Raw genomic sequence first — 72,089 nt, forward strand, 5'->3', positions numbered from 1 at the left:
TTTCAGAAGCAAATGGTTCCAGGTAGAACCTCAGCCCTTGTAGAAGGACCCTTTTGGAACCCTTATTTCTAAGAGTGTACTAGGGTAATGGTACGGTGCAGGTGGAGCTAGACCCACGACAGTGGGCTGATTGGGGTGACAGAAAAATGTCACTTCCTTTGCGACCAGTGCTTCTTCAACACCCGCAGTCTATTCTCATACAAAGTTTGACGTCTTGTTGAGACAAACGGCCACAAACAGAGCTGCTGGATTCCCTCCTTTGTTGCCTTTTGTGTCGTGTATAATGTTTGTTGCCGTCACACTGGTACCTAGTGGGGTCTACTAAGGTATGGTTCTCAGTCAAAACGCAAACCTGATCTAGAACTTTACCGTTCCAAATCGTAGGGTACTGTACCATGAAAATTTAAGAGGTTAAGAAACACACAACAAAGTGTAATCTGTTGTTTTCTTGAAGTATTTCATCAGCATCACCTTTACCTTCCGAAAGACCAACTTTTTCAGTTTCAATTTAGACTGAATATAATAAAACACTTTGGTAGTTAAATACCTAGATTATATTATAGGCAGGGCTTTTTTGTTGCTCTTGAATAGATTCACTTTGCATATTCTCCTCAGACACTCTAAGACGTCAGTTCAGTCCTCTCATGTGATTACAGAAATCAAGTGAATCAATGTTCTTGGAAGTTGACGACAGTTTCCAAGTATAATTATTTCTATCCACAATTGGACAATAATTGCTATCAATCTTGGATTCTTCCAGCAAATTATGGTATGATTTATGACGAAGCTAAACTAAGTGAGACAATCATGCTAAATTACAACTACACTGAAGAACTCTCTTTGACAGACTTCGCACACAGAGTCCAAACATGAACAGCGCTTCTGCCGTCGAACCCTGCTGCTTGAACTCGAGACATCGTGACACATGATTTTTTATGAGTGGGTGTGTGACCGAGTGTAAGCGATCCATCCGCGTGAAGTGCGAATCGCTGAGATGGGACGGAATTCTGTACTGGCTCCAACCTGCAAGACGGTGTCACATGTCCAGGGGTCATCTTTGAGTCAGCCAACAGTGTACAGTGCATATGATGTAGTCCTAAGTTTATAGGTTATTGTAGTTGGAGAACAGAGTCATAGTCAGGTTGAGGGCATTTTACACAGAGAATTTGAAAATAAAGATTGATATTTGTATTTGAAGCCAAGATCACTTGACAAATGACACTCAGAGTTGATTGATTGCTGTGCTTTTCAATATCTGGACGTGTGATCCGGAGTCTTTCCTGTCTCTGAGACTTCACACTGCACCGTGTTGCACTAAAACGCCTCCCTGAAAATGATGTTTATACTGAATACAGACATTTGATTTGTGGTCTACTTAAGAAAATACACAGGAAGGACCTCTTCTAACTTCAAGAACGAGGTGATTTCCTCTGGTATTTCAGTATCAGTCAGTGCCACTGAGACCCTTTTTTTTTCCAACTTAAATCCTGGTAAATGGGGACATTTATAACCTTGTCACCTCAACTTAGACAAATAAACCAGACTCTATTCAGCTCTGCTCAGCCAGAACACAACAGCCACCACCCTTTATCTCTCTCTTTCTGTCAAACTCAAAGGCCAACCTCTTAACCCCGCGGCGACCCCTGTTGCCCTCAACCACCAGTGGAACAGTGAGTGGACTACAGGATAAACAGCACTCTGCAGCCTGCTGAAAGCTCCTAACCTTTGACCCCCATCCCCCCACACACACACACCTCCTACCCTGTTTTTTGGGTTGTTTTTCTCCACGTACACTAAGAGAAGATGCATTTCCACTGCAGTGTGTGAAGAGTTTCTCTGCAAACTGGCTCTAAAGTGTGCAAGATTGCAGCGGAGTGACCTGACAGCGCATGTGATTTTGGATCTTAAGATTTCACTCCTGACTGTTAGGATGAAGTAAGCAGCGGTGAGGAGGACCACAAAATTTTACCTCTGGCCATTTTTAATGATGCAGATCTTAACCCCAGCTGCCCCAGTATCAGGCTTTATCAAAAACTAAGGGAAAATTATGTTGTTTACTATAAAAGTCTCTTTCTCAAAGGTATTCATGTATAAGTGAGAGTCATTAAATCTGAACAGTCTCTAAACCCTAAGATATTTAATTTTCACCAACATGACTAACAGGCCTATCAAGCAGTTGTTACCCCTTTAACACCTAACCCCTCAAAATGGCCACCAAGACTTATTTTAACCATAAAAGTTACCAGAGAATGAACTGGAACTTCAACTGTTGGCAGCTACAGAGCAGTGGAGGAAACGCATTGTTCTCCATCTCGGTAAAGCTGCATCTAAAAGACCTTCAGGGACATCTAATGGCTCGCGTGCACATTATTGTTGGCGCCTTCAAAACGTCAAAAACAATTAACTAAACCACAACAAGAACTAAAGCTATTCATCTCCATGTGTATACTCTATCGAGCTTCCAGCTGGCTGTGCACAGTGGAATTGTGGGTTTGGTAGAAAACCAACCATCTTTTTTTTTTGCTCTTCTCTGCTCATAATTACTGTTGGTCAAGTGGAGCCAGCTACTGAATGCTTCCTCCTTCCTTATTGTTTAAATATGCACGACTGTCTGTTTTAGTGGACAGGCATGGACGGTATCACTTACATATTATCTGAGGGAGCTGTGGAGAACGTCCAGAGTAACTTCTACAGACATTTATATTCTCACCCAGCGCCTCTGGACAATCACCAGGGAATATTCAGACACCTGAGAGGAACCTATTCCGAGGTCAGACCACACAGTTTAATCATGATTAAAGCCAACAGACGTATAGGGTGTGAGGACTCTTTGGCCCCAGAAGTGTTCTCATCACGTCATTAATGTTGACCAACCAGAAGCAACATGAGTTGTCTTTGAAGGACCTGTGTGTAGCCTGCTGTGTCTGTCACATCAAATTTCCTTTTCTAAGGATTAGCGCTGGGCAAGCTAACGTGCTAATGGCAGTTAACGGCGTCAACGTTAGCGCATGACGCCATGTTTACGTGACTCCCGATTGTTAAAACGAGTCTCTAAAGTAACGCTAAACTTTAAAAACAGAGCCACACATACGCAGTACACAGGTACGCTAGTTATTTGTAGCGCTACTCTTTTCGTTTAATAAACAGACCGCTCCAGTTCAACTGTAGGCGCGCTAACAGCGCTAAAGGAGCTAACGCAGCTCACGGAGCTAACTGGAAAATGGTGCCTGGACTCCCGTGCCACGGCGCCTAAATAAACTTATATAATGTTTATATATAAATATAATGTTTAGGTAACTCCCGATTGTTAAATTGAGTTTCTAAAGTAACGCTAAACTTTCAGAACAGAGGCACACATACGCAGAACACAGGTACGCTGGTTATTTGTAGTTTGACTGTAGGCGCGCTAACGACGCTAAAGGAGCTAACGCAGCTAACTGGACTCCGGCGCCATGGCACGTAAGCATGACATCACACGCGCCTTTTTCCGGTCAGTCATCATGGAAACGCACCATGCGTTAACATTGACACCGTTAATGCGCCCGGCATTACTAAGGATAAATAAAGTTCAACTTGAATTTAAACTTTTTAGCTTACAGGAACTACAGGAATTTTTCAGATAGCTCAGACAGTAATAATTGCGATAATTGCGGCACTTGTGACGTTTTAAAGATTTAACATCATGTGTAAATGCATGTGGTGCAGCGCTATCTGATCACAGAAAATGCATTCTAATGCCAGGTGTAAAGGAGGCCACAGTGACCATCATACAAACCATAACGGACCAAACTATTGTGCAGTGAGTGTGACCCCTTCAGTAATGTGGGCGCCGTTTCAGGTCGTCTCTTCAGTTTCTCTCTAATTGCGATTTCACTTTCTCTCAGTTGCAAAAACAAAAAAAGCGCAAAGAAAACAAAAAACCCTGCCAGGGAGCAGGGAAGGAAGCATGGAGGGGGCAGAGAAAGAGAGAGAGAGAAGGAATGGAAAAAAAAACAGGGATTACTACCCCACATTGTCCTGCTGCTAATCCCTCCTCTGCTTCACACAAAAAAAACATTTGACACATATCAGTCCCAGCCAACACTTCCAGTGACTCCCACACACTCGGGGTAACGCAGACTCGCACAAACGTGGAGGGACACATTCAAAGCGTCGCCTTGCTCTGTTCCCTCTGCTCCTCAGACAGCATGAAATCAGCCTTTCATTGGAGGCTTGTGTGGGGTAGGGGAGTGGGGGTGTTGGGGGGGGGGTGAGACTCTCTCGCCTGTTACAGCTACGCTTTTCCTTCCTCTTCGCTTTCATCCATTCTCCGTGGAGCCCGCCTCCCCTCGGGGGGCCCCCATGAGGCCTTTGTGCGGATCGATAGCCCGTGGCTAGCTCGGAAGCAAGGTTACACAGAGTCCACCGTGTTCTCCGATGGAGGATTTTCAGGGACATTAATATGGAGGGGGAATATTCACATTTTACACCCACGAGTTTCCCCACAGTCATTCAGAACAGAAGCACATCGTTTTTCCACTTACACGGAATTAGGACACAATAATTCCCATTTTTCCCCCCCCCCCCAACATCATGTAAAGGTCACAGGTCACCAGCCTTTCGCACACACACACACACACACACACACACACACACACACACACACACACACACACACTTTTTTTGTGTGTATTTTGTATTTTTTTAAGTACAATTTAAAATCAGGGTTTTGTATTTTACTTGAGTACGTATTGACTCAAGTATTGTACTTAGTTACTTTATAAATCCTATCCGTTACTGAGTAAAATTTACTAAACTATAGGGGGAAAATATACACCAGAACCAGACAAATGATGATGTGATTAGCACCAGCACTGGTGCGTGAACATAGAGGGCCGCGCACTAAAAGTGAAGTAATATCCTGTGTCGCGCTGGGCGCGTGAGCTCCAAAATAGTTTTGGATTTCTGACCCCTTGTCATATTTCTACCACCCTCACACCCCACGCAAAGTAACTAAGTAACTTTTACTTAAAGTACATTTCAAATGAACTACTTTTTCCTTCTACTTGAGTACATTTTCAGATGACTACTTTTACTTCTACTTGAGTAATATTGGTACTTTTACTTGAGAACAATATTTAAGTACTTTTTCTACCTGTGTTTATCAATTATGCAAACAAGGTTTATTATGAACAGACGTCTCAACCGTTTGGTAGAGGCCTGTATCTGAAATATTGTAGGGTCTAACAAAAAAAATAAAAAAAATAATAACAAATATTGATTTTCGTTATTGTTATCATGAATAAATGAAATAAAATAATAAAAAATGCTAAGAAACAAATTTTCCTCTGCTTTTTTCTTGGTGTGTACCTTAAAGGGTTAAAAGGTGAATCAGCTCCACTTAATTATCTATGTTAAAACTAAACAAAAGGTTTTGTGACGTAAAATCAAACGGTATGGGCCGGCATCCTTTCATAATCCTTTTTTCTTTAAAAAAAAGATAAAGTGGTTTTGTTCTGTGCTCTGACAAAGGGCCCAGCCCACTCCTCGCACCCTGTAATTAATGTGTAATCCTGCTTTTCACACATCCTCCTCCTCCTGACTTCACAGGTGAGGTGTGACCTCGCCGACCTCTTGGCTGAAACACTCCCCCACCTTCTCATTTGGAAAGAATTTATTTTCAGGGGGGGGGGTTCCTTATTTTCTTCCCCTCGATGCCCCCCCAACTCCTGGGGCAGTTAAAATGCAGCTGTCGCACTCAGCTCTCTATTATCCGGCCTGAGGGCTGAGCAGGGCAGGGGGCAGGAGAGGAGAGGAGTGGGAAGAAAAAAAGAAAATAGAGAGAGGGAGGAAAGTATGGGATGATATTTTAGCATTTCTGGGAAGCCGTGGGTGTAGTCCTGGATTACTTGAACACATGTTACCCGTGTTCCTTCACTGCCCTGCTCCCATATACACTTTCAATATGGAAGTCGGCAGGAAGTCATTTTATTCATTTAGCGTAGACACAAAAGAACCACACAGCAACAGACAGTTAGAATAAATGATGATTCCAATTCCTCAGCAACTTAACCTCAGCATGTCCGTCTGGACAGAAAATTATCCTGTGAGTAAGTGGTGTTGCCAGTTTTTCAGGAATAACTTTAAATATCTAGCAGTTATTTACAATTAACTGCACGTTAAAATAGTTTATTAACAATTTAAAATGAAGAAAAACTAAAAGTTTTATCTGAAATAACATTATAGTTGTACACAAACTCCAGATTTTGTGTGATACATTTGAAATGTGAACAATATAAAACACATTTAAAATAACATTTGTTTGTATTTCTGTCTCAATATCGAAACACAAAAAATGGAAACTATGTACAGGCGTTTTAGACGTGCAACTTCTCTTCGCTTTCAGAAACAGAAAAGTGTGCTTGTGCAAAAACGACGGTTAGTGGCGTCTAAAGGCGTTGACGTTAACGCGTTTCCCTGGCGACTGACCAGAAAAAGGCACGCCGCGGCACCGGAGTCCAGGCACCCTTTACCAGTTAGCTCCGTTAGCTCCTTTAGCGCCGTTAGCATGCTACAGTCGAACTGTAGGGTCTGTTTATTGAAGGAAAAGAGCAGCGCTACAAATAACCGGTGTACCTGTGTACTGCGTATGTGTGCCTCTGTTTTTAACGTTTAGCGCTACTTTAGAGACTAATTTTAACAATCGGTCACGTATACATGACGTCATGAGCGTCTTTTTCCGGTTAGTTGTTATGGAAACGTGCCATGCGTTAACGCGTGTTAACGCTGACGCCGTTAGAATTGGTTAAATGAAAGTACTTTCTCTCTCTATAAGAGTAGTACTTAATGCACTCCAATAAGTCTTTGGTTTGTGGCTAGTGAATACAAATGCAGTTAAACTTTGTGTGATTTAATCAGATAAGGTTTTTGAAACGGGGAGCATGTTGTACCATGGTGTCAGACAGTCGTGTGCTTTTAGCTCCAGTTTTTCTCATTTACTCCTACGTGCATGAATGCAGCCATAGCAAACCAACACTTTGGGTAAAAATCTCTCCCTCTTTAAATGTGCACTGACTGAACTCTAGTCTTTTGTAACAATCCAATATAAAGTATCTTGTGCACCCAAAAAAAACATACGCTTTTCAGACTAAAAACAAAGCATTTTCAGGCCTCTTAAAACCCAGGGTACAGTGTGTGGACGTGACCGTCTTTGCACAAGAACACTTTGGAGTCTGGACAAGAGGAACAGGAAGACATAATATTACACAGACTTCTGCCTCGTTGATTTCCTTTACGTATGATTTTGTGTTTAAAGACAAAACAACACTACCGTTCAAAAGTGAAAGTGAAAGATTATCCTGGTGCATTATGGGAAAAAACTGTACACTACCAGTCAGAAGTTTTGGCTCACTTAGAAACGTCCTTATTTTTGAAGGAAAATCAAATTTTTTCAATGAATATAACATTAAATGAATCAGAAATACACTCTTTACATTGTTAATGTGGTAAAATACTATTCTAGCTGCAGACGTCTGGTTTTTAATGGAATATGTACATAGGTGTATAGAGGCCCATTTCCAGTGTTCTAATGGTACATTGTGTTTGCTCATCGTGTTAGAAGACTATTGGATGATTAGAAGAATCCATGTGTAATTATGTTAGTCATCATTTCTAATCTTTTCAATGTCTTGACTATATTTTCTATTCATTTTGCATCTCGTTTGATAAATAAAAGTGTGACTTTTAATGGAAAACATGGAACAATTGTATAGATGAAGCCAAACTTTTGAACTGTCGTGTATGTCGGTCTTTTCTTTCCGCTCTGTTGTCAAAAAACAAAGGCGGTGACAGCAGGTTAACGCGGCGGCTGCCGTTAACTCCACCCACCGGCTTTACTTTACCTGGACCAGACGGAAACCTCCATGTAAGCTGAACTCTGCTCCGCCTGTCAGTCTGGCCATCCTATCCATCTCACCTCTCAGGATCACTCTGGCTGAGTTGAACGAGGGGTCAAGGCGATTTAAGTGCTCCTGTATCGTAAAAGCAGGAGAGGGGGGGGGGTGTCAGGGTCAGGTGGTGGGCCATCTGCATTCCTGTGTATGTGTGTGTGTGTGTGAGAGTGAGATAAGGTAACAAATGGACTGTTTACTCTGCACTGAATCACCGAAATTGTGCCGAAAACTGAACCCTCCTGTCGTCTCTGCTTGATGTAATTGTTTCTCATTGTTACTCAACAGTCTTTTCATCATAATGACATCGTTTTATAAGATTTCTCGTAACTACGATGACAACAACGGAGGTGATGCGTGAGTCAAACCATGTGAGGGTTTGAGAGGGCGGCTCGGTCAATATTATTAAGAACTATAGTCTATAGTGATATGAGAGTTTTCCCCCCAGTGTTTCACTCACACCTGAGCACAGAGAGGCTGAGGTATCCTCACTGATGATGAATGATGTATAAGTATTTGCATCATAAAAAAAAAGATAATTACAGCCACAGCAATGAATAGCAGTGACTCTGCTGAGTAGAAAATGTCTTCAATTCATTTCTTTGACTCATCAATTTGTTGTTTGGTTCATAACACTGCTGTCAATCAATCGGTGTTTTCCATCACCATTGGAAAAAGAAGCGTTTTCAAAGCTTTTTTTCACGATTAAAAACAAGATTTCTGATTGTTTTAGCTTCTTAAATGTGAAAATTTTCTCTGTTTCTTTGCTCCACATGACAAAGAAATCACTAAAAGAGACTCGTCAGATTCATCGATTATGGAAATAATCGTTAGCTGCAGCTTTACACGCTTAGAAATTAAAATGCTAAGTAGAACCATATATGGTTCTTCGGCTTGTCCTCATAGGAGAACCCTTTTTGGCTCCAGGTAGAACCTTTTTTTATAAAGCTTCCACCTGGAACCCTTTTGGAGGGTTCCACCAATAACCCTTTTAAAACCCTTTATTCAGGAAAGGGGTTTTAAAGGGTTCTCTGGATCAAAATGTTTCTTACTGGAACCATTAGTGTTACCAAGAACCCTTGAAAAACAAATAGTTCCAGGTAGAACCTCAGCCCTTGTAGAAGAACCCTTTTGGAACCCTCATTTCTAAGAGTGTAGATATGATAAGGTTTTGTCCGTAAATATTAAGTTTTTCTGTCTCGGTGAAGCAATAACAGCAGATTTTATGAAGCTGGAATCACAGACATGGTTTAAAAACCAACACTTAAATTGATAATTTGACAAAATAGTTGAGGTTTAAATGCAGTAGTTGATCGTCAATGCATTAAGTGGATATTTTAAATTGTGTCGATGGGATACACACGTCTTGTCTTGTTATTATAGAATAGAAATTTGGGTTGAAGTTGGTCTGTTTTGTGTATCAGTGTGTGTTTCTGTGTGAGTTTGTGCCCATGGTTTGAGTATATGTGTGTGTGTGTGTGTGTGTGTGTGTGTGTGTAATTTACTCTTTAAATGTTAGTCATTATAGTGTTGGTCTCCAGGAAGACGGAAGGAAGTAATCCAGCAGCGAGCCTTCTATGGTTTCATGGGTAATCACTAGTGCAATTATGTGTAAGTATGAACACACGCGCGCACACAGATTTCTTCACTGTCTGTCATGACAGTGCCTTTCCTTCTGTCTTTGCCATTTTCCTCCCACAGTGTCACTGGAGGACGTTGTTTCATTGAGAGAAAAAAAAACTAAAAACGACGCGCAGAGCCCCGTCGTGGGTGGACGTGGGGACGACGTGTTCACTTTCACCAATGTGCAGACTCGATCAGCGGCCGTGAACGCTGCACACTGACATGTCTGAGCTCCGTGTAACAGATGGCTCGGCCCACTTACTTCCCCTTGTCACTGGATGTTCATTATATGCGTTTGTGTGGCCAACCGCCGCCGCCGTGATGTGTTTCTCAGCGTTTTCCTCCGTGAGTGATTAAGCAGATGTTTAATAGGTTTGATGAATGAGTGATTAGGTTTCAGATTTCAATTGCAAAAAATCCTAATCGTTTCTGTTCTTAAAGGGTGAAACGTGATTTAACCACTTCTTCCCTGAGCCTCTTTTTGGAGTCCCTGCTCGAAAATGACATGCCCAAACTAAATAGAGTAAATCTCTGCAGTTACAAGCTCTATGTGGATTATCTTGGAGTCATAATAAAGATAACACTTGTGAGATTCCACCAGAGGTGTACATTTCACTGTGTCAGAGTAAATGCACCTAGAACACAGCATAACTGAAGGATTTTTTTTTCTCTCGCCTTAAAAAAAAATTGCATTTTAAAGCAAACATCACATTTAAAATTTGCAGTAGGAGCTTGAAAACACATGGAGGTCATGTAACAACATGTGGACATGAGCTGTGCAACGTCTGATGCTGTTGAAATGAAGCAGAGTGAAATTACAGAGGTTTTAGTAAAGAGATGTCTAGGCGTTCTCTCTGTTGGCACAGTTTGGCACCATCTGTGCCATTTGAGATTTCTTAGGTAACAAATTATTCAAAACCTGCTGCCCCCGATACTGGGGCAACCGTGAAGAAGAGGTTAACTACACCTCCTTTCTTCCCCTGTTTGTTGGATGCAACAGTAAAACAAGCTGCTCTAGTGCTCAACTGTCAGAGTGAATGAATCCATCTTTGGGTGCAAGGAAGGAGAAATCTGGTGGATTAACAACTCTTAATTAAACTGAAGAGTGTCGAGACTCTTCGTGAGACTTGCAGGAACACGCTCAGTGAAGAGATGGCAAGCAAGGACATGAAGGAAAACTGATTTTAGTCACTTCACAAAAGATTCATCCAATAAAATCACCTGGAATTTGTGTACTGCTATATTTCACCATATATTGTACTTTGTCACTACCACATACAGCCACACTTTCAAAACTATTAACTATCCCTTTAAGGCCTGCCCCACACAAGAGGATTTTAACACTTCGTCAATATACGGTAATTACTTCACTTGCGCCGTTGCAGGAAGTTGGTGGATCAGTGTCTGTCACCAGAGAATAGCGTCTGAAAAATGTTTTTTTGGACACTGAGACGCAAAGGTGTTATTTTAAGTATGTGCAATACTGTTCAAAATAAATATTTCTCAATAAACCTTTTCGTTTCTCTTAATTCTAAACTGTTAATATTCTTTTAACGTGCAGTAAATTGTAAATAACTGCCAGATATTGAAAGTTATTCTGGAAAAATGGGTAAAAACACTTACTTACAGGACATTTTCCGGCCCCTTTATGGTTAAAATAAGCAACAAAGGGAGATTTTGAGGCTTAGGTGTTAAAAGGTTAAAAACATTGAAGACCACAGATACAATGAGCTTTGTAACCGATTTTCAATGTTTTAATCCTGGGAAATGCACAGACTATTATGATCCAGTCGAAACACAGGAACACACACTTAAACGAACGATTTCAGGGAGGAGTTTCCAGGGATTTTGGGATCTCACAGAAACTCGGGGCGGGGCCAGTTAATAGCTCTTTAAAACTGTGGATGACATCATGGCTGAGAAGAGGAATCAACAAAAGTACGCAACATCCGTTTACAGCTCGACTTCTGCTCAACCCCCCTCCCCCGCCCAAACGCTGTTCAGCCGCAAATATCAAACATGTTTAATACTTAATACTGCATCTCTTAATCCCTCACACTCCAGGGTAATTTGGCCACAATCTGTTTCAATTAGCCTAAAATTAGAAGGCACCCACGATTGTCGGAAAACCCAGATCGGGACCAAAATCTGGCCAATCATCCTCTAGTGTGAGGCAGACTAAAGCCATGCTTCCTTACACTGGTATTCACCATTAATGTTCATGTGATTTGTCTGAAAGTAAAAGCAAAATTCGCTGGGAGGATGAACATCTGCTCAAGGCCCCAGGGTCTGGTTGCACCCTGACCTCTGACCTTTCTCTGATCAGGAATCAGACATTATTAAATGAGGTGAGGAGTAAAGTTGGTGTTGAGCGCCTGTGAGGGGAGGGGTTTGTGCACAGCCAGGGAAAAACATTACATTAGCCACACTAAAATATTTACAAACCACTGTTGGCTCCTGAGCCTGCAGCCTTCATCGAGTGCCAGAGCTCTGCCATCCGGTGTGGCCCCTGCTGTTTGATAATGGACTTCCTCCTCTCCGCTAACAGGAGGATGGCTGCTGTGTTAATGTGCCCCGAGGCCTCTGTCACGAGCGAGTACAGGAGGATATGGAGAAGAAGAAGAACACGTTTAAAAAAAAAGGTGTTTTACTGAAGACTGGTTTCAGGAGAATGAGCAACCAATTGGGCCGTTTGATTCATTCAGTGCCAATTTTGTCCGCTAACCATCTGCTGCTAAGTTGTTTACAATCGCTGCAAGAGGAATCTGAAATCTGTATTTACAGTATATCTGAAGATAAAAACATACAACGATATCTCTTGACTCAGTGAAAGTAAGTATGTAAAATTAAGTTAAAGCTTGTCACCTCAGGACAACAAGGACAACATACTCCCAACTGTTCTCTTTCAATGGTTTCCTGCGCACAGGAAGTGATTTGTTTAATGTCAGGACAGATGGAGACTACCGCAAAATGATGCTACTACAGCAAGTTGGCTGCAAACACAAGGTATGACTTGGCACCGCTTGCCACTGTGTTCTCCACAACAACAGTCACGCTCCCTCAGTCAGGTCTGATAGTATTACTTGACAGACACAGGACACAGCCTACCTCGTCATCACCCCTGTCCTCCAGAACCTGCACTGGCTTCACCGTCCCACAATGCATCCAGTTCAAAGTCCATCTAATCAGAGGCGATTCTAAGCGTCATTTCACGTACCGCGAGTCTGTAGGGGCCCTAAGCAAAAATTCCCAGGGGGCCCTTCCAACCAGTGTTCATCACCATTATGTTACAAATAATCTGACACCAACGAAAAATGTATGAGTTTTTTTTGAAATGAATGAAATAACATGGAAAAACCTTGTGATTAAAAAGTATGTGAATATATAAATGTAAAGAACAATAAAATACTGTAAATAGCTTTTAAAAAACGATATACACTTAGTAAAAAATACATTACACTGTAAATAACTCACATTATAAAACAATATAAATATATAGAACAATAAAATAATGTAAATAACTGAAAAAAATATATATAAACTGAGTAAAAAGATATGTATTACACTGTAAATAATCCTCTTCATTTTATAACTTCCCACAGGTTAACGTGAGGTGGGGCCCCTTTAGGGAGGTTTTCTGCTGAGATGTCATTGCAAATCGCCCATTGTTGTTTAAAGGGGACGGGGAGGCGGCTGGTCACTGCACATTTCTGTAAAAACAGCCCTCGGGGTCCAACTGTCGGGGGCCCCCTATCAGCTCGGGGCCCCAAGCAGTTGCCTGCCTTGCCTGTTCACAAGCTGCGCCTCTGCATCTAATCACCTACAAAAGCCAAGCTCCATAACCAGGCTCCCTTTTACCTCACAGAACTTCTCCACCCTTACACTCCAACCCTACCACCTCCGCTCCTCAGACCACCACCACAGAAGTCACCTCTTCAAGACTGCGTTTACTGTTTCATTGTTTGTCTTTTTCATCATTTCTGCTCACAGTTCTGCTCTGTTTTAGGACGAGGTCGTACAATCCCGGAGTGATTTGCACTCCTGAGGTGTGAGGTGGGTTAGAGCAGGCATCCAAGGAGTTTCCGGGAAGGAGCCTCGGTACTGTTTATGGGACAGACGGGTCTTCAAGGGCCTCCTCCTCTGGTGTTTCGATGACAGGCCCACGGCAACACCTGGAATCCCCAGTGCCACGGACGCTATTTTGGGGCTTTTGGGGCGCGCCTGTTCAGCTGTGTTTGAGAGGGTTCACCCAAACCCAACCCTAACCCAAGGCAAAATAATATTGCGAAAAATATAGAGTCAAAAGTTACGCAGTGTAGCTTTAAGCCGCATTTCCAATGGCACAATTTTTACGGGCGACAAGGGACATTTCCAGAAACTAAATGGAAGTTTCTGGTAAATGTCCCCCCCCCCGAAAAGACCATTTTACAACATTCAGGAAACTTCTCCTCACATTCAAAGTCCAGCAGCAGGTGTATTTGCTTTCTTACTAATGTTTTTTTTTGTTACTCTTTTTGCAGCAGCGTGATTTGAATCGCTAATTTGACTGCAATCTATCATTAACGCTCCAATCTGTCATTTCTTGCTACACCAGTAGCTGCCTCACATGGCTGCACGGCTAGTTCAGTCTTTTTTATGTCAAACTTTTACAGAATTATTGCAGCATTTGTGACAGAAAACACTCAAAAAATGAATAAGTATGAACAAGAATAGATGTTGACACCACAATAATCAAGATATTGTAATGCATAGCGTAGACAGTACAGTAGTACGGAACAATAAGTGCAAAGTGTTTGTGATAGAGCTCACGACGACGTGGCTCAAAAACCTGACAACTTGTATTCATTTCCCTCCTCCTATTCACAGGCAGCAGGAAAGGGTTCATTCAAAGCTAGGACACACTGTCTGTACCATGCAGTCTTCTCCTATTTTAAATCCCCTCTGCCTAATGACTGAACAGAATGTGAGTTTATTTATCTCACCCGCCGTTGACATGACAACACAAACACAAAATGATCCAAATGATCCCACCTCTTTTATTTGGCCTTCGCTTCAGGATAAGAATCATCAACCTGGACACTTGCATCTGGATTTTACACTTTTTTAAATTATTTTATTATGTTATTATTTATTGATTTACCATTACTTTTTAATTGATTGCATGTTTTATACCTTTTATGTTGCTGTGTCTTTAACTCTGTAAAACACTTTGGTTAACCTTGGTTGTTTTTAAATGTGCTCTAAAAATAAAGTCGACTTGACAAAGAGGATCTTCCATTTTGTACCTATTTTTTACTCAGAGCATCAACACACTAGTTTAGAGGGAGCATCAGCGATTTGTTTAAGACAGCAGATGATGGATGGATGTTTACAGTGCCGTCGTAAAAACAAGTACAAGAAACTGTAGGGGGAGCTGTTTTTATAGGTCACATCTTTTGTCTTCTAATGTGCTGTTCAGTCAAAGTTATGATTAATTTTATATGACATGTATATTTTATATACAGACATCCCCTAAACAAGGATGCGTTGAAAATATTTGCAGATCTCTTAAGGAATAATTTTAATGATTTTTTGAAATTCAGGAAATGATCCATTTGGCCTGATGCATTTTAACAGTGAGATGACTTTTTTTCTCAAAACAAAAAGTATCTCGGAATGACTTGAAATTTACCATCCTAATAGTCGGCATCGTCCTGAACAAGGATCCGTTAAAAATATTTGGAAACCTCTTAAGGAATAATTTTAAGAAATTTTTTAAATTCAGGAAATTATCCATTTGCCCTGATGCACTTTGACAGTTTCTATTAATTTACAATGTTTATTATGATAATCTTCTTACAGGCTATAATATATATATATATATGTGTGTGTGTGTATATAAATAATATATGTGATTTTAATATTATATAATTGATTCATTAATTATGTCAGTGTATATATGACCTGTAAACCGTGTATGACCCACAGCCCAGAGAATGCTACCTATCAAGATTCAGGGTTACAATAATAAGAGCCTCTGTATATACATATATGTGTGTATATATATACACACATATACGCATTAACATATTCATAAAATCCAATAATAAATCATAAATAATGATCAATAATAGAGCATATATTTTCATTGTCAGTGACGTTATTTTGACAAAAACGTCATACTATACTATGTCGTTCCAAAATTCGACCAAAACGTCAGTTTGTGTGGACGTGTGGACGGACACTCAGGCTAACCTATGTATCTGTAAGATGACGCCGCGGTACGTGATATGACGCTCTCGGGATGAGAATGAGAGACTTTGCATGACTCATTATGACCGATGGAAACAAAAAAACAGAATTAGTAAAGCAGCATTTCGGGATACGAGCACATTTCATGGGCGGCATCGATACAGATCGTCTATTTTGGTCGATGTCAGCAGTCTTGTGAAGCATTCTGTTCATCAGCCAATAGTTTGTGAAGTGTGCTTAAGTGATGAAGTGCTATTTCCTCCCACTCTCTCTTTTATTAGCACTCCCCCCCCCCCACACCCCTATTCTGTCGCTGAAGTGGCACAGTTGTGTCAGTACTATTACTCATACCTGGACTGGAGACACTGGGCATAATAAAAGCCTGGATCTGCCTTAATCGCCCGCTCTCCCATTTCCTGCAGCGTGCCAACAACATGTTGTGGGCGGACACACGATGACAGGAAACAACACAGACGAACTGGTGAGAAATGGGAGGGAGCGCTCGAGCAGGATATTATTATAGTTTCACTAATAAAGGGGTAGGGAACTGAGGCACAGAGAAGGCTGTTGTAAGAAAACACACACACACGAGGTAGGAGTTTGACTGATTTACGTAAGCAAGGGACACTCATGGTTTCACAGGGAAGAAAAAAGCTGTTTTGCTTTTCCGCAAAGTATAAGGAAACGTTATACGTCATGTCTTATGCATAATATGATGAGGTTTTTGAGGCGAGAAGGGGTCAGTGGGGTCATTTACCCTGTAATTTCGAAGCCTCAAAATGTCTGTCTGTACTTCTAGACTTTTAACTGTGTTTTTGTCCATTTTTTCCAGAATAACTTTCAATATGTGCCAGTTATTTACAATTAACTAAAATGATTTATTTAGAAAATAAAAACAATTGTACACGAACACCAGATTTTAGTATTGTAAGTATGAAACATATTCAAAATAACATTTATTTGAGTTTTGTATACAGGCGTTTTTCTTGGTTAATTATTTTTTTTAATGGTTTTTAAACACTCTTGTAATGTATTTCCTTCAAGTTCTTCAATGTATTTACAATTTCAAGCAACAAATTCAATCTGATTATAAAACGTTTTGGTAACTTTAGATTAGGACACATATTCACCATTAACTAGATGCTCAATAACATATATAAGTAGCATGGAGGTCAAGTCTGGTGAAAATGCGATATTGGCGTAGGTCCCTCCCAAACCCGTGCTCTATAGCGCCCCCCCTAAGGTGAAAACACAGGCAAAATTGGTTTCACCGAATTACCCAAAACTCAGTGGGAAGATGTTATAGACCAAGACAAACAAAAAAGACGAGCGTAAACATGGCCTCAACTCAACAAGAAGTCAGCCATTTTGAATATTGGCGTCCCTTTTGGCCATTCGCACCCTATGTAAAATGAGCAAACTCGTCTAAGTGCGTTTGTCGTACCGACATAAAAAAAAACTTGCCAATTTGTACTCGAGACATCAAAGATGAAATGTTGTTGAAAGGTTTGGCAGATTCAAAATGTTGTGGCCACGGCAACCCTCGACGTTTCGGCGAATTTCCCACATCCGAAGGCACAAAGTTGTCCAAAGGTCAAAAGTTCTTCAATGTATTTACAATTTCAAGCTTTGATAAAAACTTAATCATACAAATTCAATCTGATCATAAAACGTTTTGATAACACTTTAGATTAGGATATTTATTCACCATTAACTAGGTGCTCACTAACAAATACAAGTAGCATGGAGGTCAGGTCTGGTGAAAATGTGATATTGGCGTAGGTCCCAAACCCGTGCTCTATAGCGCCCCCTAAGGTGAAAACATAGGCAAAATTGGTTTCAACGAATTACCCGAAACTTTGTGGGAAGATGTTATAGACCAAGACGAACATAACCATGGCCTCAACAGGAAGTCAGCCATTTTGAACATTGGCGTCCATTTTGTCCGTTTGCACCCTACGTAAAATGAGCAAACTCGTCCAAGTGCGGTTGTCGTACCGACATGAAAAAAACGTGCCAATTTGTACTCGGAACATCTAAGATGAAATGTTGTTGAAAGGTTTGGCGGATTCAAAACGTTGTGGCCATGGCAACCCTCGCCGTTTCTGCGAATTTTGCACATCCAAAGGCACAAAGTTGTCCCAAAGGTTTGGTGTATTCACAAGTCCGGTCAGGGAACTACGACACTTGCATCTATAGAGGTGAAGGCCCTATCATGACTGCGTACAGTCCTAGTTATTATTATTATTTTCAATCACCACCTCCTTCATCTCCATCTCTCTCTCTGTGCTTATCTGTGTGTCCGTCTCTCTCGCTGCATCTCTTCTCTGCTGCAGAGCAATAATAGAAAGATCATGGTAATCACTTCAGGTAGAGGCTGCGTGGGCAGAAGGACACGTTGACTCAAGGTTTATGATGGAGCCAAAGATAGTTTTTAAAGGAAAGGTTTCATAAGTCTCCAGTCTGACTCATGATGAATTCAAAGAAAGAAAAAAAAAATTGGGTTAAGTTGCAAGCGTTGGCGTTTACAGGCGGGGAGAAGGTCCACGGCTCGGCCACTAGACTGCTGCGTTTCTTATGTTTCACCGACAACGTTGAAGGTTACACACAAAGGGAAAAGTTATTTGTGGAGCTCAATTCAACAGCAAGGCAATTCAAGGTTGTTGTTTTACCTCTGAAAATAGCCGGCAAATAACCTGCATCGTGTCAGACTGCAAAAGCAACAAAGGACGATACATAACAGAATGAAACTAAGAAATAAATAATGAAAGTATGCATGATTCACTCTCTTGGCGTTACATAAACATCATCTGACGATGAAGGTTTTTTTTTTTTGTTTTTTTTCAATCGTGCATAGAAAACAACAAAGCTTGATAAGATCACACTCCTTTTCAGTTTATTCTACATCTCTAAATGTAGAGACGTCCCCATACCACTTTCTCTGTGTCCGATAGCGATATCAATAACTCCAGTATCTACCGATACCGATATTAGTCCGATATATTCTCCAACTGTGTAACAACTATTGTTCTATCCCAAAAAGAAGAAATAAACAGCCCAAACATGACTCAGCTAAAATGGTTTTAGGTATATATATATATATATACTGTATATACAGGATTTTTGGATTTGACCGACCCAGTGATTTTGACCAGTATTGGACCGATATACCGATACTGACCGATACCGATTCCCATCCCGACTTAAAAGTGATTATTCCTACTTTGTTTTTGATGATTTTCAGTTTTATATTTGTTTGAATAAATTAATTTATTCACTCAAAGGCTAGGGCAAAAATAATGTTTGGTCACTGTTTTTATATTAAACTATTTTAAATAAATAAATAAATAAACAATGAAAAAAATCATCAATTCAGTTCACTTTAAAACTTTAAAGTTTGTTTGAGGGATATTTTTTTTTCACCATCAGACCCGTTTATCGTGCTAAAAAAATATTCAGCAGCTGTGAATGTTCTTATGGTTTGATATGGCCTAACTGTATCTGTATCTACACTATCTATAATTATTATGAATTCGCAGTTTGAACGAACCGTTTTTACAGTTGTGAGCATTATTGAAGGAAAACCTTTTATTTCATTCATAGTTAGTGGTTGGGTGAAGCTGCTTATTATCAAAGAATTGTGTTTGCTCTGTTTTAATCATAATGACAACAGAAACTATACCAAATGACCCCGATCAAAAGTTGACATTATCCTAGTGAATTCTTCATTTGCATATATTGGCTCCTTTAACATCAATGACAGTGTGGCGTCTTTTGTGGTGTCAGCATGTATTATGGTTTATTTTCTCAGATGCTAAGCCTGCAATGTTATGAAGCATGAAAATTGGCCTGTTTTCCCCTCATTGCTTCGCCTACATCTGGGACATCCCACATCCTGCGATAGCAACACCTTGAAAATCCATCTGATTTGCACATCTCACAGTGGTAGACGAGCGACGAGGAGGAGGAGGAGGGGGCAGGGCAGGACAGGACAGGAAGGTGGGTGTTGTGAAGACACAAGGGTTTATCTGTTTGTCGCTGGGAGATCAGCCGCTGACTCTGAGACGTGAGAACAATGAGGGAAACCTGGAAGAGTGAAGGTTAAACTTCTGATTCAACCTATTGTTGAGTTTGGCAGCAGCTGCTCTTGAACTTGGGCTGAATGGGAATCAAGCGCTGAAAAAGTTTTACTGCAAATAGTCACTTTTCCTTGTTGCTTTTAGCGTTAATCTTCCTTTCTTTAAGTCTATTTTGGTAAAGCAGGCGGCATTTTGGAGGTCATTCTTTAATAAAAGCACAGATAGTGCTGATAAAATACATTTTTATTGCAATAAATCACAGGCAGCAATAGTTCACGTCCATGTGAACAATGCAACTCAGCTCTTATCTTGAACGGGAATCAAATGAATGCAAAAGGAGTTTCTTTATGAGCTCAACTTTTAGATTAATTTGATGATTTCAAATCTAAAGAAGTATAATAAGTATCACGCACTTTGCTGGCGTTCTTTTGGAGTTGTTTTGGGGTATAGGGTAAATGAATACATCATTAACATCATCAGTTTTGAATGGAAAACCAGTCACAAAATGTGGTATTTCAACAATTTGGAATTAAAGAACAACAATACTTGCTTATATAATGCACTGGTTTAGAGACGACCAGGAGGAGGAGCTCGTAGGCCGCGACTGTGTGTGTCTGAACAAGATTTACAGCGGAAGAACAAGGACGGCGCTTGTGTTTCGGAGCAGAATAAAAATCAACAACATCATGGGTCAAGAACTAAATTGTATTAGTCCGATTCTGAGAAACATGTTATGAGATTAATTATCCTCCAGAAAAAAAGTAAAAGTAAATGTCAGACTGTTTTGATTTATATGGAAAATGAAGAAGAAGTAAAAAAAAGCTTCTCAGTGGAAACTGCGTGGGCCGAACGTCGACGATGAAGAGGGAACACTGTAATATACTGTACACGTTCAAAAACACACTCAACAAGGCTCTTCATTCTGACTTTCCAGTTTCCGCCCCCACTCCACCACATTCTTTCCCAGCATTCCAGAGGGCACACATGGGGTCAAAGGTGACACAGTGACCAAGTAAGTCATGTTCTCATGTACGTTTAGATCCTCAGTGACACGGAGAACAATCTCATCCTGAACCTGAATCCAACCCAAAGTCTTCAACTCTCTCATGAGCTAAAGGTAAACTGACAAAATTATTAAATAAACGTGTTTAGGTTACCCTGTTTGTCATTTTCTACATCAAACACACATCAATGCAATGTAAATTCCTATGCAGGAAAAAGACCTTAGAAAGCGCAAGTAGATTGGTTATTTTTTGTTTTTATTGCTCTCATAATTTTAATTTACTATAATTATTATTATATTTTGCTTGTTACGGATGTATTTCTGGCTGTTTAAAAAAAATAAAATATATATATACATATATATATACATATCTATATATATTTAAAGTTGAGTTTTGGTGGTTCAATAAATACTGAAGTTTTGAAATCAATGAATAATCGTGTCTATTAATCATGATTTCAATATCAATGAAAATAAAAATTATTTTGCCATAATCGTCCAGCCCTAGTTTAAACATGTTACAGTGTAATTGGAAAACATGTTCTTTTCCTAAAGATCTTTGTAATTTCAGTTTTACATATATGATCTACATACATAATATGCTTTGTATTCTTTCTTATCCTTTTTAACCAGACAAAATGTCAATTATTTTGTTTGTAATTTTTTTTTTTTTTTTTATGTTTTAATGAATTGCTTTCCAAATGGCGCTGTGGAAAAGGCCCACACAAGCCCACATCTGACAGGGAAAATAGCCAATACTGCAGGGTGGCACCTGGGGTGGTGAAACAGTATTGCGCAACAAATGGGCGATGGGCCCCCCCCGATTATTAATGGGTATTTCGCACACTGGTGGTGAGGTCACCTGTATGAGCAAGGAACTGAAGGAAGCTGCAGAGGTGAGACATAAAAGCCTCTGGATGTTAAGATTACAGACAAAGGGACTCAAGAATACTTTGTTTGAGATGGTTCAATTCAAAACTAGTAGAACACAAAACAGTCACAAACTATGGGAAAGAAAAACAAGCAACATGAACATGGCAAGAACTAGGAGAAGAGGCAAAACGTGTGCGTACAAGGATCAGGAATAGAGGTTTACCGTGAGGAAGAACACAGTCGGAGAAACAGTTGCTCTTTTATAGACTGAAGGAGGTGGAGTTGATGAGCCAGATTGGTTGCAGGTGAGCCTCAGGTGAGCAATCAGCCTCAGGGAGAAGGAAAGGAAATGGGAGGAGGGACAAGAAGTCAGGGCAGGACAATGGAACCAGTGTTCACCTCATCTAGTTCCCATATTTGTCTCGTTTAGACCATATTTATCTGAACATATTTCAATCCATATTACAGGGGGAGAAACCTACAGCTGGTTCTGCATCAACAATCCTTGATCCTTGAATCCTTTTCCAGAGGAAGATCCACATGCATGTAAACATGACATCCACATCAACATGGAAATTTCCTCTTCTGCTTTATTTTGGCAATTTTAACAGAAAAAAACAGAATGGCAAACTCTCTTATAGCAATAGGGAGTGATTTAGGGAAAAGTGTCCTCACCTATGTCACCATTAAAAGGGCTTTTTGAGGGTTAAGAGTTGGTTTTAACTGGTTAGAACTGGGTTTAGGGTTAGGGTTAGGGTTAGGGTTAGGGAATTCATTATGTCTATGAGTGTCCTGTCCACACTATGTGTGTGTGTTAATCTGCCAACCGGGAGTATTTTCCTGTCTTTGTGCCCACCATGTGAGCTGGTCAATCTGTTGCTTTTGACAGGCTTTTGGTCACAGGCTGTTTCCCCCTGAGCTGGATTAAGAATCCAGTGAGGAAGAGAGTGAGCGAGAGAGTGAGAGATTAGAAAGGTGTTATGGTGTAAGTGATGAGATTGTCGGGGATTGGCCCTGGAAATGATATCATGGTTCGTATTTTAGAGGGAGTAAGTGTTTGCGTGTGTGCGTGTGCATGAGTCCATTGAATGTCTGTGTTTTTGAGATTAAGCGCTCCCTCTGTGTATGTGTATGTATGTGTGAGTGCGTGTGTGTGTGCAGGCGCCTGCATTTGCAATTTTGGAACTTGTAACACGATCGGTGTAGGGCAACAGGAAATTACTGGAGAGGACGCGAGGGAAGCAGTGTGACATGAGACAGGTGGGTGAGTTGGTGGGGGTGGGGGGGGGGGGGCGAGTGGGGAGATGAAGGAGGGAGGGGTGGAGGAGGCGGCTGTCAACACTCTGTCACTTGGGGGTAAGAGGGACAGGAACCGTTAGCAGAGCTTTGGCAGGCAGGCCAAGTTTAGCCTCGCAACCTCTTGCCTTCATTTTCATGGCCAAAGTGTCAGAGGGAAACAGCAGCAGCAGCAGCATCAGCAGCATCAGCAGCAGCAGCAGCAGCAGCAGCAGCAGCAGCAGCAGCAGCAGCTCCACATCGAGCCGACATCCGGACGCCACGTCCTTGATCGATCACAAAGCGGATGTGTTCGTGTTCGCGCTCGACGCTTCAGCGCGCCGCATGTGAGGAGCAACAAACACGAGCTTTGATGCCGCTCAGCAAAAAACGTGACAGGTGTTGATTCAGAAACTCAAGGGCTGCTAATTTCAGACGTTCAATGGCTACTTTTTTTTTTTGGCCTGTGCCTTTTGTCGCAGAACAAACACTTCCTCTGCTCCGACTGCTAGAGTGGTGTTACTAGCAAGCACATCAAGTCTCGAGCCGTTTTTTAAAAAATAAAATCAAGGAACAGTTTATTCTGTACTGTGGTATCATAAACTTTTAACAATAACAGCGACAATGGGCGGGGATTTTGTGCCTTATCGATCAGTAACGCCATCATAACCTTTCGGCATAATGTAAATTAAGTAATTTCAGAGACAGCAACACTTCTGCACCTCCTGTAGGCTCATCCTGTTACTTCTGTCCTGCACAGGAGATAAAAACTATAGAGAAGAAGCTCTCTTATTGACTGTTTCACTACATCTGTGCAACATACAGACCCCCTTTGGTAGAATGATGGCTAATCCAGCGATGGCAACATTTCTCTATGCTGCAAAGAAACCTGAAATGAGGAGAGTCTATGGGTGCTTTCACACCAGAGCTGTTTGGTTTGCTTTAAACAGACCAGAGATCATTTCCTCATATAGTCTGCTTCGTTTGGGGAGGTGTGAAAGCTCATTGTGAGGCATTCCTCGCCCAATCAAACCAAGTCCCCTGGTCCACCCTGGTGTGGAAGCACCCCCGAAACAAGGAGTCTGACAATAAAACACTTGTCAATATCAGCAGATATGTGCAAGATAGAGAGTTCACGTTGGGTTATACACATCTAAAGAGAGAACCTCAGGCCAGAATATCGGTCTAAATATTTTACGATCTCTAGATGTAGCTCAAACATTGCCCTTTTAGTAAAGGTAAAGCTACTGTACCTACTGCAGTTCTAAAATCTGCCTCAGGCTACATCCTATATCATAAACTTATGCGTTTTCATTTACAAGCGCAAACATTTAGCTCCAGATACACCTGCGTCCACACAAAATGAAGACCTTCGTGAAACCACTTCCACTTCCTGATTGTTTCTTATCAACAACTCGACGATCAGCTGTGAATAAGAGGCTGTTTCTTTGTTTTGTTTTTTTTTAAATCCTCTTCTTCACAGTCAAATAACACAAAGTCCTTGTTCTACTTATTTCCTCACTACTGTTGTGATGCTCTCTGGAACTAAGCAGACAGCTGCAGAGAAAAGAATCAACTTCCTGTTTACAGCAGCATGTGCATGCCCAGTGTTCTCAAACCATCATGTGTGATGCATCAAGTGTGTCTATTATTTAAAGGTGCATTATGTAATAACTCTAAAGCAACTGGTCATAAAATCCTCCTAATATGTCACAGAGACTCAGGAATAATGTTCATATAACAAACTGAAAAGGTGTGCAGGGTGCAAATCATGTTTATGTTTTGAAATCATGTTTTGGCATGTGGCGCCACCTAACGCCATCTACCAATCATTGCAGTCAGTAGAGTCTCAGCTGCCGAGCAACCACGGGTTGCCAGTTACGTCAGAAAAAGGAACCTAGTAACTGTTTTTGGCCACATTCTTACATACGGCACCTTTAAAACACATGCAAGATAGTTTTTGCCATTTCAGAGGGAAATGTAGCCGTATGAATGGAGCCTCGCAGAATTACAAACAGAGCATCTGATGAGTCTTAAAACAAAGAAATGCAGTCCACTGCTGAGACTGTGTATGTTTTTTTTAATGCAGTGCTATTTCCAGTCCGAACACCTGCTTACTCGCCTCACTCCTGTTCATTTAAGTCCAGGCCTATCAGTCTTCCGAGCGCATGCCTGCATGCCGACCCCGACAGCCTCCACCATAACCCGGCCATACGTGCTTCCAGGTCCCTGTATGGCCTGCGCTGTCACAGCAGCCGCGCCGTGGTGATGTAGGGCGCTCATGGGGAGGGGGGGGGGGGGGGGGGGTCTGCCAATACCATCTGCATTCCTGTCTGAAATTAGCACCGCTAGTTTCCGGTGCCCTTTAATCCTGAGCTTTAAAGCAACGGAAGGCCAAGCCGCAGACAGGAAGAATGGCCACAAGAGCCCGCGGGGTGTTCAGCACGCCACGCATAACCCCCCGGCCCCAGACTGTCAATCACTGCCACTGCCATGACATCACAGCAGGCCCACTCTAAGAATAAGAGCTTTCCAGACTTTGGCTATAGTCGGGGGTTTAGGTTTGATGGATGATATCTGGGTGTCTGCAGAGACCTGTCCCTTCACCCTCACACTCACACAGGTCTGTCCCCCCTGCAGAGAGTCCATATCTGTCTCACTGTCCTTGAGCAAGACATTGAATTTCATGCTACTCTGAGGGCACCACTCCTGTTAGAGCTCTCAAATTGTCCTGTTACGTAAAGAGCACATTGAATTATGTAACTCAGCCAACCAAAAATGTGCAAACTCAAAGTTAATAGTAAACATTTAGCTTCAAGTTTCTCTGCATGTTACCTCTGTTGCCAAAACACTGCTACCTCCCGGGGAATTAGAACCAGGATTAACTCCCTGACCTAAAGTTCACTGCCGTCTCACTTTACCAGTGTGGCTGTTATGCGTTCTGCTGGGCTGGGGCCAGTGACCGGCACTTTTCATTTTAATCTGAATGAAAGAGCAGCAGAAAAACAGACCTCTGGTTTCAGGATCTGAGCGTTTGAAACGGCTTTCGTGACACGGTTTCATCAGCGTAGCTTTAAACCAAATTCCATGCATTTTTATTTTTTGGTAATATATGATGATTGGAGAACAGAGCCCTGTGGTGCTCCATAACTAATTAAAAAAATTAGTAGAGGAAACAGACTGTGTTTGTTCAGATACAGTAAGATATGACATGGGTATGGATGTTATCACTCACTCATGCATGTTAAAAGTCAGATTTTAGTCATGTAAACAACTTAGTCTGACTAAAATCGAGCCCTAAGTCCGACTAACATACATGGATAACACGATGATTCATAGTCCGATTACTCCTGCAAGTACAGTATACGCTTAGTCGGACTGGAGTCAACAAACAGACAACAAACAATGGCTACGGACAAGACCCACATATTTGGACGGATGTACTACACCAGGTACAAAACACAAATCACAACATACATTATTTCTTACTCATGCACATGTTTATACTTATTTCATGCATATATATTATTTTAGTTTTTTGGTAATATTTATTTACTATTTTTTCTTATGTATATTATACTTTTTAAAACATTTATTTCTACTTTATGCTGGTATTTTTGAGTGGACAGCAAAGTAAGAATTTCATTGTACAGGGAAACGTGTTTCTTTACTGTGCATATGACAATAAACACTTTGAATCTTGAATTTCAAAAGGACAGAGAGAGAGAGAGTTCAGGGTGGAAAAGAATAAATGCAGGGACAGAAAGAAGAAAGTTAATATCATCTAATAGTGTCCTATTAATACCCTGAGTGAGTGTGGACTTCCCCCAGCAGTCTAGGCCTGTAGCAGCATAAATTAACTTTCCCTGAGCACACATCATGGAAATTGTTGTGGCACATTAACAGCTTTCAGTTAAAGCAAAAAACATATCTGTTTGTTATGGAGTCACATTATTGTGAAATGATTACCCAGGAAGTGGAAAAAAAAATAAAAATAGAGTCATCTCATTGAGAACACGGGCAGAGTGACTGGCGAGCGTTTTGGCGTCCGCCGGTGAGATGAAGATTCGAGCGAGGGTTATGAATCATTTACGTCAGAACATGAGTGTGCATGATTGTGCAGGTTTAGCCCTTTTGTTTCGTCGCCAATGATTCACCGGCTTCGCTCAAACGCATGCCACACAGTGTTTCCAGTCTAAACAAGAGATGACAGGAACTGTTTTTTCCATTGTTAGTTCAGTCATGGACGATTACACACATGCACACATTCACTTACACAACACATGCAAAATAATTGTAAAGTTGAAGATGGGATTCATATCTATACTAGTAGGTACTTTCAGTGTTCCTGCTCCATCCCATCGGCGGCGCATCATCACCTCCTCCACAGCTGTTGAATTCACTGCTGCCTTCAATGACTCACAGTTTTTTACCTTGAACGGTCTGGCTTCCCCGTTTTGCCCTAATGAGTTCCTTTCCATCTTCCACTCTACCTGCACTTGAATTCTGGACTCTGTTGCCCCTCTTAGGCAAAAATCTGCCAAGCCAAGAACAGATCCCTGGTTGAATGACACTACCCGGGCCGCCAGGCAGCGTTGCAGGCAGGCAGAACGCAGATGGAAGAAGGACAAACTGCATGTGTCTCTGGAAATGTTAAGGACCTGTCTTAGTGACTATCAGAGGGCTGTACGAGAAGCGAAGTCTCAGTACCTCTCTAATATTATTTCTGCCAGCAGTCATTGTCCTAAGGTGTTATTCGACACAATTAATGCTGCTGTTAATCCACGCATTTCTGCTGTGACTGATGTCTCAATTGCCGCCTGTGAAAATTTTCTCTGTTCCTTTGTTGACAAAGTTGATTCTGTCAGAAAAAACACCAGTATAGGTGTCTCCACGAGATTTAACAAGGATTTGCTTGCCTCCCCAACCCATTCTGCTGTGTTAGACCAGTTTGAAGTGGTTTCTCTCTCCTCTCTCGGTAACGTAGTGAAATTTTTGAAACCTACGAATTGCCCATTGGATATTGTCCCTGCCAAAGTACTGCAAATGGCTTTTAACACTGTGGGGCCCAGTCTACTGATTTTTATCAACTCCTGCCTTAGATTAGGAACTGTCCCAGTTGCTTTTAAACATGCTGTGGTCAGGCCTCTTCTTAAAAAGCCTAATCTTGACCCCTCAGTTTTATCTAATTTTAGACCTGTTTCCCATTTGCCCTTTCTCTCCAAGGTTTTAGAAAAAGTTGTTTTTATACAATTACAGTCCTTTTTGGAAGACAACTCTATTCTGGAGAAATTTCAATCTGGTTTTAGGTCTCGTCACAGTACTGAGTCTGCACTGTTAAAAGTGCACAACGATATTGCGCTGTCTGTGGATGCCAAGAGCCCTGTTGTCTTAGTGCTACTTGATCTCACAGCAGCCTTTGACACGGTGGACCACTCAGTCCTCCTGTCACGTTTAAATAATTACGTTGGCATCCACGGCACTGCACTAAGGTGGTTCACATCGTACCTGTCCTGCAGGACCTTCTCTGTTATGGTTGGTGATCTGTCTTCTTCCAGTGCTCCTCTCTCCTGTGGAGTCCCACAAGGTTCTATTCTTGGCCCCATACTCTTTTCATTATATATGTTGCCACTTGGGTCAATTATAGCCAGGCACAACCTATCTTTTCATTGCTATGCAGATGATCTACAAATCTACCTGCCAGTGAAGCCTAACAGCAACAGCGCACAATCCTCCTTGTCTAGCTGTCTTGCTGACATTAAGCAGTGGTTGGCCCAAAACTTTCTTAATTTAAACAACGAGAAAACGGAATGTATTGTGTTCGGGGATACTGTGATGGATGGCTTTGGCTCCTTGTCCTCAAAACTCAGTCCGAACATCAGGAATCTGGGAGTGACCTTTGACAGTCATCTGAGGTTTGATAAACAAATTAGTAACGTTGTCAGGACTAGTTTTTTCCAGTTGCGTCTGCTGGCCAAAGTTAAAGCGTTTTTAAGCCGTCACGACCTTGAGAAAGCCATACATGCGCTAATCAGTTCCAGATTAGACTACTGCAATGCACTGTATATTGGAATTTCCCAGATTTCTCTCAGTCGCCTTCAACTTGTTCAAAACGCTGCTGCCCGTCTTTTAACCAACACTAATAGAAGAGAGCACATCACCCCTGTTCTACACTCTCTCCATTGGCTTCCAGTCTCTTTTAGAATCGATTTTAAACTTTTAATGTTTGCCTTTAAAGCTCTTCATGATCTTGCCCCATCTTATTTATCTGAGCTTTTAACTGTTCGTGATCCGGGTAGAGCTCTGAGGTCAAACAACCAAATGTTGCTGGAAGTGCCCAGGTCAAAATATAAACACTGGGGTGATCGAGCCTTTGCTGTTGCTGCTCCCAGGCTCTTCAAATCAAGGCTAAAAACCTATTTATTTAGGATGGCTTTTAATACCGAGTAGTATGGTGACACTTTTTATCTTTTGTCTTCTTATCTTTTATCTGATTCTATCTTATTTTATTTTGCACTATTTTATTGTTTTTAATTACTTTTATGTGTTTCCTCTTTATTTATTTATTTCTTGTAAAGCACTTTGGATCACCGAAAGGATTGTTGTAAAGGGCTGTATAAATAAAGTACATTTACATTTACATTTACATTCTTAAATAACTAACTAAAGACTAGAACACCAGAGTTTTCAGACGTGAAGACAGTGCTGTTTTTCTGGGTTCATGACCCCAACAAGGGTCTTTCTGCATGGAGTTCCCCATGTGTATGTGGGTTTTCTACAGTTTTCCTCCCACAAATTTGGGGATTAAGCAAATTGGACACTCTAAATTGACTGTAGGTGTGACAATAAATGGTTGTTTGTCTCTACGTGGCTCTGTGATTGACTGACGGGTGTATACACGGTGTACCCCCGCCTGCCAAAAGGATAACGTGGTCGAAGTTGAATTAGTGAAATGCCATGTTTGGGCATTTATTCTCTCTCAGATTGACAGATGTCACTCTGCTGCAAGATTATGAATGAATTATTGGTTATTCATGCCATAAGGATGTTGCCTATCTTTAACTTTTTTAACTTTTGAGCTACAGAAATACGTGCTTTGCTTGTTCCTTTTTCCAAACTACAAAAAAAAATTATTAACACACTTTCATTCACACATACAGTACACGGTCTGCTTTAGCTGTTAATCAAAGTGAGTGCGGATGTTGGCACGCACAGCAGTGCGAGAACACAAAGCACCTTCTCCGTCGCGTTAACTGTGAGGATGGTCGTTTCCGGACCTCGTGGTCCTAACAGGTACAAGTTACTCTTCAGGCTATCTGTAAATGTTTTTTAGATCAAATTTGCATGACTTTTAAGACCTTTTTAAGACTTCAAAAAGGAAGAATTAAGGCCATTAAGTGTCACGTACGGCGGCACGAACGGTAACAGCAGTGTAGTTCGTTGAGTGCTAGCGAAGCGCTGAAGCTAATCAGAGTTCATATGAGAGTCCAGCACTTTCGTTAAATGTACATTTGCTAGTGATGTGCAATAGGTTAACGTATGACGCCTTTACATGACGACTGACCGGAAAAAAGATGCGCATGACGTCATACTTATGTGCCGCGGCACCGTTTACCAGTTAATTCCGTTAGCTCCTTTTAGCGCGCCTACAGTTGAACTGGAGTGGTTTGTTTATTTAAAACGAAAAGAGCAGCGCTACGAATAACCAGCGTACCGGTGTACTGCGTATGTGTGCCTCTGAGACACGTTTTAACAATCCGGAGTCACGTAAATGTGACGTCACGTGAGGCTTTTTCCAGTCAGTCGTCATGGAAACACCATGCGTTAACCTATTGCGAAGCACTAGCAAATAAAACGAAAGTGCTGGACTCTCATATGAACTCTGATTAGCTTAAGCGCGTCGCTAGCACTCAGCGAACTACACTGCAGATAATGTTGACGCGTTAACGTTTGACATCACTAACATTTGCCAAAAGTCCACCTTCCGTTCCGCGTCTTGATTAGCGTAAACTGTCTTCTTCTTCTTCTACGTTTTTAAATGACGCGTCACGGACACAGCGACAAACGGCGCATGCATACTAATGAAATAAATGACTACTGCTTGTCCGCAAGTCGGGATATTAAATACAGGTTAACATAAAACATTAAACTTGAGCGTTTAACATTTAATGCCTCACCTCATAAAATTCCACACTTTTTAAGACTTTATAAGCAACCCTGCTCTTCCTGTTATCAGCTGACACCATATCTGTGCTATATCACAGCCTTTGATGGCTGAAGAGACGCCCCACCTTCAGGAAGTGCCCACGGGGAGTGTTGTTCTTTAAGCCACCGAGCTGCACCTACAAACCTGTCGAGTAGCATTTTCGCAGTTCACGGACAATCGCTGCAGCGAAAAACAGCGCGTGTGCATAATAACAGTCTTACACAAGCGTCATGTGACCGTGGGGGGACTGCTAATTTTAAATTGTGAACTGGAAAGTGGAAGATGAGTCGAGTGTTGTAGTTGAGGGCCGGCGAGGGCCTTTGTGAAAGAGCCTCATGATTCACAGTGGCTGTTTTTGTGTGTGTGTTTTTTTTGCTGTCGTGACTCGCTAAACTACACCGTGGGTGAGGCGTCAGCGAGGACACAGACAAAACAACCCGAGGGGCCTTCATGGACAAAAACAAGAATAAGCAGAGGGAAAGTGTAGACAAAATAGCAATTTATTAATAACTTATCTTTCCTTTACATTCGTAAGAGAGGAGTGTTTTCAGGGGGTGGGGAAAGTGGCAGAGGTCACCGGGACGGTGTCCTTCAACAAGAGGCCTTCTCTCTCTTTGGATGGGGCAACGTGACCCTCCAAAACTCTGGATACCTTTGTTATTTTTTCGTTTTTCTTTCATCTTCTTGACAAATGACACTGCATTTCACAGATGTTTCCCTGAAGAGGAGTGGCAAAGTCTCATGTAAGAGACTTTCAATCCTTGTGCACAGATCAGGAGTACTCGCGTTAACCCTCAGAGATCTTTCACGTGATGCCAAATTACTAAAGAAACAGCTACTGTTCAGAATGTTTCAGGTTTTGATTGATTTTTATGTTAAAAATAATAAATACATCTCAGAGTTGGTGATTTTCTCTGAAGGCTAATGCACAGGAGAACCTTCTGAACCCAAAAACGTAAGGCAAACAACCAAGGTGACTTTGAATTGTGAGAGGGTGAGGGTGCAAATACAAGGCCGGATCGGCTGAATTCACACATAAAGCGATAATCAAATATATATATTACACATGTACATGTTTTCTCTCCCCCCCCCCCCCCAACGATTCTTGGAAAGTCTACTTGATTTTTGGCATAATTAACTTTGAACATACTGATCGATAAGCAGGTTTTGTTTGCTTAGATAAAATAGTAGAATATGAAACAAAGAGAATCTTCTGTACCCACTTGTTGCAAAGGGTTGATACAAGAACAAGGCTTTTGTTTTTATATATATACACACCATAGTGTTTCCTTATATTAAGATATATACACAATGTATAAAGGTTTTGAAAAGACTCCACAAATGTAAAATTAAGTCCAGTATAGAGTGTGCCATCTAAAGCTGGGGGTGCTTCAGCCCCCACACAGGCAAGTCTTCACAGAAGACAAAGGAGACGTTGCACCTTGAAGTCTTGGGATGAACCCCCCAAAAAAATCAATGTTTTCAGACCTGTCCCATTGAGAACAATCGTGGATCTTTGGCACACCAGCCGAGGAACTTTGTAGCGTAACGTACGGCTGTCTGACACAAACATGTCCTCAGAAGTCCAACAGCGCTAAAGGATTGTAGAAACGATCTGCGCTCTTTAATCGACGTCTCTCGTCTGTCCTTCCGTTTAGTCAACAGCAGCTGCATCTTTGGCCCCTCCAGTAACTGCGCTCCGCAGCTGTTGCCTCAAACCAGCCTGTATCAATAACGTCCCGGTCGCATTGTCAGGCGACGGAAAAAGAGGGAAAAACATTTGCGGCTCTTTTCTTGTGCGGCGACAGCGGACCTCACGTGGACTCCAGGGGGTCCAGCTGGAAGACGTTGTGGTTGGTCGGCGTGGTGAAGTAAAGCTGCTGGCTCGGCGGCGCCACGCGGTTGTCGCACGGGCTTTTCAGGCCGAGCGTGCGCTCAAAGTCAAGGAGCTGGCCCATGAAGTTGAAGTTGGGCGAAATGTTGGACTTCTTCATCTTGACGATGTCGTAGGCGTCGTTCATGGACAGGTTGAGCTTCTGCATCAGGTAGGCCACCGTCACGGTGACCGAGCGGCTGATGCCGGCGAGGCAATGCACCAGGACGCCGCACTTCTGGCTGCGAGCTTCGTCTGTCAGAAAGAGAGAGGGAGAGAGCGGAGATGTTAACACTCATGTCCTTCAAACACTACTCATGTATTCATAAAACAACATGAAAATCTGCGACCAAGAGTTAAATACTTGACATTTAAAGGTGCATTAAGTATTAATCTAAAGCAACTGGCCATAAAATCCTCCTAATATGTCACAGAGACTCAGGAATAATGTTCATATAACAAACTATACCCACCGACAACAACAGACAAAATATTTTTTTGCACACCTCAAATCATGTTTATGTTTTGTAATCATGTTTTGTGGTTTCATGTGGCGCCGTCTGCCAATCATTGCAGTCAGTAGAGTCTCAGCTGCCGAGCAACCACGGGTTGCCAGTTACGCCTGAGCTACAACGAGTGTAGTAGCCGTTTTTTGGGCCACATTCTTACATATGGCGCCTTTAAGTCAAACTGTTGTGTAACAAATGTATTATCCTAACAAAGAATGGGACTGCACATACACAGAGGCAACGTTCTCTCAATTTTGCCCTCGAGTAGCCGGTTGGGAAATTGACTATTACGGTCTATTTAACCATTCTTCTGCTCGCTAGGGTTACTCTGACAATGGTGCCATTTGGGCGTGTAAATGTAGGAGTCATGAGGGCACCCTGTCAAGGCAAACAGGATGTCAACAAGGCCTGTAAATGGCTCCTTTTGTGCTGCGCAGGGAGGAGAGAGAGAGAGGGGGGGTAGCAGTGCCATGTCCTAGATTACTTTCAATGCCACTTCCTTCCTGTTGCACTCCAATTACCGCCCTCCCCTCGTTCACTCTCCTCTATTCTCCCGTTTCAACGTTCGCCTTTGTTCTGCAATTACACAAGCCCCGGGACAAGAGATAGGCCAGGAAGTCTGCCATTTGAAGTCAAATCATTTGTACACAGCGCATTTTCGTCCTGTATGTCATTAGAGGCGCACGCATGTATTCCTCGGCCTCAACACAATGGCCTTAATCTGCACTGCTCTGTGTGTGTGTCCCCTGTCTGACTGACTGATAAAACCACATCCAGGGACACCTCATCTAATCTCAATTGCACAACAAGAACCTAAGAACTTCCTGCCACTGATAACACAACAACAACGGCCACTTGATTGTAATTCCAAACTATCATCGAGTGTGAGGAATTTAAGCAAATAACGTGATGAGATGATTTAAGCTCAAACCGGGCACTTCATTGGCCACGGGAGTCAACTTTTATATTCATTTTATGGATAAAACACTCAAAAACAAACATTTGCAGGAGACTAATTACTTTTTTTTTTTTTTGCAGCACAAAAACTAAATGAGCTTGTAAACAAAAGGAGCGACTGCAGGGCCTGAGGGGGGAACAGTGTGCAGCCAGATGAGTGGCAGTTTGTGTTTCAGCGCTTGCGAGATTACCTACCGATAAAGCCGATGGCCTCGGGGAAGAACTGAGACAGATTCTGGCTCCAGTGATCCGAGATGGGGATCTGCTTGTACTTGAACTCGCCGGCGTTCTCGAAAAGATTGGGCAGGTTGGGGGTGACGTTGAGGATGTACTTGATGCCGTACTCCTCCAGCACGTCCAGGTTGGTGGAGTCCTTGGCGCAACCCAGGTACAGGTGCGGCAGGATCTCCACGGGGAAGGAGGGCTGCGGGTTGGACAGGGGGCTGCCGTCCGAGTCGGTGGCGCTGCTCGGGTCGCGGTCGATGTCCGACTCGATGTCCGAGGAGTCGGAGCTGATCCGCAGGCCCCCGAGGCCCAGCACATGGGCAGTTGGTGAGCTGCTGTTGTGGGAGCCGTCCAGGTTGGTTTCACACAGAGTTGGGTACTCGGCGTGGAATTTACTGAATCCACCTGGAGGGGAGGGGGGAAAAAAGACAAATCTGATTAGAAGGAGGCCACATGAGCATCTGAGGTAATTTTCTGACAGATGTTACAAGTGGTTTATAACAATATCACAACATTTATCACTCTATGTTTTAATGCAAGACTTGTTTTAACCCTGCGCTAGTGACATTTACTGCATGAAACACTGTAATAACTTTAATTTTAGAATTAAATTACCATGAAAAACACTGTTTTCAATACGAACAAGTGGCTTCAGAGAACAATGAATAAGGATGAATTCTCTAAGTGCATATAACGTGGTGTCATGTTGCAGATATGGAAGGACAAACATCACTAAAACAGACATAAACTCTGCGTTAAACTACCAACATGCATTTTCCTGTCACATTCAGATGTTTTACTTTAAGATCAGGCCTCGTGTTAACTACTAAATCCGTGTTTGCACCAACATAAGCGGGCCCCTGAAATGTGAATGAACCGCTCTCTCCCCCCCAAACTCACCCTCCAGATAATAGGCCTTGTAGCCCTCGTCCTTCATCCTCCTCAGCAGCAGACCCAGCACGGAGCCGCCGTCCACGTTCTCGTTCCACTCGCGGCTGTACTCGTCGTACAGCACGATGGTGTCCGTCTTGCAGCGGCGCACGAACCGCTCGCGGTCCTCGCCGTCGGAGAGCAGCGACCGCACGGGCAGGTTGCCCTTCTTCAGCCGCCGGAGCATGAGGCTCGGGATGGCCACGTTGATGGCCGTGTCGACGTGCGACGACTCGTACAGCTCCTGGGCGCGACAGTCCATGACGAGCAGCGCGTCCCGGCGCGTCTCCAGCTGCTCCCGGAGCCAGCCCACCGTCTTACTGATCGCCATTACCGAGTCGAGCTGGACGACGGGCTTCAGCTTGTCGAGCATTTATAAGCAGGGGTGTTGGAGAGCTTGTGTCGGGGTGAGAGAAAAAAAGTGACGAAATGGAGAGAGACGCGTCCTGGCTGCAGCGGAGGCGCAGAGGAGACAAATAAACAATAACAAGAAAAACAGCGTGAAAACGAGTGTATTGTCACTCTAAATGTCCTCCCCGTGTGTCCTCCCGGACAGAGATAACAGCCGCGGTTCCCTCACTGATTCCCGGCTCACACTGACGCTCATTCATGCATCTGCTCACAGAGACACTGTGTTATTTATCAATGAGTCACACCGGCCCTGGGTCAGAGCAGCCGCGCGATCCCTCTGCTCTTATGTAAGAATCCACGGATCCAGCTGCTGCGTCCACCTCCTCCTCAGAGCTGGCGCTTGGGTAAATAGATGGGAGGTAAAATGATGCGGGTTAATATCCGATTGTCTCTGTGTCTGTTTCCCTCTCGTCTGTCTCTGACTGCTGTGTCTGTTGTTGTTGTTGTCGTGCGCTCAGATCCGAGTGAACTCGAGTCTCCGTCTCTCTCTCTTTCTCTGTCTGTGAGACGCCAGGCTGCTGCTGAATGGCTCCAAACAGGAGGCGTTCCTTTGGATAGATTAGACCCAGTGGCCAATCAGAGCAGCCCGAGCGGCGGTCGCCTTGGAAACGGGGGGCCGGATGGAGCGGCCCCTGTGTTGATGAATTGTTAATGAGTTTGTCATTCACAAAAAACGGAGAGGAATTTCCGCTCTGGATCAAGTGAGTGCAAACAAACAGAAGAACTGCGGGGCGAAGGAAGGAAGGGAAGGAGGGAAGGAGAGGAGGGGGGAGAGGAGGGAAGGAGAGGAGGAGAGGAGGAGAGGAGGGAGGGGAAAGAGTATCAAATAAAAGTGCTGTAGGGTTTTACAAGGCCGCAGTAACAAATGTGCTTTACATCATCCACACTGACCGCTCAGGAAGTTAAAGTACAGGGTTTTTAAATCACACTAAAACCTCTACTTTAACTCCACACACACACACACACACACACACACACACACACACACACACACACACACACACACACACACACACACACACACACACATTAAAACACATTAACACAGATAAATAGAAATAAGATGTAAGCAAAAGCCAGCAAATTAAATATAGCATAATATAATATGATATGATCATATACAAGGTACAACACAATGACACGACTAGATAGATATGTGGTCTTTTAGCTAACATTTGGCTAATGTTTGGCTAACTTTAAGCTATAATTTAGATAGATAAATAGATAGATAGATAGATAGATAGATAGATAGATAGATAGATAGATAGATAGATAGATAGATAGATAGATAGATAGATAGATAGATAGATAGATAGATAGATATTTCATCTTTTAGTTAACATTTAGCTAACATTTGGCTACCTTTAACCTATATTTTAGCTTCATCATAGATAGATAGATAGATAGATAGATAGATAGATAGATAGATAGATAGTCTTTTAGTTAACGTTTGGCTAACTTTAAGCTATCTTTTAGCTGTATGATAGATAGATAGATAGATAGATAGATAGATAGATAGATAGATAGATAGATAGATAGATAGATAGATAGATAGATAGATAGATATCTCGTCTTTTAGTTAACGTTTGGCTAACTTTAAGCTATCTTTTAGCTGTATGATAGATAGATAGATAGATAGATAGATAGATAGATAGATAGATAGATAGATAGATAGATAGATAGATAGATAGATAGATATCTCGTCTTTTAGTTAACGTTTGGCTTTAAGCTATCTTTTAGCTGTATCATAGATAGACCGATATATTGATGCCAGTGGCATTGTTGTGTAAGACAGATGGTTTTTAAGCAGTCACGTGTGCACATGGACTCAATAATAATAATAATACTTCTCTTTCATCCCACCAGTCTCTGTATGCATCAATAATGTTATATTGAAACCTAACTAGATATTTTCCTCCTCCGCAGAGCAGACTTTCAAGTGTTTGCGGTTTCAATGGCGAGCGGCTTAAATGAAGGCAGCAGCAGAATAACAGTGCTCTGTGATACTGAAGCACACAGCAGCAGCAGCAGCAGCAGCACTGGAGCTATTCCTGTCTGACTGAAGAGGCTCGTCCGTGTGGGTGGCAGTGCATCTGAATCTGTCACCGACAGTTATGCCTCTGCCTGGCTCTGTCTTACATAACTGGACTGATCAGGGTCTCTTGGATGTTTCTTTACTGCCGCAGTTAGAAAGAAATACCGTTGATAATTTACACTTGAAACATTCCAAACCTAGTCGTCAGTTGTTTGTTGTTTTTGTAAGTACACAGACGTTACAGTGACACAATGTAGGATTTCTCCAAGATTATTTTGATGGTATATCAACGTTATGCATTTTTCACGTTTTCATTAGAAATAGTACCAACAAAACTGGTACTATTTTTCGTACATTTAAATTGGTACCAGAGTACTGGGTGAAGCTAGACCGGCTCCACCCACAACAGTCAGCTGACAAAGCGAGCTGCTGGATGTCCTCTATTGTAGTCTGCTGTGTCATATTCAACACCATACCAAACTGAACTATACCATGACGGAAACACGGCTATTGTTATTACCAAGTTATTGCCTTTAAAATACATATGTGACCATATGTCCTCCTATGATGATATTATTTCCATTCCATGCTATAAACTAGTAGGTTTAGACGCCTCATTTGTGACGCGTTTTTGTCAAACGCATCATTTCAAGCTAAGAGCACTTACAAATATTTGCTTTGCAAGTGCACTCATCTTTCAAACCATCATATTTTTTTCCCACCGGAAAGCGTTCAGATATCAACTCCTGTCCATGTTGCAGTCTGCGAGCAGCCGTGACACACCCGTCATTGTTGACAGCAAGGTTTCATTTCATGTAAACAATACTTGCTGCTTCCTGCCTCATGACTTACGCGCCGACAGCTCGGTAACAATACGAGGTCTGTGTTTGGGAGGAGTTTAGCAAGCAAAGGAAAACATGCCGTACGAAACACGCCGTGCAGAGTCGTCATGGCAGAAAGTGGGACATGTGGAACACTGGAAAAAGTGTGTTTACCTGACATTAGAAAGAAATTAGTGATAGTGTTAGCACGACTAAAACTGGACTTTAAAACCCATGTAAGAAAGTGTACGAAACGGACTAACACAACAAAATAATATGATAGGGTGTTGAGCCACTACTGCATATTTCAATCGGACCAGAGTCAGACTCAAGTCTTCAGTGCATGCACCACAGTTCACACCCCCAGCTAGGAGTGTGTTAAATGATCGCTACTACACAAATTTGTGAGACCGAAACTGAAAGTGCGTTACTTTCAAGTGCTTTTGTTGTCGGAGCAAAATGAAAAAACACAGCAGTTAGACAACCGTTAATTAATGGACTTGCATCATCTTTGGGTAAAACCAAACAATAATGGTAACATTAACAAGTAGATAAAACATCAGAATTATTAGAAATAAGTATAATAAAGGAATTACTACCGTTCTGACACATCTTGTTTTTTACTCTGCCATCATGAAATGTCAAAGATTAGATTAGATTATCTCCACTCACTCACTCACTCACTCACTCACTCACTCACTCACTCACTCACTCACTCACTCAATTTTTTTCAGACTGAAGAAGAGACTGATTTTACTAGGGATGTGAATCTTTGACTCACGATTCGATTTGATTCTGATTCTTAGGGTCACGATTCGATTCAAAATCGATTCTCGATTCAAACGATTCTCGATTCAAAAATTGATACAATGCATAGTGTGTTAAGGCAAATTACAGCATCTAAACAATACAGTTTGTATAAGATAATGTGAAAATGTGATCACACGAAGGCAAACTTAAGACAAAAGTTAACATTTATTCATTCAAAGCAAATAAAAACTTACTTACTGTACAAAAAAATTAGTTGCATAAATAGCTTAGGCTGACTGTCTTTTTCACACAAAATTACAAAGATAAACTGTAAAAACTGTCGCAAATAACACAAACTGGTGTTTTGTGTGATTTTTCCAAAATAGACAGGGTTAGTTTAGTAATTTTTTTTTTTGTGAATCGATTTTGTCCCCCACCCCTAGACGCTTTCTCGGCTAAAAGAGCAGCATATTTTAAAGTTCATAGATGGGAAAAACTAACTGCATGCTAAAGCCAAAGAAAAAAAACCACCTTATATTAACTAAGCGAAGAGGCAGACACACTAAATTTAATAATAAACCCTCAATTTCCCTCACTAGTGCTTGTATCCTGACTCTGTTTAAATGAAAAGTCACATCCTCACTATTGACCTCACACAGTAAAGGTCGGTTATTTAGACCAAAAAAATGGACATGGGACATCACATTTAACCAAAACACATTGACACACTGTATTTGATACTTGTTGATAAGCAACATTTAAAAAAAAAGTGTGATTTCAGAGACTATCTATATATGTGTTATAAATCATGTGATGGCAGCTGTGTGTGTGTGTGCGTTTGTCTTCACAGAGACAGCTACGTCTCATTTTATCAACAATCCAGTCTGGATTTCCCTCACCCTCTCACTCACACAGATAACCCCCACTGTCTCACTGATACCCAGCATTCCCTGTGTTCTCATCGTCTGTCCCTGCCAGCGTCTCTGCAGCGTGTTAGCATATGAAGCGCGTGGAGCAGCCTCCACCGTTAACATTGGTCCCCTTTGGCCCCCATGGCACAACCCCCCACCAGCCAAGCTGTTTCTATTCACCTTCAAATGTATTCTGTTCTTTCAGCAGCTCTCCCTCCCCTGCTGCTCACACCCCTTCTTCTGTTGTCACCCCTCTTTTTTTTTCCCTAGCCTTGACCCCTCTTTCTAGTTCCCTACATCAAAACTCATTGGTTTTATTCTGTGCTCTGTGTCACGACTTTTCTGCTTTGACCAGTTTGTTTGACTTAAAGCTGTTTGGTCTTTGTGAACAAAAACAAATGAAACATTATTTGAATCGTTGTCGCTTCCGGGTGAAACCGACAAACCCTAACCAAAAAATGAACCCACCCTCCAGAGTGGAAATCTTAAAAAACGCCCCACCATCGCGTTCCCGTCTAATGGGTTGAAAACGCAAAAGTGTGCTCTGATACATATCCAGGAGTCATTTCAGCAATTAAGCCGAGTTAATGTTTTGGTTTTTTGACTGTGGGCTACTTTGTGCTACAAGAGAGGAGTTGAAGGAAGTTTCAACACATGCGCGCGCTCTTGGTAGAACCTTTTTATAAAGGTTCCACCAAGAACCCTTTTAAAACCCTTTATTCAGGAAAATGGATTTTAAAGGGTTCTCTGGATCAAAATGGTTCCTACTGGAATCCTTAGTGTTACCAAGAACCCTTGAAAAACCCTTTCTTCGGGAATGGGTTTGTCAGAAGCAAATGGCTCCATGTAGAACCTCAGCCCTAGTAGAAGAACCCTTTTGGAACCCTTATTTCTAAGAGTGTAGTTTCCTGTTGACCTGCTTTTGGACATTGAGACTCAAACCAATGTTATTTTAAATATGTTTTATACTGTTCAAATTTGAAATTTAACACGCAAAATCTGGTGTTCGTGTACCACTAGTGTTTTTTCTTCATTTTAAACTGTAAATACACCATTTCAACATGCAGCAAATTATACATAACTGCCAGATACTGAAAGTTATTCTGGGAAAATTGACAAAAATACTGAAATGATTTCTGGTCCTTTTATGCTTAAAATAAGTCCAAAAGTCCAGACGGACATTTCGAGGCTTAGGTGTTAAAGGGTTAAAGGTGTGAGGACGTCCAAATGTGAGACTGAAAGGTTCAAAAACTTGTACTTAGTTGCCGGTACAACAGAAACATTGTCCTCTGGTTGTCAATGGACAATTTTGAGCAACAGTAGTTTCTCCAACGCTGCCGTCATGTTGTTGACATTTGAGTTATATCCCTGTATCTCACATCCTGGTCTTTACTTTGCTGTAATCTAAGGATTTGGTTTTCCCCCTTTAATGTGTCAATTCCTTTACAGATTCACCTTTGTCACATCCTGTCTCTCTCTCTCTCTCTCTCCCATCACACATTTACATCACAATGGCTGCACATTTCCCCATTGAATGGCTTAATGGGTGAGGATGAGTGAATAGATGGGAGTTTCAATAACCAGGCATACAAACACATGGGAGTTTAAAGGTCACTTACATGTCCATTAACTCCCCCCCCCCCCGGTTAATGGACGGGTTACATGCTGATAAAAGCTGCTTTCACACCTTGAAGCATCGAAGTCTGGACACGTCTACGGAGAATACTTTATTGATCCCAAGGGGGAAGTCGTGGAAACGAGGTACGAGTATCCGTGTAGAGACTTTCATGCTTGTTTCATGTGAAACGATCCCACTGACATATGGCAAACTACGGGGAATTTACGCACCCAATTATCTGAACACGGCCTGAAGTTCATGTCTGAAAAGCCGGCCTAAGAAACTGGGAGCCGGAGTTTTCAGTTTCACTACCTTCTCCGTCACTACCCGTGTGTTCTTTCTCAGTCAGCTATTTTACAACTTCCTTACGCTACACGTCTGACTTGAATCGAAACACCTGAGCGGTTTCCAGCTCCTCAAGTTCCACTCTCTCCATCTAACCTCCGACTTGCCCCCACTCCACCCCGACTGTTCCAACCCCGCTCGCTTTTCTCATTCATTCGGCGGCTAATCTCGTCCCCCCTCCTCATTTCTTTGCCACCAGCTGCTCGTCTCAGACGAGAAATCCTTTGTCCTCAAACAAAGACTCACCACATGCACTAATCAGGTCTGGAGCTAGACCTGTTTCATTGTGTGTGTGTTTGTGTAGATGTACACTCATACAGAGGAAGTGAGCGTGACTTATCACGGAATTTATTGTGGGAGTACGACACAAAGACAGACAGAGGCAGACAGACAATGAGAGTGCGTCTGTTGCTAAATACTAAAGTTAGCACATGATAGACAGGAAGTGTGTGTGTTTTTTTTGGTGGGACTGTGTGTTTATGATGCATACACTCTTCTCTGATTGGCTGCGGCGGCCGCGCATCAAAACTCCAGCTGGAAATGACACGGAGGGGTTGTTGTGTGTGTGTGTGTGTGTGTGTTTCAACAAGGTGCATTCTATGAATACTTCACACGGAGGCGGCTGCTGATCACGCACTATTGGTTACAAATTGGAAAATCTGTCAGAGGCAAGATTATCATCGTGTTGTCATCTCTAGGATGAAGAGATGACAACAGTTATTATTATTGGGATGACATGCTAGTGATGTGCGCTAATGCTAAAACTTCAGAAGTGCTATCGAAGCTGTATTTTTGAATAGTTTAGGGAGCGATTGTCCAGTAATCCAATAATTGTTGAAATTGTAAAATGTCTCAGAGCAAACTGTACAAATGGATGGGTCAATCACAAACTCAGTATCATCATCAATATGGTGAAAATCACCAGTAAATTATAAAAGCAATAACTGATATATAATATAACTTCTTAGGGTTAGGGTTAGGGTTGCCAAACCTTAAATGGTTAAAAGTAGACATCGTCTTCAGATGCCTACGATCTACACACAGTATATCGGTATAAGACATGGAAAAAAAATTGGGTCACAAACTTAACTCAAACTTTTGCCTAATATATCGTTGACTTTCTTCAAATATCGCCATGTATTATTAAATCCATTGCCAGGCAGATCCAATCTTGAATCCAGATACTCTAAATCAAGTGTTAATGGGGTTCATTTGTGCCTCAATCAACACTGTGATAACACGTGTTCATGAACATTCATATGGAAATGCTTTGGTAGGTTTCACCATGTTGAAGATGAAAGGGAGGACGGCGGCTCCATACGGCATGTGCTGTGGACAAACGGGGTCCAGGGAAGTCAGCTGAAGTGAAGCTTAGCAGAGAGACATCTCAGGTGGAGCCGGGGTCCTGCTCATAGATAACAAGCACATGCTTCCTCCTTCTTATCGCGCTGATTGTATCTGCACAGAGGCAGGGACGTTCTCCAGAACAAGCACACACACACACACACGCCCATGGGTTAACAGCACGCGATGCCTGGACTGGATTCAATCTGCTTTTATACTGAAGTTTTTATGGTGATGACTTCACGCCAAAATATTTAAGAGGGTAACAAAAGGCCTTCCTAATAAAATATATGCCTATATAAGTCTATGGTATCTTAAGGATCTGTTTGCCACTAAACCGCTCACTACGAAGACCAAGGTCCATGCAGACGATGAGCAATAACAATGTGACTAAAGCCCAATTTATAGTGCTCTGCTTCGGTTACGGAGACCCCTCTCTGTCGCAAGAGAGCCTCTCCGTCGTCTTCGGCTGCACAAAATATTTTTTAAGTGTCCGTCACTCCGTCAAAGGACAACAGAGACGGCAAGGGCTGCGATTGGTCCTCAAGACAGGCCGAGATAACGCTGCTCTGTGCCGGCCACTGTGCGTACCGAGCGTCCACAGAGGCGGAGCTGATCACCACCGACAACGTCGCTGCCAAACTATAAATACGTCATATCTTAATACACAAACCACAAGTTTAGACTCTAAATGGCTCATTTCTCGCCCCAAATGATCTTAAAACTGCGTTCCAGGACACAGAAAAGTGAGAAACGGCCACTGTTTCAATGTTATTCCTCTGCAACAACAACAACAGTCTTTCTCTGTCGTACGCCATTGCTCACTGTAGCCAGAAGCACAACAACCTTGCGTAGCGACCCCTACTGATCAGGCGGGAAATTGCAGTGCGTATCCGGCACCACGACGGAGAACTACGAAGGCTCGAGGGGTCTCCGTGGTTACGCAACTGGATAACGCATTACGCAGTTGTAGAAGTATAATGTGGCCTGAAGTTAAGTCACAGTATGCAGGGATTTAGGCCTTTTCCACACGGAAACAGAACAGAATAACAATATTTTTCTTTTTCGTTGCGCATGCACATGAAGCAACGATTTCATTAAAGCTTTATTTGAATATAAGTATACACAAAAATGTATATCATCACTGATTGATTGATGTCCAATTGCAAGAAGAAGAATACGAGGACATGCATATGCAAGGTAGGTTTTCCAATGACTCCCAAAAAACGCCAGTATTCGGTATTCAACTCAGAGCTTTTCAGCCCCACAGAGACTCTTGTCACCGCTGCTCAGTCAGCTGCTGTCTCCACCATTTATTCACACACTATTCACATTTAAATCAAAAGACCACATTTACACCTCCACCACCCGGGGGGAGGGGGGGGGGTGAGGATCATCCAGGGACACATATGCAGACAGGTACAGATGTAGACGAGTAGGCACATGTTTTCCTGTGTTGCACCACTTTGTCTTGTTCTCACAGACACAGGGTTGCATTGTTATTCTCCGAGGCACGGACAGAAGCAAACGAAGCACTATCCTTAACCTTAACCTTAACTTAACCACAATTCAAATCTAAACCAGTTGAGGTTAAGAGGTTTCTTCATCATAAGTAGCAGGTTTTGGCCCTAATGAGGACAACTGGTCCTGACAAGATCAGTATTTATGCCAGAAAATGTTCTTCTATTCAGAAGAACACACACACACACACACACACACGCACACGCACACGCACACGCACACGCACACGCACACGCACACGCACACACACACACACACACACACACACACACACACACACGCGCGCCCACTCCCTGCTTTGTGAAGACAATAGCGGCTCCACTGTTATCAACACCATCACGTTGTCTCTGGTCTGCATGGCTTCATGGCAGTCCTGCTTTAGTGTGTGTGTGTGTCTGTGGCCCTCTCCACATAGAAACTTTTCTGAATTTTTTTTTTCTTTTCTTTGTGCTGCATAAACACAGAGCATCGTTTCAGGAAACATCATCATCATCATATTAACTCACATAGGCCAGGCCTGTGTGTGGTGCTGTAACGCTGCTACACCAAAAACAGCAGCGAAGACGCCGAGCATATGCTCATAAAGCGTGTTTATTTGTGTGTAAACAAATAAAGCTTTATTTGAACGGGTATGCATTACAATGTCTACCATCACAGAGACAGAGACAGGCTGCTAATCTACACAAAACCGCAAAGGTGGTGTTTTGAGATTTTACCCATTTCCATGTGTGGATGAAACGCTCATACAATAAAATCGGTGGCTTCATCTAGACTCGTTTACTTCTGGCTCTCGTGTGTCAGTCACTCTACTTCTGCTCTTTCTCATGCAGAAGCACTTAGCGCTTATCTGAAGGTTCTTCTGTGAGGAAGAGTCAGTCGTCCTATCATATCACTGGTCGGTATTTTAGTAGCTTTGTGGTGTTTTGTTTGGGGGGGGGGGGGGTCTACAGCAGAAAACATTTGCCTTCACTGTTGTCTGGTTATTGTCCACCTTTGACCACGTTCACAGACATCGATGGTTTTTATTGGAAACAGACATGCACGGAGAAAAATAACCACATCGCCTGCATAATGTAAGATACTGTGTTTGCTAAGATTGACCAAACTACACCTTCAGTTTCATTCCAAATGTCTCACACATGCTAGAGTAAGCTCAGACGCTCACACTAGTTTCTATAGTATAAACACATGGAAAACAATATTGGGTAAGTAGCTTAAAATCCTAACTCTGCAGCCGTTAGGATTATTGAATACTAATGTTTAGGGATCACAGCTCTGTGTTCTGAGCTCTTTTCATTAGATATTGACATATGTAAGGTAACGTACCATCTTTCTTATCCGTTCAGCTATGTGTTTATGACACAGTATCGCACATACGCCCAGGTTAATGTCAGTTTTCCTCCCACAACATTGTCTATATATAAACAAAGTGGACTGACGGATGCCCAGATCCAGCTTGTTTTGGTAACACACAGTGATGTGAATGAGGATGTTTCTAATTTAGATAACATCGTTAGTATGTGTAGGACCCAGAGGAAGGACCCCACACAAAATATGGAGTTAATTTCAAAGGTAATATCAACAATTACAAATATCACCCCAGATCAGTTCTAATGCTACCATAAACCTAGTTTAACAGGACTGTGGACTGTTAAAGTTAGCCACCATCACTCCTCGCAATGTTGTGTTTTGCCGTGAGCAGGTGATGTGAGGGTGAGGGGGTGTTTTGTTGCCGGTTCAAGAGGACAGCGAGTCCCGTTTGCCATGCACTTTTCACTTTTGTGGTCAAAACGAAAAACAGGAAGCATCGAGACTGAAGGGCGTCCTTCGAGAGCAGGCCCGCAAACAAACAGACAAGTGTAAGCAGGAGGGAAAACAGGAAACACCAATTGGCGGGGAGGGGGGTTCAGGGAGAGTTTCACAATGCTGAGCTGTGGAAGTGTGCGTGTGTGCGTGTCTACAGGATAAAGAAATGGCATGGACAGAGAGAGAACACAGACAAAGGAGGAGGTGGGAGTGTACAAGGGAGACAGAACAGGACAGATACTATTGTTTGGGATTGAGTGACAATTTGTCCAAAAAAGGTCATTCCTCCGGCATGCGTCCACTTTGTTTCTCGCAGCAAAAACATTGCTGACATTCCTAGCCAGGCCGTTTGGGAAAGACGAGGGGCGTGCTTCGACTTCCAAACAGCTGTGCAGACGTAGATGTCAGCCAAGTGGGCTCAATGCACAGCCAACAAATATTTTTATGTACCTGACATTAAAATGGGTCATGGAATTGTGTCTTGCATTTCACCTTTGTAAGCTTTAAGAATTACATTTTATGTCATGTTAATGGATGGTTGCAAGACACGGAATCGTGCTCCACATGCTAACAACTAGACACCAGCTTAAAGGCCCCGTTACACTTCCAGCATCACCAGAATTGCATCATCAACGCGCAAGCTGTGTGCAGCCCAGATTTGGGATGCGGATGGACACTTTTCCGCCCCCACCGCTAGGTGGAGTATGAAGCCCCGCTCACCAAGCAGGAAAAACATTTCAGCAACAGAAGAAGTAGTCGCCAAGGATAGTCATCCGAGCCTCTACATGGCGACCATCGAATCGGCCGACACCCCGACTCCCCTGCCCGACGAACCTTTCAAATGTGAGCCTCTCAAACCAGACGTGTACGAGGAAGCTGTAGCATTGTTCTCTCCTTCTTTGGTAGGAATGCGTCCTATTCCCAGCGTTCAGACTTGGACTGCCACCCGATGGTGAAGTGAGATACTACAGGACCCTGACATGGAAGTATACCAGGGCCTTAAAGGTGCATTATGTTATAAATCTAAAGCAACTGGTCATAAAACCCTCCTAATATGTCACAGAGACATATAACAAACTGAACTCACCAACAACAACAGTACAGCCAACATATTTGCATAAAAAAAATATTTTGCAGACTGCAAATCATGTTTATGTTTTGAAATGTGGCGCCACCTATCGACATCTACCAATCTTTGCAGTCAGTAGAGTCTCAGCTGCCGAGCAACCACGGGTTGCCAGTTACGTCAGAAAACGAAACCTAAAAGACCTCGGTATTTTGAATTTGAATGTAGTAACCGTTTTTGGCCACATTCTTACATATGGCACCTTTATGTTGTTTTGGTATGTGAATGAATAGGTCAAGTGGGAAATGCCTACTTCTACAAGCTGAAAGAAGGGATATCAGAGGGGGACACATTCAGTAAATTGATTCCCACCCTGGTAAACTGGGACAAGGACAGCGGTCAAATTAAACGCCGTAGTCTTAACTGTTCATGTAAACGTACAAATTGTTCCTTTCAAATATTCACCTTGCTTGCAAAAAAAAGAGGCAGGAAATGATCTGAAATAGGATTTAATTCGAGGCAGACATTTTGGTCGGATGCCGCCCTGCTTTTCTGATCTGGTCCCAGTCGAATCTGCTGTTAATTCAAACTGGCAAACATGTTGCCGTTAAGAGATCCAGTAGAAATTCCCATCCACCACAGCTCTGTTTACATCAGCACATCAACATCACCATATCCTGCTCTCCAATCTCTTGCTCCGGGTTTCTGTTTTTATTTGAAACACACTCTTCGCTCACTAATTAATCGCTGCAGGCACCACATTAAAAGCTTCCTGCAGCTCAAAGAGCATCATTTCTTCCTTCTCCTGAGAGGGCTTTTAATGTGAAACATCTGCACAAAGTTTGAGTGAGCAAAATGGCTGACAACAGTTATTTTTGTCTGCGTTATTTGGATTTGATTCTTGTTCCATAAATGAGTGTTTATTTGATTTAAGATGGCAGATGTGTACAACAATGCATTGTCCTCATAATATCTTTCTCTTTATAAAACAATGTGCAGGGGACTTTTCAAACCAGCCAACAGGTAAAAACAGCAACAATTGGAAATGTACAGACGATGATGTGATGCATTACAGCCAGACAACATGTGCTCGTCCACTCAGGAGTGCTAAAGCAACACAAAGGGTCATTGTGTCACTTCTCGCAACAACATAAATAAGGAAGACAGGAGAACTCTCAGCATCATACGACCTCGAAACTGCATGTGACGAAATTGAATTTTGTCTCATACCTTATTGAAAAAACATCCAGGCAGAATTATGCACAAAGCATAAATGGTATGTTGCCCAATCCCACTAGAAAATCCATCCATCCCTCCATTATCTACTGCTTTATATTCCACATGAGGGTGGCATGGGGGTGCTGTGCCAATCTCAGCTGACATAGGTCAATAGGCGGAGTACACTCTGGACAGATCGCAAGTTCACAGGAGTCACATATATAGAAAAACAACCATCAATCAATTTAGAGTTCCCAGTTTACCTGAGCCCCATATTGCATGTTTTGGGACAGTCGGAGGAAAAAGGAGAACAGAACAGAGTTAGGATTTTAAGGTAATTACCGAATATTGTTGTTGCAATGTGTTTATACTATAGAAACTATTGTGAGCATCTGAGGATATGCTGACGTGTGTGAGACATTTGGAATGAAAACAACTGTGTATGATGATGTGGTTATTTTTCTCTGTGTCGTGGCAGGCGAGCGTGCTAACCACTACGCCAACTGCGTATTGCCATTTTCAATGTCTTATTCTTTCAAATGTCTACCAATAACTGTCTGTACTGATTCAGGGCAAAAGACAACATGGTCTGAGCTTGTTGTTTTCTGAAGCATCTCAGTCGTCTCCTCCAAACGAGAGCAATCGAGTGGCAGGAAATGAGTCAAGAGCTGCAAGTTCGGGCAAAGACCCCTCACTCCTCGGCAGCTGTTTTAGTCTCACACACACACACACACACACACACACACACACACACACACACACACACACACACACACACACACACACACACACACACACACACACACACACACACACACAGGTATCCTCACAGGGTCTGGTGCTTCCCGTCTAAGTATGGCCAAAGAATGAGAGGAATGCGATAAACACTGGGAAAGGATGGAGGCCCTGAGGCAGCGCGGGTAATGAACCCCCAGAACCAGTGTTGTTGGGAATGGCGGGCAGGATGAGGGCCATTATGTGGTTGTTTGTTGCTGATTTGCTGTTATTTTGTGACCTTAAGTGGAGAGGCCCTTTAATTAGACTGCTGCTGCAGTCATTGTTGCGAGCGTCAGGTCAGTGGGACAAAGCAGAGGAGGGGATATTGCACAAGCACTGCAGCTGGGTCGGGATGTGTGCATATATGCAGCAGTTGTTATCAGTGTAGTATATTCTGCGTATGCTACAGGTGTGCAACCAGGGTTCAACCACTTTTCAAGGACTTCCAAAGTCCATTTTAAAGCTTTTCCAATACTTTACAGGAGCTGTTGTTATGTTTTGTATGAAAACGTACAAACTAAAAGGGCAAATTTCCCCTCACCACATTAAATAAGATGGTATTTCACGATTAATACCCAAAAGTACACCAGTTTGCTGGAAATTAGAAAATGAGACTGGTATTGATACATATCCTTGCACATTTTTAAGCAGTTTTACAGAAATCCTAACCCTCTATAGTGGATTTACTTGTGTATCACATAGACTGCACTACCTCCTCAGTTAGTACCCTATACAACCCCACTTCTAAAAACTATTCCTTTAACCTCCTTGGTGGTAAATCAAGTATAACCACATTTATAGTCATTACACTGCATTACAACCTTTGACAGCACGAGAACTCCTGGTATTTGCATATGTGTGATGGACATAACTGTTCAAAAGCCATTAGATCACATCAGGAACATAAAGGAAACACGAATGCAGGTTTAAAATGTGTCATCTGTCCTTGCACCTGAACAATAGCACGACCCTGGATCTCTTAAACCTGGATAAGAACGTGGAGACACCAGGTTAAACTGAAAAGTCCAGCTTTCAGCCACATCATTTCAATCCACATACCGGTGATCACAGAATCTGACGGACATACAAACAACAAAGCCGCTGGTGCCCTAAGACCTTTACACAGCACTATATGAGAGTTCCTTTCACATTCTGTATTCAGCAAACTCCTCCGTGCGCCAACCCTTGCATTGTGCCCTGAGAGTTGGACGTGCTATGCTAATGTTTGTAAAATAAGAGGGAGGGTCTGCTCTATGCAACAAAACAAAAACCAATTCTGCTTGACTTGAACCCACTACACCAAACATTAGCGTATAGCTGTGGACCACCCAGCCTGACACACACACACACACACACACACACACACACACAATATATTGTTCAGATGTCTGGAGTTGGTCCAGGAGAGCAGGCCTCGCTCCACTCCATCATTGCCAGAACAATTAGCACAGAGGATAACCTTTGACCGAGTGAGCTGCAGGGAAGAAATGAGCTTTGAGGAACTCTGAAGAACACAAAGCCAGGAGTCTTACACACTTGTGAAGACAAACAATCACTCCAGATTTTGAAGAGAGAGGGTTATTTGTGCCAGCTAAGAGGATGTGCTCTCTGTTAAACTGCTCCACAGCTGAGATCAAAGACTAAAAGGTAATCCGGCTTTTGGGCAGTTTAGGCTCCTGAAGTTTGGGAAAGTCTCACCGAGTACGTTTACACGCACAGTTTGATCAAGCTAAGGCCGTAGTCTGACTAAGACTCCCCCTCCATAGGTGGCACCGTATCTCTCGATAAGCTAGTGAGTTTTGAATCAGTTTCCTGTGAAAAAAAAGGTCTTAGTTCTTTACTTTTTTAATTTTCAAGATTTGCGGGGAAGACATTTTGGTGCATGCACAGATCAACAAGTCTGACTCCAGTCTGACTAAGCGTATACATGCAGGAGTAATCGGACTATGAATGGCATTATACAGGTATGTTAGTCCGACTAAGACTAGGAGTAATCGGACTATGAATCGCATTATCCGGGTATGTTAGTCTGACTAAGACTAGGAGTAATCGGACTATGATTCGCATTATCCAGGTATGTTAGCCCGACTAAGACTAGCTCAATTGTAGTCGGACTAACGTGTTTTCATGGCATGAAGAAAAACAAATTATTGTCTTAGTCTGACTAAAATCGGACTTTTAACATGCATGTAAACGCACCAAATGTCAGTTTCTGCTAATGTAATATACCAAATATGTAGTGAAGTATTGTGCACGTATACTGTATATACACATCCAAATATAGCTTTTATTTCCCTCATAGCATTCAAAACTAAGTTGAAGTTGAACTGCAGTAAGGTGCACCTCAGGCACCTGACCCACTCGCAGCGTTGCTGCATCACTTGATGCCTAAAAGTACATGTCATCCAGTGAAGCTGCGGCAAGTTTTAAATCCAATGACAGCAGATTTTCTCTCAGCTGTGACGGTGACGCACGGGCGGCAGCGAGCAGACGGCTGCTTCACGCTAAGAGTCGACAGCTGTTACCCAAATGCCCGAGACGCGCACGATTACCACTGTCAACGCTTTTGCAACCTGGGCCACCAACTGTCGCCGCGCTGAGCCACATCACAAACAGCCAAGACGATCTGGCACACGGGGCACGTATAACCGCATGAATATGTGTATGTAGGGCTGTGCGATAATTCAACAGTAATATATAAATATACATGGCAATATCATTTTTGTGTAACATCAATGGAACAAAAGGGTCAGTATACGTATACTTTCCGAGTTTTAAGGGGTCATTCCAGATGAAACTTCTGAATAGGAACTCAGAAGAGTGATATTGGGCATTTAAACCAGGCCAAACGTGGTGACCATTACCTTTGCCAGCACCCCCTTCCCTCAACTTTTCCCTTGTTTCACTTTCCAATCTTTCACAATCTCAATCCGATTTCACTTCCCCAGATTTGCTAGCACTTCCTGGCTCCATCAATCCCGTCAGCGCTCTTGACAGCACCAGCTGCCCGCAGGTCTCGTGCTAGTCTGTGACCTCTTAAAGGATCTCGCCACCGTTAATGCCAATTAGTGCCTCAGCCGAGGAAGGCTCAAGTGCTGAAGGAAAATCAAGCATCACTATGCCACGGGCCGGCTGTGAAGGCAGTGGGCCAACCACACTGCCTTCACAGCATAGTACAGTAAGACGCCTGGACAGGAGGAGGTGAAGGTTACTGTGCAACAGCCAGAGATGACAGTGAGGGGTAATGTGAGGCTGGCGGGGGAGAAAACACAGCAGATTATAGGATTTTGATGATAAGGAGAGTGGAAGTTTGACTTGCTTTGAAGTTTTTTATGCCACATTCTCAATTAAAAGTCAATGATTTTGACCTAATGGATTGTAGCCACTTCAGAAAAGGCTGACCTAATAAAATATATACAATGTCTTGTATATTTTACCATTAGACAGACTAATCTGAGATTAAACTAAGGTTTGTTCACTCTTTGGCTCATGGAAAACACAAGGGCTGACTGTCTTTTATGTGCTCTATTCCATTAGATCCAGCTAAATACCCAGTACCCAGAGCTTTGCTGAGAACTAACTGTGCCTATACAGCCCACCTAAGCTGTGGCGTGGTCACTGATTCACTCTCATCGTGATTATTTTGTCTATTTATGTTCTTGTATGTGAACAAACAGTTCTGTTTGAAAGTTGCCTCAGAAGTGCTGAATCTTTAATGTTTATGTTAAAACTTCACTTCCTGCCTTCCTGGCGCCCAATCATGACTTAGCCACAACACTGGCCTCTTTCCCATTCGTCTGTTCAAGAACACCGACAGAGGGGTCACGAGGTCACCGGCGGTTTAGCAAAGAGGGAACAGTGAGGTACTTGATAGAAAACAATTCACACCTAGTAAGGAAACTGAATCTTAACCAAACGTATGGCTTTAACCAGGAGGGACACAACAACATCAACATCTTTAAAGCAGTTATTTGGGTTTATATGAGGTATACAGGTATGTTAGTCCGACTAAGACTAGGAGTAATCGGACTATGAATGACATTATCCGGGTATGTTAGTCCGACTAAGACTATGAGTAATCGGACTATGAATGACATTATCCGGGTATGTTAGTCCGACTAAGACTATGAGTAATCGGACTATGAATGACATTATCCGGGTATGTTAGTCCGACTAAGACTATGAGTAATCGGACTATGAATTGCATTATCCGTGTACGTTAGTCCGACTAAGACCAGAAGTAATCGGACTATGAATGACATTATCCGGGTATGTTTGTCTGACTAAGACTAGGAGTAATCAGACTATGAATCGCATTATCCAGGTATGTTGGTCCGACTACGACTAGCTCAATTGTAGTCGGACTAACGTGTTTTCCTGGCATTAAGTAAACCAAATTATTGTCTTAGTCCGACTAAAATCGGACTTTTAACATGCATGTAAACGCGCCGAATGTCAGTTTCTGCTAATGTTATAAACCTAAGTACAGTGGAGGAAATTAGTTTTTGATCCCTCACTGATTTTGTAAGAGCATCCACTAACAAAGGTGCAAATGTACAGACTAGTTAGTGTGGGGCAAACAGCAACTGTGCCAGGGCCCCATATACGGCAAGCAGTGCCTCTTTATTTTTAATCACTTCATGTCAGTGCTGCCGTTTGCAGCTGGAGTTAAGGATAATAAAGAGAGAGGAGCCTGTTTGCACCAAACAAAGCCCGATGGATCTCAGTGACAAAAAATGGGTCACTAAAAAAAAAAGGCCATGGAGAAAATCTGTGTTTTTAGCTCAGAGGAACGCACCACTCCTGCGTCATCAGTTCAGTTTGTGTTCATGAGGTACATTTAAAAACTAATATTTCAAAGACAGATGACACAAACTTTGCTGTATGGGTTTTTGGTGCAGGGAGAGAACAGTTTATATATAAAGCCACAGAATCTTCAGTTTCCAGTTGGAAAAATGCAAAATAAAGCACTGGACATATTCTAAAATATATCATATATCTAAGCTGGTATAGACTTTTAGACTTTCAGTACCTTATACAACCACACCTTAAAATCCACCAATACAATCTTTTGTATGTGTTTTCTGCTCATGACTGTGTGGATTGAATATATTGTGTAGGACAACGGGGAATGGGGGTTAATATAATCTGTGACATTTGTGCCCTCTGGTAATCTCAGTATCCATTATGAAGCTATAAACGTTAGCGTTTGCAATTGTTAGCTTGTCGAGGAAATCAGAAAAATCCAGGGTAGTGTGGATGTCCTGAGAAAGTAAATGGGGAAACATGATTGTCTTGGGAATCCCAGAGGAAGAGAACCTGATCAAATCTATCAATTCACCCAAAGAGGGATTCCCCGGCTTTAGTCACAGTATTGATGGCTTTTCCCGAAACGGGGTGGAATCCACCATCAGTCGCTGATTGATCTTCGGTCCACTGGGACCTCTTTGATGTAAAGAACAAAGGGGACCCTATTGGGTTGCACAGGTCAGGATTGATGATGCATGAAACCTAGGCCTCAGAGGGGGGAAATCGGGGGAAGACACTCATCTTCCCAGGGGAAGATCACCAGGGGAAGAGTTTTTTTGTGTAGGCTACGAAATCTGGCAAACCATCAAATAAAAGGGAACTTCAAAGCAGGACTCAAGGTTCCAGGATCTGACCAAACCAGTTGGCAAACCGCCGTGGTTCGGTCCCCTCTTCCGTGACAATAAAAATTCCCGTTTGTCTATACAGGAAGCAGATAGGAGCCATTTTTGACAGCTCATGCCGCCTCCTCCGAGGCCTTTAGCTGCTCCTCTCCCTTTCTCTCGTCTGTCATCTCCTTCCTCTCTTCCCTTCCTTTCTCCAGTCTCGGCGCTGACAGATGGGCCGAGTACATCCGGACACAAGAGCGGGGAGGGTCAAGGGCTTATATAGAGAAAAGGATGGTGGGCCTGGTGGGCAGGGAGCCAGGAGAGTGGGGAACATCAACAGCAGTCAGATTCTCAGTATTTTTTTTTTACTTGCAGGTGGAGAGGAGATTCCATGAATAGAATCATTAAGAGTTTAAGAGGAACTGCAGTGTGGTGGGGCTGTAAGTTGGCCAACACTTGGTGAGGATTAAGGGGAGGAGGGTGGTTTGGTTGGTCGGTTGGTTTTGTGTAGTTAGCCCCTTGGTGCTTTTCCACTACACAGTTTCAGGACGACTCTGCTCGTTTCAACTCGACTAATTGTTTGCTTTTCCATTAGCGATAGTACCTGGTATTAACAAAAAAAAAAAAACCAGCTCTTGCAAGGTTCCAAGCGAGCTGAGCCGATACTAAAATGTGACGTCGACAGACTGCCGGCCATCGATTGAGCAGAGAAGAGTCATTAGCGCGATGTCCAACATGAGAATGAAAACAAACAATACCAAACTGTAGATCAGATGTGCTAGGCACGTTAACGGCGTCAACGTTAGCGCATGACGCGTTTCCATGACGAGTGACGGGAAAAAGATGCATGTGATGTCATGTTTACGTGACTCTCTCGAGTCTCTCCCGATTGTAAAAACGAGTCTCTAAAGTAACGCTAAACTTTAAAAACAGAGGCTCATATACGCAGTACACAGGTACGCTAGTTATTTGCGCTGCTCTTTTCGTTAATTAAACTGACCGCTCCAGTTCGACTGTAGGTGCGATAACGACGCTAAAGTAGCTAACGCAGCTAGCAGAGCTAACTGGTAAACGGTGCCAGGAATCCGGTGCCACAGCACGTAAACATCACGCACATCTTTTTCCGGCCAGTTACCATGAAAACGCACCATGCGTTAACGTTGACACCGCTGTTAACGTGCCCAGCACAAATTAAAAGACTAAAAATCCTGAAAACATGCGTTAATCTCCAACATTTAGTACGGACATTTCTAAAATCTCCATATTTAACAGGGGAGACTGGTGTATTTAGCGACAGCAGTGCCGAAACACAACCCCTCCTGCTGTATTTCAGTTCAGTACCCATGTCGGACGGAGGAAGTACTGAACAATTCTGTGATCAAATCTTTTTAATTGGCTGATTCTAATGATTCTTTGCCTGTCACTCGTGTGTGTTGCGTATAAAACATCACAGCAGTTTTCATGCAGCCGTGCTACGATGCCTCCGAGTAGAGACGAGCCGTGCTGAAAACTGTATCGTCGTCCGTTACCGCTCGACGTTGTGGTCATGCAGCTGAACCACCCGGTTGCTTCTGTGTCTAATTTTAAACCGGGGACTCTGAGAGGAAGTGGATGTGAGGAGAAAACAAGGTTAATTCAGGTGGGAGAGGAGATGCTGCTGTCCTGACATTCACAGGAAAAGGTCAGCAAAGCACCTGGGAGATGGGAGGAGGCAAAGCTGTGTTTGTGACAGCAAAGCCTTGTTTAGTAAACGGGCGACATTGTATGTATTTTAATTATTATACGTGCAATGTTACATTACACTGGCAGTTTTCTATATATATTAGACATGGCCGCATGTTTCATATAATTAGGGATAACATAAAAAAAAATATGTGAGACAATGTTAAAAGAATCACATGTGCCATGGAAATGTCTGACATCCACATGGAGAAGTTTGGAAAGTCATGCATGTTAAAAGTCCGATTTTAGTCAGACTAAGGCAATAATTCTGTTTTCTTAATGTTAGTCCGACTACTGCAAATTCGAGCTTGTCTTAGTCAGACTAACATACCTAGATAATGCGATTCGTAGTCTTTTGATCCTGTTGAATGTGCTTCATAAATAAAATTATCATTAAATCTGTCCTTTCTTCCAGTGACCTACTTATTTATTTACGTTGTGGTGTCACTAGGGTGTTAATGAGAGAATAGTACATACAGGGAGAGTGTGTATATTATAGTAGAGCAGTGAAGGTGAACTCACAGCAGAGTGAGATCTGTTCTGTAAATCCAATCAGTGAGGTTATAAGAGGAAAGAGGGATCAGAGAGGGTGAATGGGCAGTCAGGTGGGCGAGAGAATGTTGTCATGTACTTGTTAAGTAGGCTACACCACAGGTGCATTGTGGGAGTTGACCCCAAAGTGCTCCAAGATGAATGAAGAAACTTCATTCAGAAAAATCACAAACAGCAATTACAGTCGGTGTAATCTCAAATTATTATCAGTGAGAGAAAATCTGCACCAACACTACTACAGTATGTTTTTAAATCTAATCAATGAAACTTTATTTATAAAACGCATGTTTAGGTAGGTCATTTAAATTCCCTTTTTCACGTTTGAATATACAGGATATTTGGCGTTTCTAAAATTATAAACAACTTTAATCACATGGACCATCACTTACATTTGACCACACACAGGAGCAGGTTTGCAACCTTGATGTCTGTGACATGATCTTTTAACGCAAAATTTTGGGGGTAATTGACATAAATTAAATGACATAAGACGTGCAGCATTAATTATTACGTGCATTAATAACGTACGGTGTTAACTGACATCATCTTGGCCGCAGCAGTGGTCAGCACCGTCTCTGTGGAATTTTTCATGCTCCGTTAATGAATGAAATGAAAGAAAAGTGTCTTAAAACACTTCTCAGCCTCCACACGTGACGTGTCACGCGTTTGGTGATTAAAAGTAATCCGCGACTCCTCGTCGCTTAACCCACTACGACCTCACCTGTGAGCAGGCTGTCACAGCTTAAAGAGAGAAAACTATTCACCAGGAAGAGGAACCGAGCACCTGACTGAGCAGACACATGGAGGAGGAGGAGGAGGAGGAGGAGGAGGAGGAGTAGGAGGAGGAGGAGGCCTGTGGCACAGGAGAAAGCCAAATGACACAGTTACTCACATGGACAGATTGTCTCAGGCTGTCACTCACTCACTCGGCAGAATATCTGCGCTTTCAGTGCTAACGACAAGCTCAGGCAAATAGTTTAAGGGCATCAGCGACCGTGAGGTTACACATGTCGGTGTGTGGAGTTTCCTTAAAGCTGTGGTCCAAACAGAAATGTGCCTGGCGCAGTGTCAACATGTAGCAGCAGGTATTTAACAGGATCAGCAGTGAGCACGTTCAACCTGACCGCATGAGCTTCTTACTACATCTGCTGAGGGAAAGACAGGATGTGTGAGTCACTAGTTTAATCGTGTCATTATCAGCTCAATATCTGAGAAAAGCAACATATTCACTGTGGAAATTTCTATGTACAAACTTATTAAGGACTCAGTTAACACATAATGTTCTGACTACTTTTTTTTATTATGAATGAAAGTCCTTGACAACAGTCAGGTCTTTTTTCTTGTCACACCCACCCACCACACAGGTTGTGGAAAGACAGGCAGGAAGGATGTTGTGAGCCTTTGCAGTGACCTTTGACCCGTGTGGCCCTGGAACAATATCACACTGGGATGTCGGGAAGTCCACCGCTTCCTTATCTGAGGAACGGACGTGGCCCTTTTCCCATGATTTGTTCCTTCTTCCAGAGAAAACGGGGGGAACCAGATAAAACGACTGTAAAAGCGAGACGCGTCGGAAGCTCGGCGGCGTTTTTACGGGAAAGGAGACGCCAGCGGGTTGTGTATTTTCGGTGTCTCAACGCGGCTTCCTGTGCACAGGGTTGTTCACAGCACAGCCGTTGCAGACCATGGTTCAGTGTGTCATAGACTGTAGTCACACTTTTTAAAAACTGAGCTTTCAGTGAGGAACTTTCCATCTCCCCCATATAGTCCAACTGTGTGTAGCCGTTTCACTATGCTAGCGCCATGTCGCTGTTGTGCTCTTGCTAGCGAGATACGTAGCGTGATGTTGTACCGGTGAGCCGACAACAAACAACGTGACACAATGGACAACAATGAGCAGCTGGTGTTTTTTTTTTGTTCTGTTCAGTTTGTAGTCGTTGAAGAAACACCTTTAGCAAGGGAGTGACACGTTTCTGTCGCCGAGTTAGCTGACTGTCGTGGGACTAGCTCCACCCGTACCATACCGTACTATTACTCTGGTACTCCAAGGGAACAGGACTGAAAAATTGGAACGGTTAGGGATGGTTATTTTGGTAAAATTCCTGCAAAAAAAACACGTACAAACGGAACCGTTCCACATGGAACACGCAAATACAGGGAGAATGGCGCTAACGGCGTAAACGTTAACGTGTGGCGCATTTCCAATGACGACTGACCGGAAAAAGATGCATGTGACGTCATGTTTACGTGACTCCCAATTGTTAAAATGAGTCTCTAAAGTAACGCTAAACTTTAAAAACAGAGGAACTCATACGGAGTACATGTGTACGCTGGTTATTTGTAGCGATGCTCTGTGCGTTTAATAAACAGACCGCACCAGTTCGACTGTAGGTGCGCTAATGGCGCTAAAGGAGCTAACACAGCCAACGGAGCTAACTGGTAAACGGTACCTGGACTCCGTGCGGGCACGTAAACATGACATCACGCACATCTTTTTCCGGCCAGTTACCATGAAAACGCACCATGCGTTAGCGTTAACGTGCTCCAGCACTAATTTAAAACTTACCCACTACAGCTTTAAGGTTTCCAAAAGTTGTCAGAGTCACAAACGTTGATTTGCAGGTCAAAGACGCCTCACTTTTTGATTCAGGCGTCGTCGGCACAAGAATTTACCATTTTTCACTGCTTCTCTGCTCGTCGTAAGCTGATTTTCAGCAGTACTTTATGTTTCACGGTCAGTGAGTGGGCTGCGACACAGTTCGTCGCCTTTCCTTGAAAATGTTCCGCTTAAAAGCAGACTATTGCCGCCGTCGGTCCGCGGCTCAAGACAATGACAAACCAAAAGAGACGACTGTTTGTCATGGAAGTGAAAACTATTTGGGATTGGGTACACTGTGTGTTCAGGATACAGGAAGTATCCAGGAGAAACAAATAACATTTTATTGTCCCACAAAGGAAGGGGAACAACGGTGAGGCTGCCGTGTGAGGCCTTGTGTACATGCATCCCTCTGTTTCCTGTGAAAGAAAGGCACAGGAAGGCCCAAAGAGAGAGGGGGGGATCATATGACAACCGACAGATCACTCAGGAGCGGAGGTCCCTTTGAACCTTCTCTGTGCGGAGGTCAGCGTTTTTTCTTTTTTTTTTTTCTCCCCCTGTGCTCGCTCTCTCTTTCCTCTCGCTTTTTTGTTTTTACATCACCCACCGCTCTCCTCTCCCCCCCTCGCGCTTCCACCGGAGATATCCTTTCAACAAATGTATCCCTGTAAAAACAGGCCACGTGTTTAAACTAACACCGGCCTGTAAAGATGACCCAGCATGCCGTGTTGCATCACACAGTGCTGCTGCTGCTGCCGCTCAGGGCCGCTTCTCTACCGTTTAAGCCCTCGCCAGATCAAGGGAGTTTGGGGGTCAAAGTCGACCAAATATTGAAAGCAATAGCCCATAAATCTGCTGTTCATACACCAACGGTTTCATATTCAGGCACGCGTAAAAAAACAAGAGACGACTGTCACTTAAGACCAGAAAGACACTCACTATACCAGGACTATTCAACTAAAATTTTTCGGTTACAGTTACTGTACCACCAACATTTGGGTATAACAGTCACAATTGGCTCTTACAAAATTAAAAATAACAATATAAACAACATTATGGTGCATTTTGCAGAAATATAAGTAACAGTACCAATAATATTCAGGTACAATTGCTACAGTTGGCTCATAGTGCAAAATATTCTGGTACATAGATAGGCGAAGCTACGTTTTTTTTGGCTTTTTAATAACGCATTCATTATTTATAGATTATTGGGCCGTGGGCCGGTCCAAATTTCTTGAAGGGCTGGTTCTGGCCCCCCGGGCCTTAAGTTGAATAGCCCTGCAATATACTCTACAGTTTAAAAGTATGGGCTCACTTAGAAATGTCCTTGTTTTTGAAAGAAAAGCACTTTTTTTTCAATGAATAACATTAAATGAATCAGAAATACACTCTATACATTACGACTATTCTAGATGCAAACGTCTGTTTTTTAAACCTTTAAGGTACGCACCAAGTAAAAAGCAAAGGAAAATGAATTTCTTTGCATTTTTTTATTATTTTATTTTATTTCCTTATGATAACCATAATGACAATCAATATATATATGTATATATATATATATATATATATATTCTTTTAAATTAGACCCTTCAGTATTTCAGATACAGGCTTCTACCAAACGGTTGAGACGTCTGTTCATAATAAACCTGGTTTGCATAATTCATAAAGTACAACATTCACAAGTCACATTAAGTGTTAGTGAGTTCAGCTTGATGCATTTTTCAATGAGATATAGTGACTTAAAGTGTGGTCGACCAAATGGTTGAGTAGTACCTTAAAGGGTTATTAATCCTTTATGTACTTATGTGTATAGAGACCCATTTCCAGTGTTCTAATGGTACGTTGTGTTTGCTAATTGTGTTAGAAGGCTATTGGATGATTAGAAAACCCTTGTGCAATGATGTTAGCACAGCTGAAAAGTGAATAAAAATCATTATTTCTGATCTTGTTAATATATTTTCTATTCATTTTGCAACTCTTTTGATGAATAAAAGTGTGACTTTTAATGGAAAACACCACAAAAATAGTAGAGGTGACCCCAAACTTTTAAACGGTTAGTGTTGATGTAAACACAGGCAGGTCACAGAGGTCATGTTTGGGTCAGATCGCAGTTTCCTTTTCCACGGCGCGTCAGAGGCCATTTTGTTCCACAACAAACATCTGCGCTTATTTGACTTGTGATGGAAAAAAGAAACGGGATTTTTAGGATACCAGATCCCTCTCGTAACCTGTTTTATTATCACGAGCTCATGAGAGGAAACAGGTTGTGAACCCTCTGCGACAACAGGAAGCAGTTTTCCACACGAGGACAAGTCAAACAGAGGTATAAAAACCAAACGGTGTGTGTGCAGGCCTCACTATTTACCTGTCCCCTAATGCACCTATTTGAACAGGTGTCACTGTGTGTGTGTGTAGGTGTGCACACTCCATACAAACTACAATCACTTATTGTTGAGGACAGACTGAAACTCACTGTAACTCAATAGGCGTGGGTGAAGCATCCACCTCGCTTCCTGTCCGTCCTCCTCCTCTCCTCCTCCTCTTCACACTCTTATCCTTCTTTGTCCATTTATCGCCTAAACCCCTGAAGGGGGCTTCGTTCAGAGAGAGGGACTTTCCAAAAAAGACAATCCTGTTTTTCAGAGAATGAGCAGAATGAGCAGCAGAAAAGAGAGGATGAGGAGGAGGAGGAGGAGGAGAAGTCTGTCTATTCAGCGGGGAGCTAAAACCTTTCCGCCAGCGATTACTTTATTTCTTCATGTGACGTTAAATAAAGGTATACAGGTGCATACGTTTGTCCAGAGGCTGTCATGGGGGGGGGGGGGGGGGGGAATAAACCTCTGAAACAACATCTGGACTCCCCCCCCCCACCCCTGAGGGACTTTTAGCCACTTTCCACAGAAAAACAGCGTTCACTGTGGACAGTTCATTGAGTAATGGTGCATTCTGAACTTTTTTACTCATAATAGCGACATTGGTTTTATTTTTAGACGTTGCTAGCACCACACTCAAGTCAGACTCCTATAACTGCATTTGAACTCAACTGTTGAATACGGAGACTCTGTTTCGCTCGGTTATTTTTGTATTAGGCCAAGTCCAGACTTCTGACTTCTGAAGAGAAATGCTATTTATTTGTATTATGTCAGCTCTAAGTGGAACAATGAGGTCCCCTCTTAAAGCTCAATGAGTCATGCTTAGCCTCAGCTAATGGACACCCAACATGGACGCTTCTTTGGTGACTCAGCTACAGAAGTGATTACTGTAAAAGGGTTATTTCTTAAATTCTGGGTAAATAAAACCAAAAAGAAGAACCAGATGAGTCCTGAATGTCTCAATATTAAGACTCACAACGTCATGTTTACGTGCGACGCCGGAGTTCAGGCACTGTTTACCAGTTAGCTCCGTTAGCTCCTTTTAGCGCCGTTAGCGCGCCTACAGTCAAACTGGAGCGGTCTGTTTATTAAAGGAAAAGAGCAGCGCTACAAATAACCAGCGTACCTCTGCGTATGTGTGCCTCTGTTTTTAAAGTTTAGCGTTACTTTAGAGACTCATTTTAACAATTGGGAGTCACGTAAACATGACGTCACTTTTTCCGGTCAGTTGTTGTGGAAATGGGTCGTGCGTTAACACTGACGCCGTTAAACGCAGTTGATGCGTTAACGTTTGACAGCACTAATATATGTATATATATATATATTGATGTATTTAGTTTGTATTTATTCAATAGTGACACTGAGACCTGCACATATATGCATCAGCATTATGTATTTTATCATTTTACAATTTTTTTCGTATAAAACTATGTACAACTATATTGTTTTAATAAACTTGTTTTTTTTGGCAATTTAAAGGTGCATTATGTAATAAATCTAAAGCAACTGGCCATAAAATCCTCCTAATATGTCACAGAGACTCAGGAGTAATGTTCATATAACAAACTGAACTCACCAACAACAACAGTACAGCCAAAATATTTGCATTAAAAAACCACGTTTATGTTTTGAAATCATGTTTTGGCATGTGGCGCCACCTACCGCCGTCTACCAATCATTGCAGTCAGTAGAGTCTCAGCTGCGGAGCAACCACGGGTTGCCAGTTACGTCAGAAAACGCAACCTAAAAGGTAACCTCGGTATTTTGAATTTGAATGTAGTAATCATTTTTGGCCACATTCTTACAGATGGCACCTTTAAAGGAACGGTTTCCTCCATTTTTACAGAAAGTAAACTACAGCAGACGACTCATATCTGGACTATATCAGGGTTGATATAGGGTTGAGGAATCAGTATATAGAGCCAATATATCAATACAGAGCTGGCATAAAACTTACAGACTTCAGAACATTGCTTACGCAAACACTCCCACAGCCAATACACCTAAGGATAAACATATGAATGAACGCACGCACGCACGCACGCACGCACGCACGCGCACGCGCACACGCACACGCACACGCACACGCACACGCACACGCACACGCACACGCACACGCACACGCACACGCACACGCACACGCACACACACACACACACACACACACACACACACACACACACACACACACACACACACACACAGTTCAGCAGTAAACTGTGACAATGTGTCCGCCTGGTGGCAAGTCAACAAGCCTGGCTGTAAGAGATCCTTCCTTAATCTCAACAGGAAACTCCTTCTCCAGGAAGCTATTAACAGGTTATGGGATCGTGTTCACAATGTACCTAAGGAACACACACACAGACACACACACAAGGGTTTACAGCAGTGTGCCTGTGTGTGTGCAGCATGAAACGTGTCCTGTGTGCACTTAACGAGATGGAACTGGAAGTGAAGGTGGAAATTGGTCTTTTAACTATTTGCATCCAGCTCGGCTTCTGCTAACAACCCGCTTTAGCCGCCCGTGTCCGATTGTGCCGTCTTGTGTTTCCACTCGCTCGCACAGAAAAACAGTAAGACGAGCCCGCCCGGGCCTTTAGGGGACATTTCTGCGAGGTGAAGTCATTCTCTTTTGGAGCTTCGGAGTTACAAGAGCGAAAACAAAAGAGAATTTTTTGACCGTGCGTTGCACTTCAGCCTCCACTAACAATCCTCTTCATCATTTCACAACATCAGAGCAATCATTTTTTTTCAAGTGCTTGCTGTGAGGTGCTAACACATCGTCACCATAGACATTAAAATGCTCACCTAATAACATCAACGCCTGATTAAGTCTATGACATCTTTGGTTTCGATTGAAAGGAAGCTTTACAACAGGAATTGTCAATCCATCACTGCCTACGTTGGTTCATTCAAGTTAGTTATTTTGCAGCTGCAGAAGACTCCTGCAGCAGCTCCTGTTTTCCCATGGGCAAAAAAAAATGCTGATTTTCCCGGGAGTAAGCTGCTGACAAACGTCAGTTTCCAGTCGGAAAAAGCTGTCTCACAGCGAGATAAAGAGGCAAAGAAATTCTTACGCCATCATAGACTTAAGTGGGTGTACATTTTATAGGGAGAGTCATTTGTTCAGTGGCTAAAACCTGGTTTTCTTTATGAGGGGGTAAGGCATATCTGAGGCTGGTTCTCGGCTCAGCGGGAGGGCACAGTACCCTCACGTAACCAGACTTCAGACTGGGCCTTCTGAGACTCAAGATTTCAAAACCGATCCTCTAAAAATACCCTTTCAATTTCCCTTTTCCTTAATGTTACATTATCCAAGGGACTGCAAAAAAGTGGTGAGTGGAACACACAAAAGAGAGGGACAATTTGGATTTGATCTCCTCTCTCTCTCTCTCGATGGGCCAAACCGCTTTATGTCATCGGAAGCGAGAGAAGATGCAGGAGGAGGAAAAACCAGTAAAACCAGAGAGGAAGGAAAAGTGGAGGATGTGGCGCGCCGAGCAAACAGCAGCAGCAGCCAGCGCAGAGACCGCCCTCGACTTTAGTGTGGCTTTTTTTTTTTTTTTCACCGCTTCCTCCCGAGCCGGCAGCGCCGCTCACCGCATCACCGCCTCTGGAGGACCATAAACAGCTAACGTCTCCATGCTGGGCGACACAGAGACAAAACATCTGATCTCACAGTCACTGGTGGAGATGAAAGAAAATGTGACATCCATCATATGATCCAGCTTCACCAGATGATACATGCGAGTGTCGTCACTGTTAAGAAAATACAAAATGAACTGTGTAGAATTGGACAAGGCGACATCTCTGTAAAGTGGCCCTGTGATGGACTGGTGACCGGTCCAGCCAGGGTGTACACCGCCTTTTGCCCTATGTCAGCTAGGATTGGCACCAGCAACCCTCATGTGGAGGATAAAGCAGTAGGTGACGAATAAATGTGAGAAACTTGTGGGTACCATTATTAAGTATTTATAAATGATCAGTCAATAAGACACTATAACACGTTAGATAAAAAGCCGTGACAGGGGGTTTTGTTGCTTGCCAAATAGTGAGCCATCACATATCTGTACTGTGAAGCCTCAGATCTAAAACATTACTTTTCAAACAGTTACAAATAATGCATATCGGTTAGCTTCACCAGACATTAAAGGGATAATTCAGGCAAATAGACATATATTGAAGGTACAGTATGGAAGAAATGTATTGTAAGTTAAAATTTGACCATGATATGTCAACGCAGTTTAGGGAAATATGATAAAATGGTAACAATGGGGCATCCAATTTATTCACAACATTTTTTGTTTATGCTTTCACTACCAACCACCCAATAATGCAGCTCGTAGCACTTAAACATCCAGGATTCACAGCTAGCTGCAGAGGTTGGAAATGCCAAACCTTACTGAGCATAAAAAAGTCTCACGACCCATCTCAAAAAGGTCTCAACAAAAAGTGGAGGAAAGCGGGTTTAAGTTGCGTAGGTTGAAGACAGATGCCAGCGTGGATAATTTGAATAGTTTGATACCAACTCCTATGTTATATATTATCTTTTCAGTCTGAATAAGTTTGCCTTATATTACAGTATAGTCATTTGTATAAGTAAATACATCTCACTTACTTAATAATCAATTTTGTGTCCATCATTTCAAGTTTTCCTGGCTTAATTTTGGGAATCCCACTCCTGTATAAGTGGTATGATCTCTCAGAGTAAGATTCTGTTGATGTCTGGACACAGACACAGCGTTACTACGAGAGCAATAAAACATGACATTTATTCACATAAATTAACATTTATACGAGGTGTAGGTGCACAATTTTGGTTTTTAAAATCACAGCGATGCAAAGAGAATGGACGGAGAAAAATGTCCCTGCAAAAAGCAAAAAGCAACTGCTAAAATAATATGTGCAAACACACAGATACATAGATACACACACATACACAGAGGTCACATAGCAGACAAGCACTGTCTGTTTTCATAGCTGCAGCTGTCCAGATTGGACGCAACATCCATATCAATACACACACACACACACACACACACACACACACACACACACACACACACACACACACACACACACACACACACACACACACACACACACACACACACACACACACACACACACACACACACACACACACACACACACACACACACACACACACACACACACACACACACACACAAGGAATGTCTGCTTGGCTGTACAGCTGGATGCTCTTAAGACGTGAGGAAAGACATCGAGAAAATATGTTATTTCTCTCACACACACACACACACACAGATCACTTTCATAGACTTGCATTCATTTCCTGAAGAATTATCCAAACCTTGGCCAAAACTGAACCTTAAAGAGTGAATATCAAGTTAGGGAATGACTTTCCCACCAAACTGAAGAAGTTGTCAACAATCAATTGGTCTGTTGACTGAATACTGTCCCCACACACACACACACATACACACAGTCTTGGCTGAACCCAGCGTGCTGTTCAGTCCGTGTTTGAGCTGCAGTCTGAGAGAGAGCGAAGTCGACCAGAGGTGAACTGGACGGGTGATCTGTCCGTGTCTTGGCTCTCCATCCTCCGCCTCTCTCCGGACGACCGCACGTCCTTGAGGATCTGGGATTGGTGGTGGAGACACTCTTTCAGCTTGTCCTCGGTCAGGGAGAGACGCTCCTCCAGCACGGAAACCGTCTGTGTAAAGTGAGGACGTTGATAGTAATTATAAAAAAACAACGACATATGAAAGGAATACTACAGTAGTGTGTGGTTGCATGAGCGATTTCACAGTGTGTGCAGGTTGTACAACCAAACTTCACACAGTAAAAGAGAATCATAACTTTAAAACAGTGGGCAGTTAAGGCCACATTATACTTCTCCGACTGCGTAACCACGGAGACCCCTCGACCCTTCATAGTTCTCTGTCGTGGTGACGGAAACGCACTGCAATTTCCCGCCCGATCAGTAGGGGTCGCTACGCAAGCTTGTTGTGCTTTTGGCTACAGTGAGCAATGGCTTTCGAGAGAGAAACACTGTTGTTGTTGTTGCAGCGGAATAACATTAAAACAGTGGCCGTTTCTCACTGTTCTGCGTCCCGGAACGCAGTTTTAAGATAATTTGAGGCGAGAAATTGGCTATTTAGAGTCTAAACATGTGGTTTGTGTATTAAGATATGACGTATTTATAGTTTGGCAGCGATGTTGTCGGCGGTGATCAGCTCCACCTCTGTGGACGCTCGGTGCGCACAGTGAGCCGGCACAGAGCAGCGTTAGCTCGGCCTGTCCTCAGGACCAATTGCAGCCCTTGCCGTCTCCGTTGTCCCTAGACGGAGTGACGGACACTTAAAAAATATTTCGTGCAGCCGGAGACGACGCAGAGGCTATCCGTCGACGCAAAGGGCTCTGCGTAACCTACGTAGAGCCCTTTACGCAGGAGTATAAATTGGGCTTTAGACAAGTTTATAACAGCAGGATAATCTCTGGAACATCCAAACAAAATGTTGGAGCCTTGCTTGCACACTTGGCCATTTACTCACTTACATTATTGTGAAATTATTAATCAACAACACAGAGCAGCCCTGTGGTGAAAGATGAATCAATCTGTTGACGCTTACATTTCATTTTCACAACTTTGCTGATAACTGACCTGTGTAAGAACATCCAGCTGTTGAACGATGTGGCCCAGGATGGAGTCCAGCCTCGACTGATGACCAAAGAGGACGTCCTCTGACGCGTTCGTCTCCCGTCTCTTCTCTTCGTCTTCCTCTCTTCTTCCCCTCTCACCCCTGTCAGCCGCTCTCTGACTCCCGGCAGCCAAAGCAGCCCTATGGGCTCTTCTGTCACCGTTCCCGTCTTCCACTCTTAACTTGGCAACGTGACACGCGTGCAAACCGTTGGAGTGGTGACTGTTGGCAGCCGTGTGCGTGGGCATTAAGTGTGTCCGATCGTTTAGGAGCTGGATGAAAGTGACAGAGAACAAAACACTGGTCTTCAGCTGATAGTTATTTAGATGGATTGTCTGAATGTTGCCCAAAGCTGGAACTCCCATTAAATTAAATTGTACCCTAGCCCCACTGCAGATGTTTGTAAGTGGGTTTTTGGACGCAAACAATTTAAAGATTCAGATGGGGGGAAATGATACTCAAAAACAGTGTATTTACCCTGTATGAAAAGTGGTTGAGTGAATAAAACACAGGAGTATTAATTAGGCTGAATAACACATTATTGCTAGGCAGGGTCACCCAGCATCCTTCCTGGCTCATTGTTCTGTCACAGAAAGCCTTGAGACTGATGCAACTTGGCAGACTGAAGGAGGTGGATGACTCACGCTGTTGGATTACTGACTGAATGACAGACTGCCACTGACTGACTGACTAACTTGTTGGCTGAAGACAAGGTCACGAGGTCGGAGTAAGAGCTACTGCCAAATAGCAAAAACATTTTGTTCTCTTTCACCCGAGGGGGGAAACACACGATTCTCCCGTTAATCTTTTCTTTGTGCGAATTCATACGTGAAGATACAGTAGTAAAGGACATATGAAGCAACATTGGTTATAGTTTGGGATTAAAAGTAGCAACCTTCTACTAATGACATGCAAGAAAAGTTACCAAGTTTAGGAATTAGGAGATAATTAATGACTTCCTTCTACGGCCCAAAGACATGCAGATTGGTTAAGTTAATTAAAGTATAGATGTAATTTGTGGTTTGGCTCTGTGATAGGTAGATTTGGCTCCTGCTCCCACAACCGACAAAGATAAGTGGTATAGGATCAAGAATGTATGGCATCAATTCAGTTTTCAGCTTCTAAAATGTGAATATTATGTACGGGAGCCTTTGCTCCTCTATGACATCGAACTGAATATCTTTAGTTCATGGACAAAACAAGACATATGTGGACACCTTTATTTTGTAGTTTGAGAAATGCCAATCTACTCTTAGAAATAAAAGTGCTAAGTAGAACCATGTAAGGTTCCCTGTTCCACCTGGAACCCTTTTGGAGGGTTCCACCAAGAACCCTTTTAAAATCCTTTATTAAGGAAATGGGTTTTAAAAGGTTTCTCTGGATCAAAATGGTTCTTACAGGAACCATTAGTGTTACCAAGAACCCTTGAAAAACCCTTTCTTCTGGAACCATTTGTTTTTCAGAAGCAAATGATTCCAGGTAGAACCTCAGCCCTTGTAGAAGGACCCTTTTGGGATCCTTATTTCTAAGAGTGTAGATAAACCAAACAAAGTGAGAAAAACCCAGGACAGCACAGCGAGACGAGTACGGGGATATGGAGTTTACTATTCACATAATGACAAACGTGGCAGGACATAGTGGGCGGATGAGACACACGTCGTTTCGCAACAGCAGGAGAATCACTGGAGAATCCAGACACAGGGGGCGGAGCCTGGCTTGAGCATCCAGGAAGCAGATCCCTGATGTGTTTCCACATGTACTCACTACTGACATTATCTGGAGATTTAACAAGGGATCTGGCAAGGGCAAAAAAAATGACCAGAGGGAATTCAGTGGACAACATTTGCATTCACACACATGGGCTGCCCTGGACATCTGTGCGGAATCACACCCGAATTGTGCAACCCAGCCTCATTTTTAAAAACAAATAACTTCATTTTCATCCATGCTTCAGTTGTGGTCTGAAAACCAGACTCTACTACAGATAACATAGGAGAAGATGATCAGTTAAATCACGACAAGGTCCCATTAAAAGTAGCCACTTATGCTAGGTGTAGGCTAATCAATATGGAGACAACATTGATAAAACAAATCATGAAGAAAGATCGAGATGAGGAGAACAGTTGGAAGAGATTAAGGCAGCGACAAGAGAAGAAAAATATGTAAAATTCACACATCCATAAACATAAT

The 72,089-nt window shown here is 42.6% G+C and overlaps 1 protein-coding gene across 1 annotated transcript; it reads right to left on the minus strand.

The window, feature by feature from the left end:
- Positions 1-31,742: 31,742 nt before the first annotated feature.
- Positions 31,743-36,602, minus strand: dusp6 (dual specificity phosphatase 6). Its single transcript, XM_083893280.1, has 3 exons — positions 35,683-36,602; positions 34,753-35,187; positions 31,743-33,346 (listed from the first exon to the last, which is right to left on the minus strand). The coding sequence occupies exons 1-3, from the start codon at positions 36,083-36,085 to the stop codon at positions 33,033-33,035; spliced, it is 1,152 nt and encodes a 383-aa protein (XP_083749406.1). The 5' UTR covers positions 36,086-36,602; the 3' UTR covers positions 31,743-33,032.
- Positions 36,603-72,089: the final 35,487 nt, after the last annotated feature.

This window comes from Microchirus variegatus (assembly GCF_963457635.1).
Source record: "Microchirus variegatus genome assembly, chromosome: 8".
Classification (NCBI taxonomy): domain Eukaryota; kingdom Metazoa; phylum Chordata; class Actinopteri; order Pleuronectiformes; family Soleidae; genus Microchirus; species Microchirus variegatus.

Excerpts from the sequence above, each read along its gene's own strand:
- dusp6 (XM_083893280.1), bottom strand. The coding sequence starts at position 36,085 with ATGCTCGACAAGCTGAAGCCCGTCGTCCAGCTCGACTCGGTAATGGCG. Across the intron at positions 35,188-35,682 it reads CAAGGCCTATTATCTGGAGG|GTGGATTCAGTAAATTCCAC; the intron begins GTGAGTTTGGGG and ends CCTCCCCTCCAG. Across the intron at positions 33,347-34,752 it reads CGAGGCCATCGGCTTTATCG|ACGAAGCTCGCAGCCAGAAG; the intron begins GTAGGTAATCTC and ends TCTTTCTGACAG.